Below are 70,587 nucleotides of genomic sequence, written 5' to 3'. Positions count from 1 at the left end.
ATGCAGCAGCCGGGCTGCCTAAGTATGTCCAAGCATGCCTGGACAAGGTAGGAAACTTTCCAGCTTACATTGTAGAAAACATTTTAATTAACTTGAATTATGAATTGAAATAATAAAGATAAGTTTATTAAAAAAAGGTGCGTGATAGGGAAATTTCATGGTGATTTTCATGATCAGTAGCCCAAAATTCATAAGATACACCTAAAGGTATTCAGGAAGCAAAATCTTTGTTGTCCAGTGTATCCAGAAAATATATGATCTGTTTTTTGAATAAATTCAATAACTGAGCCTCCGCAACTCTCTGACATACATAAAATATTCCAAAGATTCACCAACCTCAACATAAAGAAATTTCTATTCATCGTAGTCCCAAGTAACCTGCACCTTATTCTGATCCCTTATTCTAGTCAAAGATTTATCGTCGAAGTATGTATGTGGTGTACAATCATATGATTTATCTTCCCACAGACAGCAACAAAACAGAGAGAACCATGGAATCCATTCAAAGAAAAACATCAAACACCACCCTCCCATGCGCAAAAAAAAATCAAATCGTGCATATGGCAAAAAAAAAGCGAAGAACACAGATTATAAAACACAAAATTGAAAGAGTCCAGGCATATTCAGTTCAGCTCAGCTCAGTTCAAACTAGCTTTGTGTCATTTGTTATCTTCAGGCTGCCCCGATAAAAATTGCCCAAAATAGCAACAAAAAAAGGAGTGACTGGAAACCAGAAACATGACATGAACTGCAGCGTCCAATTCACAAACTGTGTCAAGTAAACCTTGCTCAATACTTAGGACTCTGGTAGCATCGAGTGAGAGTGAGAGAGATCATCACATGCAGACACCTTCCTCTGCAGCAGTGAGCAAGAGGCTGGTAGACAGCACTGAATACCCACACATCTCAAAAATTTCAATCTTCATTGACACTGAGATTGGCGATAAATGGAGCCAATTGTGGGTTTGCTCCATACTTCTTGACCTTGAGGCCGCATGCTTCACTCGAAACCTCACCGAACACCCTTGGTGACAGCAAAGTGCCAGATCGCTCAACCAGCCCAAAAATACACCACCAAAGTGCAGATCACTGGCTCCAGCAGCAGCGGAAACATACTTGAAAGAAAAAGAAGTGAAAGAAGGAGTTTCATGAACCATCTGCAGGATGTCGTATGCAGTTGTGTTCTTTGCAGGTGCCATCTTCTTCCAGAAGTCAATAGAAAGACGAGTCTATTGTCGTATGCACGGGAATATGCATGCGCAAGTGTAATAAAAAGACTTACTTGCAGTACCACTGCAGCCACGTAGCATCAGACGCAATATTCACCAGAAAAATATAAACTAACAACATAAATTATACAAGAAGGAACACAAAATAAAGAGATAAATGCTAACACCTCTTATAAAGTAAAATCAAGAGACATAGGTGATAACAGAGCTTCACGTCCAGATGAGATCAGTGTCTTCAATGCTCGCTTTGACTGTCAAAACATCACAAACTCTACGGCCCCCAGTGTGAACATCTTTCAGGAGGGTGAACCCACAGAAAGCATCTGGCCCATCTGGTACCTGTGCTGATCAGCTGGCTGCAAGGTTCACTGACAACACACACAAAATGCTGGAGGAACTCAGCAGGCCAGGCAACATCTAAGGGAAAGAGTAAACGGTCGTTGTTTCGGGCTGAGATGCTTCATCAGGGCTTAGTGAACTGCTCATTCTTCTCTATAGAGTCACAACCACGGATTTGGCAGCGCAGTAGATACGGCAATTGCACTTGTGAATATGCACGTGTTAGCTAATTATTATTTTTAATCATGATAGTATTTAACTCTGTACATGCCATCATAGTGCTTGTCGAGACTTGGACAGGGCACAGCAATGCTTCGCTGCCTGTTTGCATCGGCCTTGCCAGAGAAATTGGGCTGTTGAGTCCACTGACTTTGAAGACTAGCAGTATTCGTTCAGTATTTAGATGTTCTTTTCAGCTGCAGTGTCGGCTTCGTTTCCCATTTTGAGAGTTTTAGTTGACGGCCCTATTTGGCCTAGCATTTATTGTTTTATTTCCCCTTTAACACTGTTCGCATTAAAGTCTTGTGAACTATCGACCTGCTTCAGTGTCTCTCACTCCGCACTTGGGCCGTATCTGAACCGGAAGACATACAGATGCTGCCTGGCCTGCTGAGTTCCTGCAGCACTTTGCGTGTGATGCTTGGATTTCCAGCATCTGCAGATTTTCCCTTCTCGGGGTTCACTGAGATCTTTAATCTCTTGCTTCAGCAGTCCACCAACTTCAAGCAAGCTTCATTTATACCAGTGCCTAAGAGGAATGTGGTTACCTGCTGTGATGAGAATACACATAAAATTAAGATGTTTGCTGGCCTAGGTTAGCATCAGTGACATCAGCAAGTGGTCTGCCACCTGCCCTCAGGGGAAGGAGAGATAAGGAACAATGGAGCAGCGTCTGGAGATGTGTAATGAAGGGACGTGGGAGAGAGAGCTGTCTGGAGCGGCTCCCCCTTTGAACCTTGAACTGTTTGAAGTGATGGACAGGTGATACCCCAGCAGGGGGATAAAAAGGGACCGGTTCGCTAAGGCAGGACACACACGCCACCCGAGGTAACGAGACCCTGGAAGTGGTGCGCCTCTCACCAGTCGGTGGGAAGTACCAGACAACGGCCAGGGTGGAAAGGTACGATCAGCGGGAACCCGGTGTGTGTCCGCCCTTGCTTGGGTGCCGGGTTCACTGCAGAGGATCGACCACATCTGGAGGAGGGGTCACAGTCGGTGACCTCAGGTGACATCACCAAGGACCTGCCCAAAAGCTGCTTGTGAGCCATATCGCCGGTCTGTGAGTGAAGCCGTGTCTGAATGATCAGTTGTTCCTGTTCCCTCTCTCTCTTCCCCCACGTTGTCCATCGCCATGGCAACGATTACTGCGAACTGAACTACTAAACTGGAGTGAACTTTGAGTCACTTTGAAATTTGGTCATTTACCCCTAGACAACGATAGAGCTTGATTGATGCTGTTATCTTAATTCTGTGCACATGTGTGTTTATCATCGCTGAACTGTTGCATTTATTATCCTTTCGATTACTGTGTTGCTTGTTTCTTTAATAAAACTTTCTTAGTTCTAGTAATCCAGACTCCAACTGAGTGATCCATTTCTGCTGGTTTGGCAACCCAGTTACGGGGTACGTAACATAAGTGGGGTTCTCGTCCGCGATTTTGAACGCTAAATTTGGGACGGAGTAAATTGATTGGGTTAAAATTCCCGAAAGAAAGAAAAGACAAACAGCAGAAATGGAGGCTGAGGAATTTATAAAGGCGCTGACCTTGGAGGCATTAGAGGATGCCAGGAAATCGGAATTAATAGCTGTGGCCAAACGGTTGAATCTTGCTAAGGTGAAGTCGACAATGAGGAGAGAGGAGATACACAGAGCTATTGTAGAGCACTATGTATCTAAAGGTGTGTTTCCCCAAGGTGAGCTGGGGGTGGTGTCTATTGAAAAACCTGCTGGAGACGCGGTACAGGTACAGCTTGAAAAACTGAGACTCGAGCACGAGTTCCGGGTACGACAGTTGGAGAGAGAAGAGAAAGAGAGAGAGAGACAGTTGGAGAGAGAAGAGAGAGAGAGGGACAGACAGTTGGAGAGAGAGGAGAAACAGAGGGAAAGGGAATTTGAGCTGGAGAAGTTAAAGATAAGGGCCGAGCAGGGGCTCGTGCCGAACCAAGGTGGAGGGTTCCCGGTGACCCAGGAGGTTAGGCTGGTTCCCCCATTTGACGATACCGACGTGGATCAGTACTTTCTCCACTTCGAAAAAGTGGCTATAAGTCAGGACTGGCAGAGGGATAAGTGGGTTGTTTTACTTCAGAGTGTACTGAAATGGAAGGCCCAAGAAGCTTACTCCACTTTGTCCGCGGAAGATGCCCAGAGGTATGAGGTGGTGAAAGAGACCATCCTCAGGATTTATGAGTTGGTCCCGGAGGCATACCGGCAGAGGTTCCGGAATGCGAGGAAGCAGTGGGACCGCACGTATTTAGAGTTTGCCCGTGAGATGCAGACATATTGTGAGCGTTGGTGTGCCTCGAAGGGGGTAGAGGGGGATTATGACAGACTGCTACAACTGATCCTGATTGAGCAGTTTAAAGGTTGTGTCCCTGAGGGTATGAGACCCTACCTCGATGAGAAAGAGGCAGCCACGTTAGCCGCAACTGCTAAGTTAGCGGATGAGTATGCGTTGACGCATAAAATGAAGTTTGCCCCGAGTAAAGGCTACCAGAAGGGTAGTCAGGACGGCGGGGAGAGTCCGCCGGAAAAGTCAGAAAGTAAGCCGGGGACTAGTGAAAAGGATAAGGTAGACCGGGAGCAGTCTGGTAGGAAGTCTCCTGGGGTCGTCTGTTATAATTGCGGGAAAGCCGGGCACTTTGCGTCCAGGTGCTTTGCCCCAAAGAAGGAGACGGGAAAAGGAAAAACGGCAATGTTGAATGGCTGTATCGAGCTGTTAAGCGAACCGCTAGGGAAGGACAGGTCTGAAAAAGTCCAGGAAGGGCGCGAGAAGTTTATCTCGGCCGGATTGGTGTCAGTGAAGGAGAGGTTAAAACCAGTTCCAGTGCGGATCTGGAGAGACACGGGAGCGTGTCAGTCATTAATACTGAAGAGTGTATTAGAGTTTAGCTCAGAGACCCCGACTGGGGAGGTAGAGGTCAAAGGTGTTGGGGAAGGGACAGAGTCGGTCCCTTTGCACCAGATACACTTACAAAGCAACCTCGTCTCTGGACTAGTCACGATCGGGGTGAGGTCCGAATTACCGATGAAAGACGTGGAAGTCTTGCTCGGTAATGACATCGCCGGAGGAATCGTGTTCCCAGTCGTGATATTGACAGGTCAGCCTGCCAGCATTGAGGCCCCGCCCATGGACTCACAGGTTCATCACGGGACCGCGATAGTGAATTTAGCTGAAACGTTTCTGCCAACCTTGTATGAGACGTGGTGTAGTGAGACAAGAGGTAGTGAGGGAGCTGGGACGGACGTAGCAGTTGTCAGGAAAGAATTTGTGCAGACGCAGGAGCGAGACGAGGGGCTGATGGTTTTGGCAGACACAGCTCTCTCTGACACAGCTTTAACAAGGGAACTAGTAGGCTATTGTGTGGAGGAGGAAGTGCTAAGGAAAAAAGGGAAATCAAGTACAGTACCCGCAGATGAGGAATGGGGGGTGGTGCAAAAGAGTTATGGGGATGAGGTTTTTAACATGGCCCACGAGGTACCCCCCGGTGGACATTTTGCGGTGCTGAAGGAAACAGTTGGTGGAATCATGAAAGAGATTTACCGGCTGCCCAGGGGGAAGAATGTTATTGATCATGACCGACGCGAACTGAGACGGTCACCGGCTTTTGATATACTAACAAACCTAGTCGGTGTTAGCGTGGAAATCAATGAAGCTAGGGGCCCCCTGATAAGAGGAAAAAAACATTTTCAAAAGATTAGTATGGGGTCGATCAGATGGGGGAAGGCTATTGTTTTGGCCAGGTCTACTGATAAGGTCTCTCCCTTGATCCCCGAACAAAGCGAATCTTTAGAAGAAGTAATTAAATGACTCGCATCCGTGTGTTTGATTGTCCCGAGGCAATGCAAAGAACTGGGACGTTGGGTGATGTCTGTTACAATAGGATAGCCTAGTAAACAACACCCATATATAATGAGTAATTCAGTGAATAAAGGGCTGATGAACACAGAGGTGTGTAGTGGCAATTTAATACGGCTGTCTGAAGCCAGCTTGATAGTGAACCTTGAAAAAAATGAATTCGGCCACACGAGGGTCACTTACCTGGGAATTGTGGTGACACAGGGGCAGCTGGCAGCGATGCAAGCTACAGTGCAGGCTATCGCTGACCTCCCAACCCCGACAGACAAGAGGGCCCTCAGAAGGCTCTTGGAGATGGTGGGGTACTGCAGGAAGTTTTGCAATAACTCTGCGGTCAATACCCGTCCCCCTCCTACTAAGCCCTTGCGAGAGAAAACTGAGTCGGAATGGGACGACCCTTGTTATTGTGGTCCGGGACAAAACCAAATGAGAGGTTACATTGGTCGCAATTCATCAGTGTTTTTGGCCACTATGAAGTTTGCTGAGTTGGAGCCTGGTCTAAGGGATTATTAATAACACGTGTAAAAGGAACAGAAAATGTGATGACTGTCTGTCAAGGTGTTCACAGCTTCAAACTCGCTGTGTTAGCCAAATAGCTGATAAAGATGTATATTTGTGTATGTATCAAATAATGTATTCATGTTTGTAATTTTTACCTCCCAGTAAAAATCCTTAAAGGGGGGAAGTGTGACGAGAATACACATAAAATTAAGATGCTTGCTGGCCTAGGTTAGCATCAGTGACATCAGCAAGTGGTCTGCCACCTGCCCTCAGGGGAAGGAGAGATAAGGAACAATGGAGCAGCATCTGGAGATGTGTAATGAAGGGGCGTGGGAGAGAGAGCTGTCTGGAGCGGCTCCCCCTTTGAACCTTGAACTGTTTGAAGTGATGGACAGGCGATACCCCAGCAGGGGGATAAAAAGGGACCGGTTCGCTAAGGCAGGACACACACGCCACCCGAGGTAACGAGACCCTGGAAGTGGTGCGCCTCTCACCAGTCGGTGGGAAGTACCAGACAACGGCCAGGGTGGAAAGGTACGATCAGCGGGAACCCGGTGTGTGTCCGCCCTTGCTTGGGTGCTGGGTTCACTGCAGAGGATCAACCACATCTGGAGGAGGGGTCACAGTCGGTGACCTCAGGTGACATCACCAAGGACCTGTCCAAAAGCTGCTTGTGAGCCATATCGCCGGTCTGTGAGTGAAGCCGTGTCTGAATGATCAGTTGTTCCTGCTCTCTCTCTCTCCCCCCACGTTGTCCATCGCCATGGCAACGATTACTGCGAACTGAACTACTAAACTGGAGTGAACTTTGAGTCACTTTGAAATTTGGTCATTTACCCCTAGACAACGATAGAGCTTGATTGATGCTGTTATCTTAATTCTGTGCACATGTGTGTTTATCATCGCTGAACTGTTGCATTTATTATCCTTTCGATTACTGTGTTGCTTGTTTCTTTAATAAAACTTCCTTAGTTCTAGTAATCCAGACTCCAACTGAGTGATCCATTTCTGCTGGTTTGGCAACCCAGTTACGGGGTACGTAACACTGCCTTAAAGACTATTGTCCAGTTGCACTTACATCCACAGTGTTTTGAGAGGTTGATGATGAAACATATCAGCTCCTGCCTGAGAAGTGACTTGAGAATCTACTCCAATTTGCCTACTGGCACAATAGGTTCGAGCAGATGCCATCTGATTGGCTTTTCACTCAACCCTGGAACATCTGGACAGCAAAGGGGCATACATCAGGATGTTCCATATCGACTACACCTTGGCATTCAATATTATCATCTCCTCAAAACTAATCAATAAGCTTCAAGATCTTGGCCTCGATACATCCTTGTGCAATTGGATCCTTGATTTCCTCACTTGCAGACCCCAGTCAGTTTGGATTGGCAACGTCGTCATCTCCTCCGCAAACTCCATCAGGACAGATGTGCTTAGCCGCTTGCTCCACTTGCTTTATATTTATGATTGTGTGGCTAAGCTCCAATGCCATATTCAAGTTTGCTGATGACACCACTGTCGTAGGTTGAATCAAAGCTGGTTATGAATCAGCAGATAGGAGGGAGACTGAAAATCTGGCTGAATGGTGCCACAACAACCCCTTACTCATTGTCAACAGGACCAAGGAGCTAATTATTGACTTTAGGAGGAGGAAGTCAGAGGTCCAAGTCAGTGTGTGGACACATGGCCAAGTGGTTAAGGCATTGGACTAGCTACCTGAAGGTCGTGAGTTCGAGCCCCAGCTGAGGGAATGTGTTGTGTCCTTGAGCAAGGCACTTAATCACACATTGCTCTGCGACGACACTGGTGCCAGGCTGTATGGGACCTAATGCCCTTCCCTTGGACAACATCGGGGTCGTGGAGAGGGGAGACTTGCAGCATGGGCAACTGCTGGTCTTCCATACAACCTTGCCCAGGCCTGTGCCCTGGAGAGTGAAGACTCTCCAGGCGCAGATCCATGGTCTCGCAAGACTAATGGATGCCTTCTTTAATAATTTCAGAGGACCTGTCCTGGGCCCACTACGTAAGTGCAATTACAAAGAAAGAACAGCAGTGCCTCTAATTCTTTAGGCGTTTGCGAAGTATTGTAGTGACATTTAAAACTTTGACAAACCTTTATAGATGTGTACTGCAGAGTGTATTGACTGGCTGCATCACAGCTGGTATGGAAACTCCAATGCCCTTGCACAGAATGGCCTACAAAGAGAAGTGGATACGGCCCAGTCCATCACGGGTACATCTCTCCCCACCATTGAGCACGTCTACACAGAGCATTGTCACAGGAAAGCAGCATTCATCATCAGGGATGCCCACCACCCAGGTCATGCTCAGCTCTTGCTGCTGCCATCAGGAAGAAGGTATAAGAGCCTCAGATCCCACACCACCAGGATCAGGAACAGTTATTACCCTTCAACCATCAGGCTCTTGAATGAAGGAGGATAATTTCACTCAACTTCACTTGCTCCATCACTGAAATGTTCCCACAACATTTGGACTCACTTTCAAGGACTCTTCATCTCACATTCTCAATATTTATTGTTTATTTATTTACTACCATTATTGTTTCTTCCTTTTTGTATTTGCACAGTTTGTTGTCTTTTGCACAATGGTTGTTTGCGCTGTTAGTGCGGTCTTCCATTGATTCTATTATGGTTTTGGATTTATTGAGTATGCCTGCAAGAAAATGAGTCTGAGGGTTGTATATGCCGAAATATATGCAATTTGATTAAAAAAATCCTTTGAACTTTGAATGATTAGAACAGAAAACAAAGTCTATTGTAGTGTTCAGTGATTAGAATTGTGCAAGTTGGTTTAAGAACTAAATGGTTGATGGGAAGCAGCTGTTCTTGAACCTGATGGTGTGAGACGTCAGGATTTTGTACTTTCTGCTCGAAAAAGGCATGGCCCAGACTCTTTTGCCAAGGGGAGCCTACTTTTAGTTTCCAACTTTTTGAAACATGTAAGCTTCAATATAGCTTCTTCTCATTATTCTAAAGTCTAGTGTATACCGGTCTTGCATACTCACAAACACAAGAAAGTCTGCGGGTGGTGGAAGTCCAAAGCAACACACACAAGATGCTGGAAAGTTTCAGCAGGTCAGACAGCATCAGCAGAAATAGATAAACAGTCAATGTTTCAGGCCAAGACCCTTCACCAGGACTGAAATGGAAGGGGGAAAATGCCAGAATAAAAAGGAAGGGGGAGAGGAAGGAGGCCAGCTGGAAAGTGATAGGTGAAGCCATGTGAGTGGGAAAGGTAAAGGGCTGGAGAAGATGGAATCTGATCGGAGAGGCATGTGGACCATAGGAGAAAGGGCTGGAGAAGATGGAATCAGATCGGAGAGGCGTGTGGACGACAGGAGAAAGGGCTGGAGAAGATGGGATCGGATCGGAGAGGCGTGTGGACAACAGGAGAAAGGGCTGGAGAAGATGGAATCTGATCGGAGAGGCATGTGGACGATAGGAGAAAGGGCTGGAGAAGATGGGATCGGATTGGAGAGGCGTGTGGACGACAGGAGAAAGGGCTGGAGAAGATGGGATCGGATCGGAGAGGCGTGTGGACGACAAGAGAAAGGGCTGGAGAAGATGGAATCTGATCGGAGAGGCATGTGGACCATAGGAGAAAGGGCTGGAGAAGATGGAATCTGATCGGAGAGACATGTGGACCATAGGAGAAAGGGCTGGAGAAGATGGGATCGGATCGGAGAGGCGTGTGGACGACAGGAGAAAGGGCTGGAGAAGATGGAATCTGATCGGACAGGCATGTGGACCATAGGAGAAAGGGCTGGAGAAGATGGGATCGGATTGGAGAGGCGTGTGGACGACAGGAGAAAGGGCTGGAGAAGATGGGATCGGATCGGAGAGGCGTGTGGACGACAGGAGAAAGGGCTGGAGAAGATGGAATCTGATCGGAGAGGCATGTGGACCATAGGAGAAAGGGCTGGAGAAGATGGAATCTGATCGGAGAGGCATGTGGACCATAGGAGAAAGGGCTGGAGAAGATGGGATCGGATTGGAGAGGCGTGTGGACGACAGGAGAAAGGGCTGGAGAAGATGGGATCGGATCGGAGAGGCATGTGGACGATAGGAGAAAGGGCTGGAGAAGATGGAATCTGATCGGAGAGGCATGTGGACCATAGGAGAAAGGGCTGGAGAAGATGGAATCTGATCGGAGAGGCATGTGGACCATAGGAGAAAGGGCTGGAGAAGATGGAATCTGATCGGAGAGGCATGTGGACCATAGGAGAAAGGGCTGGAGAAGATGGAATCTGATCGGAGAGGCATGTGGACCATAGGAGAAAGGGCTGGAGAAGATGGGATCGGATCGGAGAGGCGTGTGGACGACAGGAGAAAGGGCTGGAGAAGATGGAATCTGATCGGACAGGCATGTGGACCATAGGAGAAAGGGCTGGAGAAGATGGGATCGGATTGGAGAGGCGTGTGGACGACAGGAGAAAGGGCTGGAGAAGATGGGATCGGATCGGAGAGGCGTGTGGACGACAGGAGAAAGGGCTGGAGAAGATGGAATCTGATCGGAGAGGCATGTGGACCATAGGAGAAAGGGCTGGAGAAGATGGAATCTGATCGGAGAGGCATGTGGACCATAGGAGAAAGGGCTGGAGAAGATGGGATCGGATTGGAGAGGCGTGTGGACGACAGGAGAAAGGGCTGGAGAAGATGGGATCGGATCGGACAGGCATGTGGACCATAGGAGAAAGGGCTGGAGAAGATGGGATCGGATTGGAGAGGCGTGTGGACGACAGGAGAAAGGGCTGGAGAAGATGGGATCGGATCGGAGAGGCGTGTGGACGACAGGAGAAAGGGCTGGAGAAGATGGAATCTGATCGGAGAGGCATGTGGACCATAGGAGAAAGGGCTGGAGAAGATGGAATCTGATCGGAGAGGCATGTGGACCATAGGAGAAAGGGCTGGAGAAGATGGAATCAGATCGGAGAGGCGTGTGGACGACAGGAGAAAGGGCTGGAGAAGATGGGATCGGATCGGAGAGGCGTGTGGACGACAGGAGAAAGGGCTGGAGAAGATGGGATCAGATCAGAGAGGCATGTGGACGACAGGAGAAAGGGCTGGAGAAGATGGAATCTGATCGGATAGGAGTGTGGACCATAGGAGAAAGGGCTGGAGAAGATGGAATCTGATCGGAGAGGCGTGTGGACGACAGGAGAAAGGGCTGGAGAAGATGGGATCGGATCGGAGAGGCGTGTGGACGACATGAGAAAGGGCTGGAGAAGATGAAATCTGATCGGATAGGAGTGTGGACCATAGGAGAAAGGGCTGGAGAAGATGGAATCTGATAGGAGAGGCATGTGGACCATAGGAGAAAGGGCTGGAGAAGATGGAATCTGATCGGGGAGGTGTGTGCACGACAGGAGAAAGGGCTGGAGAAGATGGAATCTGATCGGAGAGGCGTGTGGACGATAGGAGAAAGGGCTGGAGAAGATGGAATCTGATCAGATAGGAGTGTGGACCATAGGAGAAAGGGAAGGAGAAGGGGACCCGGAGAAGTGATTAGGCAGTTAAAAATACTGAGTGAAGAATAGAAGAAGATGGAAGGCAGGTTTGGGGGGGAGGAGGGGAATTACCAGAAGGAGAAATCAATATTCGTGCCATCAGGTTGGAAGCTATCTGGATGTAATCTTGGCACAAGAGGAGGCCATGGACCAACGTGCCTTATCTCCTCAATTTCTTCTCGTACCACAAATGCATCATCACTGGAATCAGTCATGTGATTATTTTGCTGTTATTCTCTAATGGTTACCTTTTAGGGACCAAGACTAGAGACTTAAGAAAAAACACACGAATGTCCAACGTAATTGTATGGAGAGGCCAATATCCAATGTAATTTCATGAAGACATCTTACAACCTTGCAAAATAATATACCATTTACCCTCTGAATTAGGAGCTACTCCTACACGTTGTCTTTCAATGCCTTCTGTTCAAGTTCCCCTCAGTCGTTTCAAACATGAACATTACCCAATCAGTCCACTTTTTTGTTTATGCAGTCTCCTGGTTCCCTGGCGTAATGCCCTTTTCCATCTGAAAATGTCTTCAGTTCTACACTTCTCTGACAACTCTGTGCACATCCACTCTGCACTCTTGATTCCTTACAACGGTGAAGAAAGACGTCCTGCCCATCAAAATCAATGATAGCTGTCAGAGCATTCTCATCAGTCCATTCCTCCCCACCCACCCTTCCCACTAATTTAACTTACTTTCTACCATATGCTCATCAACTTTCCTTTGATTCTTTTGCTGTCCACCTACACTATGGACATACTGTATAACCAGTCGTCAAATAATCTGTGAGCATGACTTTCAGATGTGGGAGGAAAGCGAAGGATCTGGATGAAACTCAGTGTTCACGGGGAGAACATCCATCTGGCTGGAACTGTGGGACAGCTGCACTAATGCCACACCACTGTCTCACCCTAACTTCCTCTGCAAGACCTCTGGTAATCATATCTTTGAATTCCCTTCCCAGACCTCTGTGCTACAACACACTGCTTAAAACCTACCTACTTGATCAACTTTTTTTAACACGTATTATTTATTTATAGTCCTCATGAGTAATCTCTTTCTCTGCTGAATTTTTACTACTGGTGCATACACTCCAACAAAGCCATAGTGGGAGAAAAGATCAGAGTATAAGGGACTGACAGTGATAGCTAAGGAGGCAGAGGTATGATTAGTGATGATCGTTGAGGAGGAGGAAGAGGAGGAACAGGGTTGGAAATGCAGATTGTTTTGTGAAAAACAGCTGCCTTGTGTTAAATAAGAATGTATTCATATGAATCGCAAGTACATTTATAGTGACATTGAGAATATTAGGGATGACTTACATGATTGAGTGATGCAATTATCAACTTCCTGAGTCTGAGGAAGTACATTTACATGTGAAAATGAAGAAGATACCATGTAGTTTCATAAGCTTAATTTTTATTCTTATTCTTACTTACAGATACAGTACCGTAACACTCCCTTCTGGCCCAATGAGCCCACGCTGGCTAATTACATTCGTGTGACCAATTAACCTGCTAGCCCATGCATCTTTCCTCCAGAAGGACCACAACCTTATCATTGGGTTTGGAGGCTTGCATGCCTCAATGATCTGGAGAGCTGTGTTGGCTGGAGTCAGGGGTTTATGCTTTGACTCTTGGTGGGGTCAGCCATGATGAACAGGTCATAGGGTAGAGGACAGGCTAAGAGTGGTCCACCCTTCCTCTAGGTCCAGGGGCTAACAACTCTGACTGGTAAAACAAAATTACTACGCAAACAGCAGTGAAGGATCCTTCTACAATTGAGTGTGACGGTATTCCTGAGTCTCCACCTGTGACCTGCGTAACTGACAGTAGTGAAAACTGAGAGGAATCTCCTGACACGATGAAGGAAGCCCTGAGCCCCTGCCCTGAAGGAAGAGATGGAGGACCTTCATTGCTGCCAGAAATACCAGTGACATAACGGGCAGTAACTGTGCGTCTTTGGAATGTGGGAGGAAATCATAACAGCCAGAGAAAACCCACACGGTCACAGGGTGAACATACAAACTCCTTACACACAGTGGCAGAATTGAACCTGGGTCATTGCTGCAACAATAGAGTTACATTAACCACTATGCCGTCAGCAGTATTGTTTCATTTAATTGGATGTTTAAATAGTAAAAGGGTAATCAAAGGAGAATTGGGGCAAAATAACAAAACTGAAAACTGGTTCACAGATGATAAAGCCAACAGTTAGGTCCTAAATGATACTATGCATCTGTCTTCACCAAGGAAAAGAAAAGAGCTTGCTTATAAACCAGGGGTTCCCAATCTTTTTTAATGCCACAGACCAATAAGGGGTCTGTGGACACAGGTTGGGAACCCTGTTCTAAATCATAGCAAAGAAGAAGATAACAGATATGCAATACATTAAAAATTAGATTAAAGATAAAAAAAAGATGAGCTTTATTTGTCGTATATATACATTGAAACATTGAAACAATGACCAACACCGTCTGAGGATCGTGCTGTGGCTAGCCAACATGTGTTTCTTATGCTTCTGATGGCAACGTAGCACGCCCACAATTTATTAACCCTGATCTGCAGATCTTCGGACTGTGGGAGGGAAACGGGAGAATTTTGGAAGAAAGCCGCACGATCACGGGGCCAACGTACAACTTCCTTACAGCCAGTGGCAGAAATTGAATCCTGATCTTACAGCTGGTGCTGTGAAGCATTAAGCCAAGTGCGGTGCTACTGTGCTGCCCCGAGTTGACGATAACATTCGGAATATGGAGGTACTAGAAAACTTAGCTGAACTTCAAGTAAGCCACCAGGACTGGATTGGATTCTGAGTCAAGGTCAGGAGGATATTGCTGGGAGCCCAACTGCAATCTTTCAGAATCAGATTCAGCTTTATTATCATTGGCGTGCGATGAGAAATTTGTTGTTTTGTAAAGCCTCAATCCTCTTTACTGTTCGAATGTTCACTGCTCTTTGGACACAGAAACAGGCCTTTCAGCCCAAATGATCCATGCTGACCACAGCATCCTCCCTGCTCATCCCAGTTGCCTGCATTTGGCTCCTAACGCTCTAATGTTGCATTTTCTGCTGCCATTTGGAACTGAGAGCCTGAACACCTTTGGGTGCCAATGTAAGTGATCTGGGTGCCAGAGATCCTGCAGAAAGATGAAATGTAGATAGTTTGGGAAGCATCAGTTGTTCATCTTAAGCAACTTAGAGTCATAGAGTAATACGGCACAAAAACAGATCCTTCAGCCTGACCGGTCCCCCACTGACAACAACTTCTTCCCTGTTAGTCCCTGTTGCCCGCACTTGGCCCACAACCCTCCAAGCTCAAGCCCATCCCTTCCATGTAAACTACTTATAAAAATTATTCATTCCCCCCCCCCACTGGAAGCTTTCATGTTTTATTGTTTTACAACATTAAATCACAGTGGATCTAATTTGACTTTTTTTGACACTGATCAATAGAAAAAGGCTCTCTTGTGTCAAAGTGAAAATAGATCTCTACAAAGTGATCTAAATTAATTACAAATACAAAAAAATACAAAATAATTGATTATGCAAACACGAGGAATTCTGCAGATGCTGGAATTTCAAGCAACACACATAAAAAAAGTTGCTGGTGAACGCAGCAGGCCAGGCAGCATCTCTAGGAAGAGGTACAGTCGACGTTTCAGGCCGAGACCCTTCGTCAGGACTAACTGAAGGAAGAGTGAGTAAGGGATTTGAAAGTGGGAGGGGGAGGGGGAGATCCAAAATGATAGGAGAAGACAGGAGGGGGAGGGATGGAGCCAAGAGCTGGACAGGTGATTGGCAAAAGGGATATGAGAGGATCATGGGGCAGGAGGCCCAGGAAGAAAGAAAGGGGGAGGGGGGAACCCAGAGGATCTCTCAAACTTTTAACCTTTCCTTTCAACCTAACAGGAACATAAAGATTCTGTACTCTCAAAATTTCACCTTTAAATGACCTCCATTTCTCTATTACATTCTTCCCATACAACAAATTGTCCAAATCCACTCCTTCTAAATCCTTTTGCATCTCTTCAAAATTAGCCTTTCTCCAATTAAAAATCTCAACCCTGGGTCCAGACCTATCCTTCTCCATAATTATAAGTACTTCCACTGGTAGGGAGGGAGGGGGGTGGTGATGTGGATTCAGTCTGCCGCTCTCTGCAGCTTCTCACATGCATGCACGTTTGAATTGTTATGCCAGACCAGTCAGGATATTATCAAAAGTACATCTGTAGAAGCTTGCAAGCATTGGACCTCGGACTTCAACTACTGCACAGTCTTGTCATCTTCAGAAGTTTTCGGATGACTCTGCCATAGTTGGATGCATCAGCAAGGGAGATGAGGCTGAGTATAGGGCTACGGTAGGAAACTTTGTCACATGGTGGGAGCAGAATTATCTGCAGCTTAATGTGAAAAAGACTAAGGAATTGGTGGTAGACCTGAGGAGAGCTAAGGTACCGGTGACCCCTGTTTCCATCCAGGGGGTCAGTGTGGACATGGTGGAGGATTACAAATACCTGGGGATACGAATTGACAATAAACTGGACTGGTCAAAGAACACTGAGGCTGTCGACAAGGAGGGTCAGAGCCGTCTCTATTTCCTGAGGAGACTGAGGTCCTTTCACATCTGTCGGACGATGCTGAGGATGTTCTATGAGTCTGTGGTGGCCAGTGCTATCATGTTTGCTGTTGTGTGCTGGGGCAGCAGACTGAGGGTAGCAGACACCAACAGAATCAACAAGCTCATTCGTAAGGCCAGTGATGTTGTGGGGATGGAACTGGACTCTCTGACGGTGGTGTGTGAAAAGAGGATGCTGTCCAAGTTGCATGCCATCTTGGACAATGTCTCCCATCCACTACATAATGTACCGGTTGGGCACAGGAATACATTCAGCCAGAGACTCATTCTAACAAGTTGCAACACAGAGCGTCATAGGAAGTCATTCCTGCCTGTGGCCATCAAACTTTACAACTTCTCCCTTGGAGGGTCAGACACCCTGAGCCAATAGGCTGATCCTGGACTTATTTCCTGGCATAATTTACATGTTACTATTTAATTATTTATGGTGCAACTGTAACGAAAACCAATTTCCCCCGGGATCAATAAAGTATGACTATGACTATGACTATGTATGTACGATGACATGCTTAACATTCTAAAAAAGAAAGATTAGATTAGATTAGATTCGACTTTATTGTCATTGTGCGGAGTACAGATACAAAGCCAATGAAATGTGGTTAGCATCTCAGCAGAAATGCAAAGAATTGTGTTATTTACAAAATAACTGCGAATAAAAAGTAAGTGCTACTATAATTTTTCCACGATCTAGTTGTAAATTCTTTTAGTATATTTTCTTTTCTTGCTGGCGGTTTGATGTTTATTTTTAGAAGCTTTTTGTATGACGCACGGCTCCGGGGTTGTACACCTAATGGGTTCTCTTTTTTTTCTCACTTTTCTGCTCAGTAGGTTTTTTTTGTTATCACAAAATTTTGTTTTCAATCTTTAAGGTGATGGGTTTTTTTTGAGGCATTGTAAGTGTTGTTACTTCGATGTACTCATGTTATTTTTCCTATATATATACAACAAAAAGATTTGAAAAGAAAGAAAAAGTAAGTGCTACAGCACACTAATATAAAAGTACTGAGGCAGAACAATATGGGTGCAATACTGTGTAGCGCTGTGATGTGAGGTTCAGCAGGGTCACAGCCTCAGGGAAGAAGCTCTTCCTGCGCCTGCTGGTGAGGGAGATGCTTGCATGCCCTCCTTATTCCTTGTACACAAGTAGCTAGAGAGCCCAAACACATGAAGTCATAACAACAACTTTTCACTCAATGTCAGCAAAGCAAAGGAGTTGGTCATTGACTTAATTCAGTGCCACAGTCAATACAGAGAATACTGAAACCTTGGCTCAGTAATGCCTTAGGGTGAATGGGTCATGTTGCAGAAGAGACTCTTCAGTGTAATCGACAATATAGATAATAGTGAATTCTTGGCAACACCCACAAAATGCTGGAGGAACTCAGCAAGTCAGGCAGCATCTATGGAAATAAACAGTTGATGTTTTGGGCCAAGACTTTTTTCTTCAGGATTGAAAAGGAAGGGGGCAGACACCAGAATAAAAAAGGTGGGGGAAGAGGGGGAAGGGGGATAGCTAGCAAGTGATTGATGAAGCCAGGTGGGTTAGATAGATAAAGGGCTGGAGAGAAGGACAAGTTCCCAGGAGGGATACATGGCTGTGGTGGAGAGTCTGGATGAGTACATGGTCGAAGAGTTGGAGGGCAGCAGAGATCACAGAGGCGAAGCACTGAGAACTCTTGGCTCGGTAACACAAAATAATCTGCAGATGCTGGGGTCAAAGCAACATTCACAACAGGTTGGAGGAACTCAGCAGGTCGGGCAGCATCCATGGAAAAGATCGGTCGACGTTTAACGACGTTTATCGTTTCGACGGATGCTGACCAACCTGCTGAGTTCCTCCAGCGTGTTACGAGTGTTGCTTTGACCCCAGCATCTGCAGATTATTTTGTGTTTACGATTCGCTACTCCGCTGCGAAGTCTCTTCGAAGTACGCCTACCCTGAAGAAGTTTAAATCTTCTCTTCGACGGGAGTTCAGTGAGACCCTCTCCCACTGCTCCCCCTCTGTGATCCCCGTCTCTCTCCGACTCTTTGACCATGTCCTCACTACTGGTTTTTCACCTGGAACCTACTAGCCTTCTCCTTCCCACCCTCCCCCCCACCTTCATTATAGGGCCTCTGCCCCTTCCCTCTTCAGTCCTGACGAAGAGTTCCAGCCGGAAACGTTGACCGATCTTTTCCACGGATGCTGCCCGACCTGCTGAGTTCCTCCAGCGTGTTGTCAGTGTTGCTCTGGCTCGGTAACACAAGTATGGCTAATGGGTCATGTCGCAGAGAGATAAAGGGGGACTCTTCAGTGTAGTCTACAATATGGATAATAGTGAATTCTTGGCAACACCCACATAAAATGCTGGAGGAACTCAGTGGGTCAGGCAGCATCTATGGAAATAAACAGTTGATGTTTCAGACTGAGACATTTCTGCAGGACTGAAAAGGAAGGGGGAAGGCACCAGAATAAAGTAATGGGGGGGCGGTGCGGAGAGGATAGCCAGTAAGTGATTGGTGAAGTTAGGTGGGTTGGAAAGATAAAGGGCTGGAGAATCAGAATCTGGTTTATTATCACTGGCATGTGACGTGAAATTTGTTAACTTAGCAGCAGTAGTTCAATGCAATACATAATCTAGCAAAGAGAGAGAAAAAAAATAATAAATAAAATAAAACATCATAATAAATAAACAAGTAAATCAATTAGGTATATTGAATAGATTATTTTAAATGTGCAAAAATGGAAATACTGTATATTAAAAAAAGTGAGGTAGTGTCCAAAGCTTCAATGTCCATTTTGGAATGGGACGGCAGAGGAGAAGAAGCTGTTCCTGAATCGCTGAGTGTGTGCCTTCAGGCTTCTGCATCTCCTACCTGGTGGTAACAGTGAGAAAAGGGCATGCTCTGGGTGCTGGAGGCCCTTAATATGGACGCTGCCTTTCTGAGACACTGCTCCCTAAAGATGTCCTGGGTACATTGTAGGCTAGTGCCCAAGATGGAGCTGACTAGATTTACAACCTTCCGCAGCTTCTTTCAGTCCTGTGCAGCAGGCCCTCCATACCAGACAGTGATGCAGCCTGTCAGAATGCTGTTCACGGTACAGCTACATAAGTTTTTGGGTGTATTTGTTGACATGCCAAATCTCTTCAAACTCCTGATAAGGTATAGCTGCTGTCTTGCCTTCTTTATGACTACAGGTTAGATCCTTCTTTATGAGCATCAGGTTAGATCCTCAGAGATCTTGACACCCAGGAACTTGAAGCTGCTCACTCTCTCCACTTCTGATCCCTCTATGAGGATTGGTATGTGCTCCTTCATCTTACCCTTCCTGAAGTCCACAATTAGCTCTTTCGTCTTACTAACATTGAGTGTCAGGTTGTTGCTGCAGCACCATTCCACAAGTTGGCATATCTCACTCCTGTATGCCCTCTCGTCACCACCGGAGATTCTACCAACAATGGTTGTATCGTCAGCAAATTTGTAGATGGTATTTGAGCTATGCCTAGCCACACAGTCATGTGTATACAGAGAGAAGGACAAGTTCCCAGGAAGAATACATGACTGTGGTAGAGAGTCTGGGTGAGTACATGGTCGACGAGCTGGAGGGCAGTGGAGATCACAGAGGGGAAGCAGTGAGAACTCTTAGCTCTGTAACACAGTAAGGCTAATGGGTCATGTTGCTGAGAGATAAAGAAGGAATCTTCAGTATAGTAGACAATATTACTTACTACTTGTTACGCTGCTGGCATCTAGGGCAGCAGTGAAGGTGCTTCATCTCTGGCAGTGATCAGAGATTCCCTCATTGTATCAGTCATTTCCTCTCAGTTTTCACTTTGTCAGTCATGCAAGTCCTGGATGGAGACTCGGGAATACTGTTGCACTCAGATGTAGAAGGATTCTTCATTGTGCTTTCAGAACAACTTAGTTTTACCAGTCAGGGTTGTTAGCCCTGAGCTGAACCTCTGAGCATGGAGAACCGGTGGACCACTCCTAGGGTGGCCTCTACCCTTTGAGCTGTTTGGCATGGGCGACCCTACCAACAGCCAAAGCCTAAAGCCCTGACTCCATAGCTCTCTAGGTCATTGAGGCATACAAACCACAGGGTTGTATGCCTCTTGGGGGAGTAGAGAATATAGAGAACAGTGAATTCTTAGCTCTGGCACACAGTAGAGTCAATGAATCATATTGCAGAGAGATAAATGGGGACTCTTCAGGGTTGATACTAAACAGTGAAAGTCTGTAACATGCTCAAAGCAGCCGGAGCCACAAACTGTGGGGTAAGCTGAAATATGGTGAACTCATGCCTGGATACCAGCTCAACATGAACTACTTTAACTCCAGGATGGATTCTTGACATTGTGGTGGCATCCGTTAGTTTCGCGAGACCATGGACCTGCGCCTGGAAAGTCTTGCTTCAGTCTGTGTCAGAGCAGCATCTGTTGTGGCTGTAGAGGCCCACATGGGAGTGACAGTCTCGGCTGCATCGACTGCACTTGAAGGCGCTGTCCTCCAGTGTTGTCTTGGTGCTGTTTGTCCGATGAATGCGCTTTTCTTCAGCAGCAAGCCTCAGCTTCTCTTCTCCTCTTTTTAGACCTCTGCGTATTTCCAGCCTCCAGTGAGAGCGATCGCTTGCAATGTCCTCCCACCTCTCGACGTTCATTTTCAGTGACTTCATGTCTCTCTTGCAAACGTCTTTGAAACGAAGATGGGGCTGCCCTTGTGCTCTCTTGCCTGAGGCCAGTTCCCTGTAGAGCATGTCTTTTGGGATCCTCCCATCTGACATGCGGTGTACGTGGCCCAGCCAGTGGAGAGGGTGTTGTTGGAGCAGGGTGAAGAGGCTGGGTACCTGGGCGCGGGCCAGGACCTCATTGTTGGTGACTAGGTCAGTCCACGTGATGTCCAGGATGCGTCTCATTACCGACTGCTGAAGAGCTGAGTAAAGCCATCGACAGCCTGCCCACTGGGAGGGCACCAGGATTGGATGGCATTCCACCAGAGGCCATCAAATGCGCAAAGGGCGTCCTGCTAAACCACCTTGACATTGTACATATAAAGTCAAAGTGGAACTCTTGACACTGCAAAACATTTGCTTTTTCTATGCAAACATAACACTTGCACAATAGAGTGAGTGCGAGGAGGGGAAGTAGGTAGGAAACAGTACAAGAAAAAATGAAAACATTGGATCAGCAAGTGTTTGTTCCAGGACAAATGTTGATATCAGCTTGTGGTAAAGAGAAAGCCTGTTCTGAAGATAAACCTTGAATTCAGTGTGAATTCTTTCCATCTACATCCAGAAGGGGCTCCTGTTTACATCAATGCTGAGGTTGAGGCCTTTGAGATCATCAGATCTCTAGGAGTGAGTATCACCAGTAGCCCATCCTCATCTGATCATGTTGATGCTATAGCCAAGAGATCACCCTAAGGAGGTAAAGGAATTTGGATCTTCACCAATTCCTCAGGTGGTAGAGGAATTTGGACCTTCACCAATTCATAGTCATAGTCATACTTTATTGATCCTGAGGGAAATTGGTTTTCGTTACAGTTACCCACCTAGCTTCATCAATCACTTGCTAGCCATCCCCCTTCCCCCTTCCCCCTCGTTTACACTATGCCGGATAATTTTGAAAACGCCGGTTTCGAGTAAAAACAACAGGCATCCACACTAAGCGTTTTTCAAAATACCTCTGTCCACATTAGATGGATATTTGGGTGAATCTCCTCCTACTGGGCAAACGCAGGACACACAGAAAACAAGCCAAGAGGAAATGGTATACTTGGTGCGTGTTTGTCCAGTTACAGACTAGAAAAACTTAAAAGGAATTGCTCTTGGCTCTCGCGCAGGAGGACTTAAAACTAAAAAAAAAATACTGGAGTGTATGGAGGCAACCGACAGGGAGTTCACTGACAGTATGACCCGGCTGACGACGAACATTGAAAAACTGACTAACTCTGTTGCATTAATAAAGCGCCTTGTTAAATGTATAAAACGTGCATCAGTGTTATCTTGTATTTCCATACAATGTTACATTAGGCTGTTACACATCTATTGTCAGGGAAGTACTTGCATAAATAGGTAAACCACCTTGGTTCTTGGTTCTTGATCCTCCAGAATATTCCGCATGGAATTTAAACTGGAGGTGGCGGAGGGTGTTTTCTGTCCTTACCTTCATACAAGCAAGGACAGAAAACAAGGCAAAGTGAGTATACTTATTTATTCAGTAAGCAATGGGTTGAAGTATTTGGTGAGTATATTTCTAACTCTTCTGGCTTCAGTCTCGTCGCTGTCTGTTCTGAAATTGTTAGGTTCTGCGAAGCGCAGAATCAAATATCGCTGTGATGAATGTACACTCTAAACAATAAAGTAGTAATAATAATAATAAGAAGAATAAGAAAAAAGCAATGAAATGCCGCGCTGCCGCCATCTGTTCCGGCACGTCATGACAGCGGTTTTAAAAAGCTCCGGTTACCCTGTACGCACTGCAACAGATATTAGGCGTTTTCAGATCTATTCACTCTGGAGACCGTTTCTGAAAATCTCTGTTTTCGGGGGCTGAAAATGCCGTTTCAGTTGGACAGAAGGTCAAAATGAAGAGAAAAAGCTTCGTGTCTAAATTATCCGGTGTAGTGTGGGCGTAGCCTTTATCTCTCTGCAACATGACCCATTCGCCCTAAGGCATTACTGAGCCAAGGATTCAGTATTCTCTGTATTGTCTGTGGCACTGAAGTAAGTCAATGACCAACTCCTCTGCTTTGCTGACATTGAGTGAAAAGTTATTGTTATGACTCCATGTTTTTGGGCTCTCTAGCTCCTTGTGTACAAGGAATAAGGAGGGCATGCAAGCATCTCCCTCACCAGCAGGCGCAGGAAGAGCTTCTTCCCTGAGGCTGTGACCCTGCTGAACCTCACATCACAGCGCTACACAGTATTGCACCCATATTGTTCTGCCTCAGTACTTTTATATTAGTGTGCTGTAGCACTTACTTTTTATTCGCAGTTATTTTATAAATAACACTATTCTTTGCATTTCTGGTCAGATGCTAACCACATTTCATTGGCTTTGTATCTGTACTCAGCACAATGAAAATAAACTTGAATCTAATCTTTTTTAGAGTGTTAAGCATGTCACCGTACATACATAGTCATAGTCATAATCATACTTTATTGATCCTGGGCGAAATTGGTTTTCGTTACAGTTGCACCATAAATAATTAAATAGTAATATGTAAATTATGCCAGGAAATAAGTTCAGGCCCAGCCTATTGGGTCAGGGTGTCCGACCCTCCAAGGGAGGAGTTGTAAAGTTTGATGGCCACAGGCAGGAATGACTTGCTATGACGTTCTGTGTTGCATCTCGGTGGAATGAGTCTCTGGCTGAATGTACTCCTGTGCCCAACCAGTACATTATGTAGTGGATGGGAGACAGTGTCCAAGATGGCATGCAACTTGGATAGCATCCTCTTTTCAGACACCAACGTCAGAGAGCACAGTTCCATCCCCACAACATCACTGGCCTTACGAATGAGTTTGTTGATTCTGTTGGTGTCTGCTACCTCAGCCTGCTGCCCCAGCACACAACAGCAAACATGATAGCACTGGCCACCACAGACTCGTAGAACATCCTCAGCATCGTCCGACAGATATTAAAGGACCTGAGTCTCCTCAGGAAATAGAGACGGCTCTGACCCTTCTTGTAGACAGCCTCAGTGTTCTTTGACCAGTCCAGTTTATTGTCAATTCGTATCCCCAGGTATTTGTAATCCTCCACCATGTCCACACTGACCCCCTGGACGGAAACAGGGGTCCAATTCCTCAGGAGGTAAAGGAATTTGGATCTTCACCAATTCCTCAGGAGGTAAAGGAATTTGGATCTTCACCAGTTGCTATTGATACACTATAGAATGCATCCTATCCAGATGTATCATGATTGTTATGGCAGTTTTTCTGCCCATGATCACGATCACAAGAAACTGCAGCCGTTTGTGGACACAGCTTGGCACAACATGGAAACCAACTCCCATTCATCTCCTCTGTTTACACGTCTTGCTGCCTTTGTAAAGCAGCCAGCCTAATCAAAGACTCCACCCAACCCAGGCATCTTGGTCTCTTCTCCCAGCCCCACCCCCTACCAAGCAGAAGACAGAAAAGCCTAAAAGCATATACCACCAGGCTCAAGGACAGTTTCTATCCTGTTATTCTGTCTGTCCCACGACCTCACTTCGGAAAATCGGACCATCAGGCCATACTCTTCCTCCCGGCTTACAAACAGAGACTGAAGTGGGAGGTCACGGTGTCAAAAGTAGTGTCGCATTGGACGGAGGACATGGCTGAGGTCCTCCGTGACTGCTTTGAATTGGTGGACTGGTTAGTATTCAAGGACTTGGCAGCTAACCTCGATAAGTATGCCTCAGCTGTCACGGACTTTATTTGGAAGTGCACGGAGGACTGTGTGTCTCACAAGATGATCCGGGTATTCCCTAACCGGAAACCTTGGATGAATGATGAGGTTAAGTCCCTTTTGAAGGCTAGAGCTGCCGCTTTTCGGTCCGGGGATACCAGTCGCTACACGGAATCCAGGCGTGAACTCCAGAAAGCCATTAAGGACGCCAAGAGGCAATATCGAGCCGAGTTGGATGCCCAGGCTAACCAGAGGGATGCCAGTAGACTATGGCAGGGTCTAAATGAGATCACTGGGTGCAAAGATAAGGCTGGGAATATCAATTACTATGGCACTTCTCTTCCTGATGAACTTAATGTATTCTACACAAGATTCAAACAGAAGAGGAGCGTCCCTCTCCCTCCAGATGAACTGGACCTGGTGGCATCGAGATTCATCATCACCGAGGAGGACGTTAGAAAGGGCCTTCCTGAAGGTAAATCCAAGGAAGGCGACGGGCCCAGATGACGTCCTGGGATGTGTTCTCCAGGCCTGTGCAAGCGAGCTAGCTGGAGTGTTTGCTGACATCTTCAACTGTTCCTTGGTTCAGTCTAAGATCCCCTCGTGTTTTAAGAAGGCAACAATAATCCCAGTGCCGAAGAAGAGCAAGGTGGCATGCCTGAATGACTATCGACCTGTGGCTCTGATATCAATTGCTATGAAGTGCTTCGAGAGATTGGTTATGGCACACATCAGTCACAGCCTACCGGTCAACCTCGACGCTTTGCAATTTGCCTACCGGAGCAACAGGTCAACGGCAGATGCCATCTCTCTGGCCCTACATTCCTCCTCAGAATACCTAAAGAATAAAGACGCATACGTGTAAGGCTCCTTTTCATTGACTACAGCTCTGCCTTTAATACCATCATTCCAAATAAACTGATTCCTAAGCTCCGGAACCTGGGCCTTAGCACTCAGATCTGCAGCTGGATCTTCACCTTCCTCACAGACAGGACCCAGGCTGTAAAACTAGGGAACAAGCTCTCCTCTACAATCACTCTGAGCACCGGTGCCCCACAAGGCTGTGTACTCAGCCCCCTGCTGTACTCACTGTACACCCATAATTGTGTAGCCAAGTTTCCATCAAACTCAATATACAAGTTTGCTGATGACACAACAATTGTAGGCTGTATCTCGGGTAATGATGAGTTTGAGTACAGAGAGGAAATTAAGAACCTGGTGGCATGGTGCAAAGACAATAACCTATCCCGCAACGTCAGCAAGATGAAGGAATTGGTTGTTGACTTCAGAAGGAGTAGCGGACCGTACGACCCAATTTACATCGGTGGTGCGCAAGTGGAACAGGTCAAAAGCTTTCAGTTCCTCGGGATCAATATCACAAATGACCTGACTTAGTCCAACAAAGCAGAGTCCACTACCAAGAAGGCCCACCAGTGCCTTTACTTCCTGAGAAAACTAAAGAAATTTGGCCTGTCCCCTAAAACCCTCATTAATCTGAATGGGGATGTCATGTGATCTAAATAACTTTGACCATGATTGTTGGTGCCAGATGGGGTTGTTTGAGTATCTTAGAAACTGCTGATCTCCTGGAATTTTCATGCTCAACAGTCTCCAGCGTTTACAGAGAACAGTGCAAAAAAACTAAAAATGTTCTGGGGAACAAAGAGATGTCAGAAGAGAATGACCAGACTGGTTCAAGCTGACAGGAAGGTTATAGTAATTGCGTTACAACAGCGGTGTGCAGAAGAGCATCGTTGAATGCACAACGCATCAAACCTTAAAGTAAATGAGCTACAGCAGCAGAAGACCACAAACACTATTTTCCTCAAACACGAGGAAATCTGCAGCTGCTGGAAATTCAAGCAACACACACATAAAAATTGCTGGTGAACGCAGGAGGCCAGGCAGCATCTATAGGAAGAGGTACCGTGGACGTTTCGGGCCGAGACCCTTCGTCAGGACTAACTGAAAGAAGAGCTAGATAGTAAGAGGTAATTCACTTTTTCTACATCTTTTTAAAAAATTTTAGATGTGTTCCTGGAACTGTTTGAATCTGCAAATTACAGTTTGGCGATCGATTGAGTGATCTAGTGCCCTGCTGCCCCCGAAAAAGCGCCAGGAGGCGAACTGAAGCGGCCTTGAGGTGGAAAAGCTCGGGCTATTGGAGACGAGAAATCACAGAGTTGAACACTGCATACATACTGTAACACCCTGGGGAATGTTTCACTGCTAACTTAATGGTCTTTATGTAGAAGCAGTGTTTGAGTTATGGTGAGAGATGAGGGGTGTTTTGGAAAGTGAGCTGGGTCCTTTGTTCGGCGGGAGATGAAGAGAGAAGACGCTGGAGCGAACCGGTCGGAGGATACAACCCGGCGGGGAGATCGTGATTCGATGGAGCCAGGCGGCGAGACACAGCTCGAGGTGTTCGAGTTCGGAGTTCGATTCTGACATCAACTGCGAGGAGGCTGCACGTCCTCCCTGTGGAATGCGTGGATTTTCTCTAGGTGCTCTGGTTTCCTCTCACGGTCCAAAGATGTACCAGGTGGGTTAATTGCTCGTTGTAGATTGTCCTGTGGTTAGGTTAGGATTAATCTGGTATGTCGGGGGTTGTGTGGCAGCGTAACTGGAAGGGCCAGTTCCGCGCTAATTGCTTGGGTGTTGTCGGGAAGAAAAAGTATCTGAAGTGTAATTAATAAACCCAGGTACTTAGCAACATATCATTTGTCTGCAAAGCTTAATTTACAGGATTACCTAACACAGTGGCCACTGAATGTAAAAGGAACCAAGGAAAGACAATATTGTAACAACTGAGAACAGCTAGGAAAAAATTGTGGAAACAGTAAGTATTTTAGTGATCGATATTTTCATTTCAGATTTGTAGCATTTGAGTTTCGAAGTATAGCTGTCAGTTGTCCGTCTATGCGTGAAACAATAACTTTACATAAGCATTGAAACATTTGAAGCTATCCCCCGTTCAGTAAATGTCCACTTGGTACTCAGCAAACTGTCGGAAAGAAACAGCCGTGCTGCCATTGGCTGCTTCGCTCTCCGTCTTCTTGTTGTTTACACGTGGGGGTGGTCCCACGGAACTGCTAAATTAATAGCGCCGCCCTTGAAAAGCTTTCTCCTTCCGATGAGCGCTGTGCAGGGATTTGGTTTTCGCTAGTGCACGGTGATAACCAACATTCACCTTACTGGCGCCGTATTTTGCAGTCGAATTTCAACCTTTGCGAAAAACGCCTTTTTTTTTGCCTTCCGCGTAAGCAAAAGACTCGACAACCGCTAACAATTCTCCATTATGTTCTGGCACACTATGTCTCGGTTCCTTTTATATGTGGATAATGAAAGCGAGTTCCTGATAAAGGTGCTGTCGTGGCTGATCATGTTTCAGGGTGGCTGTGTTTTCTTGGGCAGGCACATCAGAAAATTGCCTTACGGGAGGCATGTCACCGATGCATACAGATTTCGCATCAACGCGAAGGCTGCTTGGTTTTTCCAAGAGATCCCGGCCCTGGCAATCCCACTGTATTTGTTTTTCAGGGCTTACAACAGACCTTTGCTACTTCCTAATCAGCTCTTGCTCGGCATGTTTATTTGTCACTACAGCCAGAGGTAAGTCTCTAGTAATTGTAGGCATCTGTTCGCCTCGGTAAAACTATTCATCCTTCAATGAGCGTTGATATGCTGTAAATATTGATCAGTCTTGCAAGGTATTCGGTCACACCATCTCATAATGCCACCTCGTAAGCATGGTCGGCACAACGCTTTATAGTACAGGCGTCCCGCGTTCAATTCGTGCCGCTGCCATTAGGGAGTGTGTGTTTCCTCCCAGTCCAAAAGTCCGACCGTTTGGTCATGGTAATTTGTCCCGTGCTTAGGAGGAATGCTAGGTGGTGTGGCTCGAAGGGTGGGGTGGTAAGTGCAGATGCCAGATAGTTGAGTATGTTTGTGCAGTAGGTTCTAAGTAATTGTGGGGGGAAAAGTGTTTAAAATGCTAATATGAGGAGGCATATTTTTTAAAGTGATGGAAGGATTGTATGGAGGGGGGGCGGTTTTTTTACACAGAGCTGTGGGTGCCTGGGGTGCTGGTAGAGACAGATACATATATTTAAGAACCTCTTAGATGGGTACATGGATAATAGAAAAAAAATGGAGGATAATGTGAGAGGGAAGGTGATGCACCATCAATAACTCCAAAAGACTGGAAGTAGAGTAAATACTGAAAGGTTTTTATTAGCAGTAAAATGTGACCTCCACCATGCTGAGTATCTGCCCTGGACTGAGAGGAGGAGCAATGGCACAATCGCCTTAATTCAGGTTCTGTGAGAGGAGCCACAGGAGCAGTCAGCAGAGGGACATGTCCAGACAGTTAACCCAGTTACAACATATATATGGAGACCGTGTCCTCCTGCCTATCAGGTAAAACCACGTAGGCATACTGAGGGTTCGCATGAAGTAAGTGAACCCTCTCGACCACCGGGGAGTATATATTGCTCCTCGCATGTTTCCGAAGCAGCACTGGCCCTGGGAACGTCAGCCAAGTTGGTAGGGTGGTCTCAGTGGTCGACTTTCTGGGAAAAGAAAAGAGCTGCTCATGAGGGGTGGCATTGGTGGCCGTGCATAACAGGGAGCAGATGGAGTGGAGTGCCTCGGGAAGGACCTCCTGCCAGCGGGAGACCGGCAGTCCCTTTGACCTGAGGGCTAAGAGTGTGGCCTTCCACACCATGGCATTCTCCTTCTCCACCTGTCCATTCCCCCGGGGATTATAGCTCGTGATCCTGCTAGTTGCAATTCCCCTAGCCAGCAGGTATTGGCGCAGCTCGTCATTCATAAACGAGGACCCTCTGTCACTGTGGATATAGCATGGGTATCCGAACAGAGTGAAGAGCTTGCGCAGGGCTTTTATAACTGACGTGGTAGTGGTGTCGGGGCAGGGGATGGCGAAGTGGAACCGCGAGTACTCGTCGATAATGTTAAGAAAGTACACATTGCGGTCGGTGGAGGGAAGGGGGCCCTTAAAGTCAACACTCAGTCGCTCAAAGGGGCGGGTGGCCTTGATGAATGGTGCCTTTTCGGGTCGGTAGAAGTGCGGTTCGCACTCTGTGCAGACTTGGCAGTCCCTGGTCATCGTCCTGATATCCTCAAGGGAGTAAGGCAGGTTCCGGGCTTTCACGAAGTGGAAAAGCCGTGTGACCCCTGGGTGGCAAAGATCTGCATGTAGGGCGTATAGCCGGTCGATCTGCACGCTGGCTCACGTTCCCCGGGATGGGGCATCGGAGGGCTCGTTGAGCTTCCCAGGCCTGTACATGATGTCATAGTTGTAGGTGGAGAGTTCGAATCTCCACCTCAGAATTTTATCATTTTTGATTTTGCCCCGCTGTTGGTTACTAACCATGAATGTGACTGAGCGCTGGTCAGTCAGCAGGGTGAACTTTTTGCCGGCGAGATAGTGCCTCCAGTGCCTAATAGCTTCCACTATGGCCTGGGCCTCTTTCTCCACCGCGGAGTGCCAAACTTCAGGGCCTTGAAGGGTACGGGAAAAGAATGCCACTGGTCTTCCCGCCTGGTTGAGGGTAGCGGCCAGTGCGAAGTTGGAGACGTCACTCTCCACTTGGAAGGGAATGGCCTCATCCACCACATGCATTGCTGCTTTGGCAATGTCCCTTTTTGATGCGGCTGAAGGCCGCGTGGGCCTCGGCTGAGAGGGGGAATGTGGTGGACTTGAGCAGGGGGCGGGCCTTGTCTGCGTAATTAGAGACACATTGAGCATAATATGAAAAGAAGCCCAGGCACCTTTTGAGGGCTCTGAGGGTGTTGGGAAGAGGGAATTCCAACAGAGGGCGCATAGAGGTGGGGGCAGGGCCAATGACTCCGTTCTCCATGACACACCCAAGGATAGCAAGTCGGGTGGTTCCGAACACACACTTGTCCTTGTTATAGGTGAGATTGAAAGCTTTGGCCACTTGGAGAAATTTTTGGAGGTTGTTGTCGTGATCCTGCTGGTCATGACCGCAGATGGTGATATCATCCAGATATGGGAACGTGGCCTTCAGTTGGCACTGGTCCACCATCCAGTCCATTTCCCTCTGGAAGACAGATACACCATTCATGACACCAAAGGGTACGTGCAGGAAGTGATAAAGCCTGCCGTCCGCCTTGAAGGCGGGGTAAGGGCAGTCCTCCCGGCGGATGGGGAGCTGATGGTAAGCGGATTTTAGGTCTATGGTCGAGTACACCTTGTACTGTGCTATCTGATTGAACATATCCGCGATGCAATGAGGCATGACCAGCAATGTAAAGTCTCGATATTCTGTGCCCTGCACCACTAGCGTCGCTGCACAACCCCCCTGGATGTCTGTCGTATGCGACCCGGAAGCCATGGTGACCCTCTGACTTACCAGCCATATCGCGAGTCCGCAATGCTGCACCATGTCCGGGTGGATAAAACTCTCCGTGCTGCCCGTGTCAAACAGGCAGCCTGTCCTGCATCCCTCCACCAGGATGTCCATCATTGACCTTGCGAGCTGGTGGGGAGCGCTTTGGTCGAGGGTCACAGAGGCCAGGGTTGAGTCGCTGTCTTGATCCGGCGTGGTGGGGTGCCCTGTGAGCACCCGTTGGTCGTAGGCGGTGGGAGGTGGTGACGACCAAGTTGGCCGCCCCTATGTCTCGCATGTGGCGGTGGCGTGCAGGGAAGATGGTGACCCCCATGTCTCGCACGCGGCGCTGCTCGATCCCGCTCACGGTTTTGACTTGCAGATCTTTACGAAGTGGCCCTTCTTTCCGTAGCTGGAGCAGGTAGCTTCTCGGGTCGGGCAGTGTTTCCAGGGGTGCTCCTCGAGTCCGCAGAAGTAGCACTTCGCGGACTTGTGACTGGCAAATTGTGAAAATAAGCATAGCATCATGCTGAGGTGCTCTATGTATTAAGTTTACAACTGTGCCAACCAAGCGATCAGTGATATAAAGACTAAAAGGGAGGTGAGAGTTGATATTGGACCACTGGAATGTGAAGCTGGTGAGATAGTAATGTGGAACAAAGAATCATGGATAAAGATAGACCTGGTCCTCGGGTTGAGGTTTGAAACTGGAAAAAGGCCAAATTTGAAGAAATAAGAAAGAATCTAAAAAGTGTTGATTGGGACAGGTTGTTCTCTGGCAAGTATGTGGGAGTATCTGGTAAGTGGGAGACCTTCAGAGGAGAAATTTTGAGAGTGCAGAGTTTGTATGGTCCTGTCAGGATTAAAGACAAAGTGAGTAAGAATAAGGAACCTTGGTTCTCGAGGGATATTGGAACTCTGATGAAGAAGAGAGAGACGTTTAACATGTATAGGAAACAGGGAGCAAATAAGGTGCTTGAGGAATGTAATAAGTGCAAAAAAATACTTAAGAAAGAAATCAGGAGGGCTGAAAGAAGACATGAGGTTGCTTTGGCAATCAAAGTGAAGGATAATCCAAAGAGCTTCTACAGGTATATTAAAAGCAAAAGGAAAGTAAGGGATAAAATTGGTCCTCTTGAAGATCAGAGTGGTTGGCTATGTATGGAACCAAAAGAAATGAGGGAGATCTTAAATGGGATTTTTGCGTCTGTATTTACTAAGGAAACTGGCATGAAGTCTATGGAAATAAGGCAAACAAGTAGTGAGGTCATGGAACCTATACAGATTGAAGAGGAGGAGGTGCTTGCTATCTTGAGGCAAATCAGAGTAGATAAATCCCCAGGACCTGACAGGGTATTCCCTCGGATCTTGAAGGAGACTAGTGTTGAAATTGCAGGGTCCCTGGCAGATATATTTAAAATGTCGGTATCCATGGGTGAAGTGCCGGAGGACTGGAGGATAGCTCATGTTGTTCCCTTGTTTAAAAAAGGCTCAAAAAGTAATCCAGGAAATTATAGGCCGGTAAGTTTGACATCAGTAGTAGGTAAATTATTGGAAGGAGTACTAAGAGATAGGGTCTACAAGTATTTGGATAGACAGGGACTTATTAGGGAGAGTCAACATGGCTTGGTGTGTGGTAGGTCATGTTTAACAAATCTATTGGAGTTTTTCGAGGAGGTTACCAGGAAAGTGGATGTAGGGAAGGCAGTGGATGTTGTCTATATGGACTTCAGTAAGGCCTTTGATAAGGTCCCGCATGGGAGGTTAGTTAGGAAGATTCAGTCGCTAGGTATACATGGTGAGGTAGTAAACTGGATTAGACATTGGCTCAATGGGAGAAGCCAGAGAGTGATAGTGGAGGATTGCTTCTCTGAGTGGAGGCCTGTGACTAGTGGTGTGCCACAGGGATCAGTGCTGGGTCCGTTGTTATTTGTCATCTATATCAGCGGTCCCCAACCACCGGGCTGCGGACCGGTACTGGGCTGTGAGGAAACGATATGATTTGGCAGTATGAGTCAGCTGCACCTTTCCTCATTCCCTGTCACAGCCACTGTTGAGCTTGAACACACGCGAGGTCATTACCAGCGCGTCATCCATGTCAGCGCGGGAAGGAGATCAACTCCTCGAGCTTGCAAATGACGGCGGGCTGAAAAGTATGTTTGACATAACATCTCTGCCGGCATTCTGGATCAAAGTCAAGGTTAAATATCCTGAGATAGCCAGGAAAGCACTGAAAACGTTGCTTCCATTTCCAACATATCTCTGCAATGAGTGCAACGAAAACTAAATTGCCGAATAGACTGGACATAAGGAACCCCCTTTGACTATCGCTGTCTCCCATCACCCTTCGATAGGACCATCTTATTGCAGGCAAACAAGCCCAGGGCTCCCACTGATTCAGCGATATTGGTGTGTTCCAATGATTTCATATGTTCATACGTGGAAATTATGTGCTGTGTGTCTTAATATCCAAGCGTTACTTAAAAATGTTATGATGCTATTGACTAATAAGTGACTTATATAACCATATAACAATTACAGCACGGAAACAGGCCATCTCGGCCCTTCTAGTCCGTGCCGAACGCTACTCTCACCTAGTCCCACCGACCTGCACTCAGCCCATAACCCTCCATTCCTTTCCTGTCCATATACCCATCCAATTTTTCTTTAAATGATAATATCGAACCTGCCTCTACCACTTCTACTGGAAGTCAGTTCAACACTTATTCAAGCTCCCTGTCCTCCTCTGATAATTGACATCACTGTATTCATGCGAGGAAAATATGCACTGTGTGTTTAATATTAAATTCATTAGATAAACCCTTTTAGAACCGAAATTGAGTGTATTAGCCACTTATCACCTATATTCCAGTTGTGATTAACACTTACCGCCCCCGCCCCCCCGCCACTGAACAGAATCACCAAAAATGATTTGTAGGAAAAAAATCGGCACGTACACGCATGTGCATTGGTGCCCGCGCAAGGCTTCATGGTCATTGTAGTCTTTCTCTGGGTAAACAACGTATTTGACTGCTACTCTTGTCCGTTGGCAACCCTACCCACCACCCCCCCCCCACCCCCCAGTCGGCAAGAATATTGTCAATATTAAACCGGTCCGCAGTGCAAAAAAGGTTGGGGATCCCTGATCTATATCAATGATCTGGATGATATTGTGGTAAATTGGATCAGCAAATTTACTGATGATACAAAGATTGGAGGAGTAGTGAAGAGTGAAGAAGGTTTTCAAAGTTTGCAGAGGGATTTGGACCAGCTGAAAAAATGGCCTGAAAAATGGCAGATGGAGTTTAATACAGACAAGTGTGAGGATTGCACTTTGGAAGGACAAACCAAAGTAGAACATACAAGGTTAATGGTAAGGCACTGAGGAGTGCAGTGGAACAGAGGGATCTGGGAATACAGATACAAAATTCCCTAAAAGTGGCATCACAGGTAGATAGGGTCGTAAAGAGAGCTTTTGGTATATTGGCCTTTATAAATCAAAGTATTGAGTATAAGAGTTGGAATGTTATGGTGAGGTTGTATAAGGCATTGGTGAGGCCGAATTTGGAGTATTGTGTACAGTTTTGGTCACCAAATTACAGGAAGGATATTAATAAGGTTGAAAGAGTGCAGAGAAGGTTTACAAGGATGTTGCTGGGACTTGAGAAACTGAGTTACAGAGAAAGGTTGAATAGGTTAGTACTTTATTCCCTGGATCATAGAAGAATGAGGGGAGATTTGATAGAGGTATATAAAATTATGATGGGTATAGATAGAGTGAATGCAAGTAGGCTTTTTCCACTGAGGCTAGGGGAGAAAAAACCAAAGGACATGGGTTAAGGGTGAAGGGGGAAAAGTTTAAAGGGAACATGGGGGGGGGGGCTTCTTCACCCAGAGAGTGGTGGGTGTGTGGAATGAGCTGCCAGATAAAGTGGTAAATGCGGGCTCACTTTTAACATTTAAGAAATACTTGGACTGGTACATGGATGAGAGGTGTATGGAGGGATATGGTCCAGGTGCAGGTCAGTGGGACCAGGCAGAAAAATGGTTCGGCACAGCCAAGAAGGGCCAAAAGGCCTGTTTCTGTGCTGTAATGTTTCTATGGTTTCGAAAGAAATGGCAGAACTTAATGAGTACTTTGCTTCAGTCTTCACTGTGGAAGACACTAGCTGTATGCCAGGGGTCCATAAGTGTCAGAGAGCAGGGATAAGTTGCCGTTGCTATTACAAAGGAAAAAGTGCAGGCACACTGAAAGGACATGGTAGAATATACCCTGCACGTAGAAATACTTCCAAATCAGGCAGCAGCCCTTGATTCTACAATCACTCAGTACTGCAGAAGGAGGACAAAGACTGGTGGAAAAGGACTTCATGTCAGGGAAAATCCTTCAGTGGTTAGAGAGAAAATTGAGGAGTGACCGAGGTGCAGGGTGGCAGAAAGGAGAAGAGGATAGGAAAAGAAGCTCAAACCATGGTAGTTAGTGTAAGATTGGGATTCAGTTCCTGGTGATTTCTGTAAGGAGTTTGTATGTTCTCCTGTGACTGCATGAGTTTCTTCCTGTTTCCTGCAACATCTGAAAGATGTACTGGTTAGTTAGTGACACTTGCAGTCAGCCCCCAGCACCGCTGATGCAAATGATGCATTTCACGGTGTGTTTCAATGCAGATGTGATAAAAATCTTCAATCTTTTAAAATAAAATCTTTAAGAGGATTGGGGTAAGTAGATAAAAATTCTAGGAGAGGGAAAATCCATGAGGTTGGAAAAGATTGTGGAGAGATAATAGGAAGAACAAAGTGAGGGGAGGATTTTGGCGGGGGGGAAATAAGGGCAGAATGTTGTTGACAGGATGCAATTATGAAAGAAAGGAATGTATCTAACCTCTTCATTGGTTCAGCCACAACTGGAGTATTGTACAGGTCGACCTTCACTAATCCGACTACCTGTAATCCGGTTCCTTCGATAATCCGGCACTGATTATGCTTAATGTGATCCTTCTGTAATTCGGCACTTTCACTAATCCGGCACTCCTCAGGTCCCAATGGTGCCGGATTAGTGAAGGTCGACCTGTATATAGTTCTGAGAACCACACTTTCAAAGTTCTTTCTTTTTCAATCTTTTTATTAGTTTCATAGAATATAAACATAACATAGCAATAATACAAAGTTGTTGGGAATACATTGTTATACTTAACATGAGTAAATATAAAACCAAATAGTATTTAATTGACAAAACTCCCAATCATGTAGGATACCAATGAAAAATACAGGACAAAAAGAAAATATCTGGACAAAAATCATGAAAAAAAAAACAAAACCCCCTCAAAAAGAAACTAATCTCAATAGAATTAATCAACTAAACTAAAACAAGACCTGGACAATTTTAATAACGTAAAAGTGGAAGAAAAGAAAATCTTTGTGTCGACGACTCTGTTTCTCTCAACCAACACTACAGAGAAGTAAAATAAGTTTGGAAATGGTCAAATTACATCCTATGAAAATGCTGAATAAATATCCTCCAAGTTTTTTCAAATTTAATGGAAGGGTCATAAACCACACTTCAAATTTTTTCCAAATTTAAACACAACATAGTTTGTGAAAACCAGTGAAATACAGTAGGAGGGTTAATCTCTTTCCAATTCAGCAAAATGGATCTTCTAGCCATTAAAATAAGAAATGCAATCATCCGACGAGCTGAAGAGGTTAAATGATTTGAGTCTATCATTGGTAATCCAAAAACAGCAGTAATTGGGTAAGGTTGTAAGTCTGTCTTCAAAACCGTTGAAATAATATCAAAAATATCTTTCCAATATTTTTTCCAACAAAGGACATGACCAAAACATGTGAGTTAAAGAAGCTATCTCGGAATGACATCTATCACATATAGGATTCATATAAGAATAACAACGAGATAGTTTATCTTTAGACATATGAGCCCGGTGCACTACTGTAAACTGTATCAACACATGTTTAGCACATACAGAGGAGGAATTAACTAATTGAAGAATTTTTTCCCATTTTTCAATCAGTATAATAATCTTAAGTTCTCTTTCCCAGTCAGTTTTAATTTTATTGGAAACATCAGGACCTAAATTCATAATTATATTATAAATAATTGCTACAACATTTTTCTCAGAGAGATTTAGATCTAAAATTTTTTCCAAAATATCCATTGGATATGAGTGTGGAAAATTAGGAGAAACAGTAATTTAAAAGTTTCTAATCTGTAGGTACCTTAAAAAAGTGAGATCTGGGTAAATTATATTTATTAGAAAGTTGATCAAAGGACATGAAACAATTATCCAAAAATAAATCATGAAAACATACTATACCTTTGATTTTCCAATCAAAGTAAGCTTGATCCATAGTGGAAGGTTGAAAAAGGAAATTAGATATAATAGGACTTGCTAAAATAAATTGATTGAACCCAAAAAATCTTCGGAATTGAAACCATATACGTAAAGTATGCTTAACTATTGGATTATTCATTTGTTTATACGATTTAGAAGTAAAAGGAAGTGAAGTTCCTAAAACCGAACCTAAAGAAGACCCTTGTAATGAATTACATTCAAGATTTACCCAATGTGGACTTGAAGTTGCATCCAAATCTCATAACTAAAACTTTAAGTATTGAATATTAATTGCCCAATAATAAAATTAAAATTCGGGAGGGTGAGCCCCACCTCTTTTTTAGATTTCTGTAAATACCTTTTACCTAGCTTAGGATTTTTGTTCTGCCATATATATGAGGAAATTTTTGAATCAACATTATCAAAAAAAGATTTTGGGATAAAAATTGGAACTGATTGAAATACATATAGAAATTTAGGCAAAATAATCATCTTAATAGCATTAATCCGACCAATCAAAGACAAAGATATTGGTGACCATTTAGTAAACAAGAGTTTAATCTGATCAATTAAAGGTAAAAAAATTAGCTTTAAATAAATCTTTATACTTTTTCGTAATTATAATCCCTAAATATATAAATGAGTCAGTAACCAATTTAAATGGTAAACATCCATAAATAGGTACCTGTTTATTTAGGGGAAGTAATTCACTCTTATTAAGATTTAATTTGCAGCCAGAAAAATTACTAAATTGAGCCAACAAAGCTAAAATAGCAGGAATTGACTTCTCCGGATTAGAGCTATATAATAACAAATCATCTGCATATAGTGATAATTTATGTATTTCATTTCCGCGGGTAATACCAAAAATGTTGGGCGAGTCACGGATAGCAATCGCTAAAGGTTCAAGGGCGATATTAAATAGTAAAGGACTAAGAGGGCATCCTTGCCTAGTACCACGAAATAGACGGAAAAAGGGAGATCTTTGATTATTAGTACAAACCGAAGCTACCGGGGAATAATATAACAATTTAATCCAAGATATAAATATCAAACTAAAATTAAATTTCTCAAGCACACTAAGTAAATAAGGCCATTCAACTCTGTCAAAGGCTTTCTCAGCATCTAGTGAGATGCTACATTCCGGGGTAGTAAGTGAGGGAGTATAAAAAATATTCATTAACCTCCTAATATTAAAGAATGAATAACAATTTTTAATAAATCCAATTTGGTCCATAGATATAATTTGAGGTAATACCTTCTCTAACCTAGTTGCTAAAATTTTTGAAAAAATTTTTGAATCTACATTCAAAAGAGATATCGGTCTGTATGATGCACAATTCTTTATTCTTTTTAAGAATTACGGAAATAGACGCTTCATAAAATGATCGTGGTAATTTACCTAAACTGATTGCTTCTTTGAATATTCTAGACAACCACGGAGAGAGAATAGAGGAAAAGGATTTAAAAAATTCCACTGTAAACCCGTCCGGACCGGGTGCTTTACCAGAATTCAATGATGAGATTGCGGTTACTATTTCTTCCTCTGTAATAGGAGTTTCTAATGATAAGCAATCTTTGGGTGATAATTTCGGAAAATTCAGTTTACTTAAAAAATCATGCATGATATTAAAATCATGAGGAAAATCAGAGTGATATAAAGAGGTATAAAATTCTTGAATGGTTTTGTTTATCCCGTCATGATCAACTGTCAAAGTATCAGCGTGTTTGCGAATCTTAGTAATTTGACGTTTAACCAAAGCAAATTTCAATTGATCAGCCAATAGTTTACCCAATTTATCACTATGAATATAAAAATCACTTTTAGTTCTCATTAATTGATTTTCAATCAAGGATGTTAATAGTAAACTATGTTCCAATTGAAGTTCAACTCTGTGTTTGTACAGCTCCTTACTAGGAGCAATAGCATGTTTTTTTTATCAATTTCTTCAATTTTATCAACCAACAAGAGTATTTCATTCTTAGCATATTTTTTCAAACCAGCTGAATAGGAAATAATCTGACCACGGATATAAGCTTTAAAAGTGTCCCAAATTGTTCCATTGGAAACTTCTTCTGTAGTATTAATTGAAAAAAAGAAATCAATCTGTCAACTTTCAAAGTTCAGAGGAAGTTGATTATCAAAGTACGTACTTGCCAACATGTACTACTTTGAGATTCATTTTCTTTCAGACATTCACAATAGAACAAGCAAATATAACAGAGTCAGTGAAAACAACACAGACTGACAAAACAACCAATTTGCTAAAGAAGACAAAGTATGCAAATACAAAATAAATTAAATAAGTAAATAAATAATACTGAAAAAACTGAGTGTTAAGTCCTTGAAAATGAGTCCATAGGTTATGGGATCAGCTCAGTGTTAAGGTGAGTGAAGATATCCATGCTGGTTGAAAGGTAATAACTCTTATTGAACCTGGTTCTGTGAGACCTAAGGCTGCTGTACCTCCTTCCAGATGGCAGCATCAAGAGGAGAGCATCATCTGGATGGTGGGGTCCTTGATGAGGGATGCTGCCGTCTTGTGGCAGCGCTTCTTGTACATATGTTCAATGGATAGAAGAGCTGTTCCTGTGATGCACTGGGCGGTGTGCAGTATATATATATTTTTTTGCAGGCTTTTCCATTCTTGGGCATTGGTGTTTCTAATACAGGCCAGATCAAGTTTGCACTGGCAATACATGGTGATGTTTTGTGGGCAGCTCCACTTTCAGAAAGAAAAAGACCCTAGATAAAGTGGAGAGGAGATCTATTAAAACGATTCATTCCAGGATTGTGGATCTTTAATTATGTGGGTAGACGTAGAAGCTAGGGTCTTGTCCTTAACACAAAGGAGGTGGTGTATTTGTGTTGGGAAGTGCATTGCTGATGAGGGTCATAAGATTCTTGAAGGTTATGAACAAAGAAGCCTTTCCTGTTGATGGAGAGGCAGCACCATAGTGTAGTGGTTAGTGTAACATTATTCCACAACCAGAGACCTAGGTTCAATTTCCGCTGTTGTCTGTAAGGAGTTTGTGCGGTCTCCCCGTAACTGCATGGGTTTCCTCCGGATGCTCTGGTCTCCTCCCACATTCCAAAGACTTATGTGGCAGTAGGTTAATTGGTCACATGGGTGTAATTGTGCAGCACAGGCTCATTGACCCTTTTAAAAATAAACTAGGAGGCATAGAATTTTGCATGAGGATTTTAATAGTTTCTATAGTGAAAGGATGTGATCTGAAATACACTGCACTGTGGAAGCAGATACAATTGCAGCATTTGCAAGAGTGAATGGCAACGATAATTATTTAGAATGAAAGAACTGGCAGAGATTTTAAGGAGATGGTGGGTTAATATAACCAGATGCATTGCTCTGACACTGACCCTAAATGGATGTAGCCATTCAGTGATTCTATTGTCAAAAAGTAGTGGAGTTTGCTAAAAAGGTAAGTTTGTTGGCTATGAAAAAGAACTATCCATGGCAGTCATCAAAGTCATAAATAATAAGAGGCCCTGTGTTGGTCAGGGGAGACCATGGACGTTGCATCCTGGCTATCTACATTGTTGGTGCAGTTCTGTCAGTCGATACACAAGCCAGCACAGCACGATACGGAGAGCAAGCTGTTGCCCGTGCAGCAGGCTCCCCCTTGCCACACCGCTGATGAATCCAAAGGAAAGGCAGAGACCGATACAGTTCGGCACTAGTGGCATCGCAGGAGTTGCCAGTCAACATTGAACTCAACATAGGGACTCCAGATCCGGGATTTTCCTCAGGGTTTATTCCTAGCCTTCCCCAGGAGCGGGTGTAGCCACAAAGCAGCGGAGGCTTGAGATCAGAATTTCCCCTCTCCTAGGTGAGCTACTAACCACGGCTGACAAGCCTTATTCTGCCTGGTTTTAAGGCACCGGTAACCAGTCTTTGACCCTTCTCCTGTCAGTAAAGACGGTTCTGCTGGGTGTAGTAGGTAAGCCACATGTGCAGGCCAGGAGTTGGACTTGATTGTCAGAGGCTATTTAAGACGCACACCATTGGGAGTATTTAATAGGTAGTAGGAGCTTATCCCCACTACCACTCCCAGCTGTAACAACCTGGAGGAACCATAATACACTGGAGAATATGATAAATAATGAGTACTTCCATGCTATGCTTTCTTTTAAGTAAAAGGCAATAATTCTGTTCTTCAATGCAGGTCACTGTTATTCCCCTTTTTAATCAGAGGAGGAAAGTCGACACCCTTGGGTACTTTTGCATTGGCTTTGCTGTTTTGTATATGTAATGGATACCTACAGGCTGTGAATCTAGTCAAGCATGCTGTTTACGCCTCTGATTGGATAACTGATCCACGCTTCCTCACAGGTAATCGTCCTCTGATGTGAACATTTACTTTAGTGCATGTGGGTTTTCTTAAGTGTGTCTGGATCGCAAATTTATTTGTTGCCAGAGATCAACTTGACATCTAGCTCTTTCTTCCATTAAACTTGGTCTGCAGTAGTTAGTATCACAAATGGACAACTATCCTATCAGTGGCCACTTTATTCACCCCTGTACTCCTGCTCATAAATGCAAACATCTAATCAGCAAAATATATGGCAGCGACTCAGTACATGAAAGCATGCAGACATGGCCAGGAGGTTCAGTTGTTGTTCAGGCCAAATATCAGAATGGGGAAGAAGTGTGATCTAAGTAATTTTGAACATGGAATGATTGTGGTGTCAGGGTGGTTTGAGTATTTCAGAAACTGCTCATCTGCTGGAATTTTCTCTTATAACAGTCTCTAGAGTTTACAGAGAATGGCATGAAAAACTAAAAATGTTCCAGTAAGTGGCATTTCTGTGGGTGAAAATGCCTTGTTAATTAGGCCAGAGGAGAATGGCCATACTGATTCAAGCTGACAAGAAGGCAACAGTATCTTAAATAACCACCAAATTAACAGTGGTGGGCAGAAGAGCATCTCTGAATGCACAACACATTGAACCTTGAAGTGGATGGGCTACAGCAGCAGAAGTCCATGAACATACACGCAGGGGCCACTTTATCAGGTACAAGAAGTAATCGATCAAGTTCCACTAAATGTATACCCAGGTTTCCCCCGCCATCCGAAGGCAGAGGTTCCAATGAAACGGTTCGTAAGCCGAAATGTCGTAAAGTGAAGAAGCAATCACCATTTATTAATATGGGAAAAATTTTTGAGTGTTCCAGACCCAAAGAATAACCTACCAAATCATGCCAAATAACACACAAAACCTAAAATAGCAGTAACATATAGTAAAAGCAGGAATGATATGATAAATACACAGCCTATATAAAGTAGAAATACTTTTTGCAATAATTGAAGCACTACCTAGTGCAGTGAAAATCTCACGCATGTGCTCTCGGCAGAAACACTCTCTCCAGTAACCTTTAAGCTATGAGACTGCCAAATCGTACCAAATAGCAAATCATACTAAATAACACAAAAATACACAGCCCATATAAAGTAGAAATACTTTTTGCAATCATTGAAGTGCAGACTAGCACAGCGAAAATCTTACGCATGCGCTCTCGGCTGAAGGCGCTGTTGGCGCAGGTGCTGTCGGTGCAGGCACTGTCGGCGGAAGCACTCTCCAGTAATCTTTAAGCAACGAGGCTGACAAATCATACCAAATAACAAATCATACTAAATAACACAAAAATGCACAACCTATATAAAGTAGAAATAATGTATGTACAGTGTAGTTTCACTTACGGGAATCGGGATGGTGGGTTAGGCTGAGTCGTCGGAATTTGGGGTGGTGGGAGGTAGAGGAGACTGGGCTGTCATCTCATCGTAGTCTGTTTCCAATAAGGTAGCCAGGTCATCTTCTTCTATGTCTGCCTGCCTCGATGTCGAAGGTCGAGGTTCGTCATCTGCTGTGGCTGATGTGCAAGGCTTGAAAAATGACAGTATACTTGACTGCTGAGCCTCGCGCATTTTTCTATCATACAGTTCTTTGTAAGCACTCAAAACATCCTGCAAACCTGCCCTGAACCTACGTGCCCTTTCAAAATTAAAGTCATACTTTTCTGCAATCATTGCAGCGCTGTCAATCGCAGCGAAAATCTCACGCAACTGCTTCATGTTCAGTCCCTGGACGACTTCATTTTCGCTACTGCGTTTGGTTTCGATTGTTAATCTTTCTTCTTGCAATTGCATCTGCTCTTCATCTGTCAATTCTTGGTCGTGGGATGCCAAAACCTCTTCAACATCATCTTCGTCAACTTCCACAAACCCAGCCTCCTTAGCCAAGCTCACTATTGTCGTATTTATTGTTGATGGTTCGAAGCCTTTAAAATCGTTCACTACTTCGGGACATAGTTTCCTCCAAACGCCATTTCTCATCGCGACTGTTAGCCTATCGAGAGCATCTCCAATGTTGGCAATTGCCAGTTTTATATTGTAGTCTTTCCAGATCTCGTGCAAAGATGCTTCGGAGTTGCCCTGTCTGTCAACAGCACTTAAAATAAAATGCATCACATTTTGCGTATAGTAAGCCTTAATTGTGGCTGTTAGGCCTTGGTCGCACAGCTGCAGCAACGATGTCGTATTCGGCGGTAAGAACACAACACGAATGTTACTGCCATACTCGGTAATGTCAGGCAGATCAGCAGCACAATTATCGACAATCACGAGACACCTATTATCGAGGTTATTTTCTCTGCAGTATTTTTCAACAAAAGGACTAACGTATCTGCTCACGTACTCAGAAAAAAGCACTTGGGTGTTCCAACTGCTTGGATGTGAACGGAACACAACGGGAAGTGTTTTCTTATCAACGCCTTTAAGTGCCCTCGGATTTTCTGAATGGTACACTAGTAGAGCCTGCTTTTCTTCTTTTGAAATATATGTCTTACTCAGCAATTTTTTCCAATAAATTGCAGTTTCGTCACAGTTAAACACTTGCTTATACGAATCATCACCAACTTTATCCACTCAGGGGATCTCCCATCCACTGCTACCAACCTTATAGTTCCCACACCTCGCACTTCCCATTTCTACCTCCTACCCAAGATCCACAAACCTGCCTGTCCTGGCCGACCTATTGTCTCAGCTTGCTCCTGCCCCACCGAACTCGTTTCTGCATACCTCGACACGGTTTTATCCCCCCTTGTTCAATCCCTTCCTACCTATGTTCGTGACACTTCTCACGCTCTTAAACTTTTCGATGATTTTTAGTTCCCTGGCCCCCACCGCTTTATTTTCACCATGGATGTCCAGTCCCTATATACTTCCAACCCGATCAGGAAGGTCTCAAAGCTCTACGCTTCTTTTTGGATTCCAGACCTAATCAGTTCCCCTCTACCACCACTCTGCTCCGTCTAGTGGAATTAGTCCTTACTCCTAATAATTTCTCCTTTGGCTCCTCCCACTTCCTCCAAACTAAAGGTGTAGCTATGGGCACCTCTATGGGTCCTAGCTATGACTGCCTTTTTGTTGGCTTTGTGGAACAATCTATGTTCCATGCCTATTCTGGTATCTGTCCCCCACTTTTCCTTCGCTACATCGACGACTGCATTGGCGCTGCTTCCTGCATGCATGCAGAGCTCGTTGACTTTATTAACTTTGCCTCCAACTTTCACCCTGCCCTCAAGTTTACCTGCTCCATTTCCGACACCTCCCTCCCCTTTCTAGATCTTTCTGTCTCTGTCTCTGGAGACAGCTTATCCACTGATGTCTACTATAAGCCTACTGACTCTCACAGCTATCTGGACTATTGCTCTTCTCACCCTGTCTCTTGCAAAAACGCCATCCCCTTCTCGCAATTCCTCCGTCTCCACCGCATCTGCTCTCAGGATGAGGCTTTTCATTCTAGGAAGAGGGAGATGTCTTCCTTTTTTAAAGAAAGGGGCTTCCCTTCCTCCACTATCAACTCTGCTCTCAAATGCATCTCCCCCATTTCACGTACATCTGCTCTCACTCCATCCTCCCGCCACCCCACTAGGAATAGGGTTCCCCTGGTCCTCACCTACCACCCCACCAGCCTCCGTGTCCAACATATTATTCTCCGTAACTTCCGCCACCTCCAACGGGATCCCACCACTAAGCACATCTTTCCCTCCCCCACTCTCTCTGTATTCCACAGGGATCGCTCCCTACGTGACTCCCTTGTCCATTCGTCCACCCATCCCTCCCCACTGATCTCCCTCCTGGCACTTATCCGTGTAAGCGGAACAAGTGCTACACATGCCCTTACACTTCCTCCCTTACCACCATTCAGGGCCCCAAACAGTCCTTCCAGGTGAGGCAACACTTCACCTGTGAGTCGGCTGGGGTGATATACTGCGTCCGGTGCTCTCAGTGTGGCCTTCTATATATTGGCGAGACCCGACGCAGACTGGGAGACCGCTTTGCTGAACACCTACGCTCTGTCCGCCAGAGAAAGCAGGATTTCCCAGTGGCCACACATTTTAATTCCACATCCCATTCCCATTCTGACATGTCTATCCACGGCCTCCTCTACTGTAAAGATGAAGCCACACTCGGGTTGGAGGAACAACACCTTATATTCCGTCTGGGTAGCCTCCAACCTGATGGCATGAACATCGACTTCTCTACCTCCCCCTCGTACCCCATCTGTTACTTATTTTTATACACACATTCTTTCTCTCACTCTCCTTTTTCTCCCTCTGTCCCTCTGAATATACCCCTTGCCCATCCTCTGGGTCCCCCCCCCACCACCCCCTTGTCTTTCTTCCCGGACCTCCTGTCCCATGATCCTCTCGTATCCCCTTTTGCCTATCACCTGTCTAGCTCTTGGCTCCATCCCTCCCCCTCCTGTCTTCTCCTATCATTTTGGATCTCCCCGTCCCCCTCCAACTTTCAAATCCCTTACTCACTCTTCCTTCAGTTAGTCCTGACGAAGGGTCTCGGCCTGACACGTCGGCTGCACCTCTTCCTAGAGATGCTGCCTGGTCTGCTGCGTTCACCAGCAACTTTTATGTGTGTTGCTTATACGAATAACCACCTTCTGTAATTATTTTCTTCAGTTCTGCTGGAAACCTTTCGGCAGCTTCAGTGTCAGCCGAAGCACTCTCTCCAGTAAACATTAAACTATGAAGCTGCCCTCGCCTCAGAAACCGATCAAACCACCCGTGACTACCTTTAAGTTCCACTTTCGCAACACTTTCATCACCATCGGCCAGTGCTTTCTGTTTCAGCTTATTAAAAAGACTGACTGATTTCTCCTTAAGTATAAGATAACTTAAAGGAACACCACATTTTGTACACCCATCAATCCACTCAAGCAATAGACTTTCCATTTTATCCATTACCGGATGCCGACTAAGAGAGACCACTTTGCTACGAGCAGAACCAACAGTAACATCGGCAGCTTTCAAGGTTTTTTCTCTCTGTGTATAAATAGTGCGAATGGTGGATGCAGGCAAGTTCAACGCGCGGACAATGTCCTTGCTTCGTTCACCACGATTGAAAAGCTTAATTATGTCTAGTTTTACGCTAAGTCTAACACCCTTATGAGCTCTTTTAGGCTTTTCTGATACCTTAGAACTCATCTTGCTAATGGACACACAAAATAAATCGAGATAAAGCACGTGTTTAAGCAATGGCGGCTAGAATGCAGTTCCGGGGGAGGAGCTTGGCTGCTCGGGGCAAGCGCTGCTTTTTTGTCGCACGTCCCCATTTTTCGCACGCTGCCTTTTTCGTAACAGTGAAAAAACCTTCTGTTAGCGAAAACGGTACAAATGTGGGTCTTTCGTAACAGTGAGGTTTCATAAAGCGAACGTTCGAAAAGCAGGGGACACCTGTATTTGGAGTCCCTCAGAATGATGGATTTAATTAGTTAGATGTTGCTACGAATGGTCTAAGAAGAAAAGGTAATTGAACTTGTAACAAAGAGCAGGACAGATGGTTAGTGCAATTGATAAAACTAGTTACCTAACAACATATCACTTAATCAGAATCAGGTTTAATATCACCAGCATATGTTGTGAAAATTGTTATTAAATTTGATCTGCAATGACCTACTATTTTGCCCTACATAATTTTAGCAATGTACTCCTCTGTTATGTTAGAATTGGGCCATCCTTTACATTTTGCAAAAATGCATGTATTGATTTGAAATTTAAATGGATGGTCTGAATTTATTTAACTTACTGTTTTTCCTGGGTTGTGATCTTGGCCTACTGTTTTGAGCAGTAAGGTGAGGAACATCCTAAAGGACTATTTTACTTTGGGCTCTAATTACATTAATGTGGCTTGAGGCAGTTTAAGCAATCTAGGGAAGCCAAGGGAAGTCGATTGTGGTTTCTCTACTGACAAACCTGCTGGGAAGAGGAGCTGGGGCCAAGAGAAGCCAAGGTATTTGAGTGAACATTGATATTAATATTTTAAACGCATGAGGAATCTTTGGAAATCCAGTTTCCATTCCCCCGTCTGACACCGGATTATTCTTCAGACTGTGTGACAGAGATCATCCAGGTGCCCTATCACACAGTTCCTGTTCCCACTCACCAGCCAGTCACAATGCTTCACTGATCATTATTGTAGAAGCCTTAGAAAATTCTGAAGTCTTCAGCTTGCCCCTAGTTAAAGTCAGCCCTACAATATCTTTTTATACAAGACTCTTTCTCATGGCAACCTTTAAGGAGCAAATTACATTTCATACTTGTAAAGTTTAAAAATTGTTTAAATTTATTGTCATTCAACTGTACACATGTATACAGCTAAATGAAACAAAGTTCCTCCAGACTGAGGTGCACACAGTATACACAGTTCAAAGTACATTATCAAAGTATGTATACATTGTACAATCTTCAGATTCGTCTCCTTCCAGGCAGACACAAAACAAGAAGCCCAAAAGGACCATTTAAAAAAAAGACCCAACAACACCTAATGTGTAGAGAAAAGAAAAAAAAACTCATGTAAACAATAAAAGCAAGCAAATAAAATATGTATAACTCAAGCACAATACATTACCACAAATAAATTAACAAATAATAAGGTGTGTTTACATCACAAGTTTTAAAAAGTGAACAGCATAATACTACTGGTACTTTATACATGGTAAGACCAGGGTGGTGGCAGTGAGTTCAATGGTCTCACGGCCTGGGGGAAGAAGCAACACACATCAAAGTTGCTGGTGAACGCAGCAGGCCAGGCAGCATCTCTAGGAAGAGGTACAGTCGACGTTTCGGGCCCAGACCCTTCGTCAGGACTGAAGAAGTTGTTTCTCATCCTAAGAGTTCTTGTCTGATAGGGTGTCAAAGAGATTGCTAGTTGGATGGAAGGGAAGATTACTCATCATTCCTTAATTGTTTCTCTTTCAATTTTTAATGTTGTTGTTGCCATAATATTGTAACAATTTCCTTCTGCTTAATTTACCCTTGATCCCAAAGGAAATTGCAGTGTCACAGTAGCATTACAGATATACAATGTTCGAAGAGAAGTAAGAAGAATAAATAAGAAAATGTTTCCTTAACCAGTCTAACAGGAGGGGGTCATCACTTCCCTGGCTATAGCTTGATTCATTATAGAGCCTTTTGGCTGAGGGTAAGAATGACCTCGTATAACACTCTTTGGAGCAGAGCAGTTGTCTTAGTCTATCACTGGAGGTGCTCCTCTGCAGCCAAGGTGGCATGCAGAGAGTGAGAAGCATTGTACAGAATGCCAGGATTTTCCGTAGGGCCCTCTGTTCTACCACAGCCTCCAGTGTGTCCAGTTTGACTCCTATAACAGAGCCAGACTTTCTAATCAGTTTATTGAGCCTGTTGCTATCACCGGTGTTGATGCCACATGGAGATTGTACTGGCAACAACTGACTGGTAGAACATATGAAGGAGTGGCCTTCGTACTCCAAAGGACCTCAGTCTCCTCAGGAAGTAGAGGCAACTCTGGCCCTTCTTGCACACAGCCTCTGTGTTGGTGCTCCTCTCCAGTCTGTCCTCTAGGTGGACCCCCAGGTACTCGTAGGTCCTCACCACATCCATGTCCTCATCTTCAATGGTGATAGGGAGCAGTGCAGGCTTAGTTTTCCTAAACTCCATCACCATCTCCTTTGCCTTACTGATGCTGAGCTGCAGATGATTCAGCTTGCACCATTTGACAAAGTCCTCCACCAGGGATCTGTATTCATCATCCCGTCCTCCCTTTATATACCCCAACTATTGCTGAGTCATCAGAGAATTTCTGCAGATGACATGACTCAGTGTTGTATTTAAAGTCCGACGTACACAGGGTAAACAGGAAGGTAGCCAATACAGTCTGCTGCGGACCCCCATTGCTGCTTATAGCCATGTCTGACGCACAGCTCTGAAGCTGCACAAACTGTGGCCTGCCAGTCAGGTAGTCCATTATCCAGGATACAATGGAAGTGCTGACCTGCACTGATTGGAGCTTTCCCCCAGCAATGAGGGCTGTACGGTATTGAAGGCATTTGAGAAATCAGAAAATATGATCCTCACAGTGCTGCCCTACTTATCCAAATGGGAGTAGGCTCTGTTCCGCTGGTAGGTGACAGCATCGTCAACTCCAATGTGCTTCTGGTAGGCAGACTGCAGGGGATCAAGGACTGATCTGACCAGGGGTCGGAGGTGAGCCAGGACCAGCTTCTCTATGGTCTTCATGATGTGTGGGGTCAGGGCCACTGGACAGTAGTCATTCAAGATTTTCAGCCAGTCCTTCTCGGGTACTGGGACCAGACATGATGTTTTCCACACAGTCAGGACCGTTTCCAGGCTGAGACTCAGATTGAAAATGCTCTGGAGAACTCCACACAACTGTTCAGCACACTCCTTCAGGATCTTCAGGTTCACACCATCCGGTCCCAATGCTTTGTCATGTCGGAGTTTCGCCAGAGCCCTTCTCTCCTGCTCCGTAGTGAAGGTGAGTCCATGTTGGCTGGGAAATTGGGGGAAGATGGGGGCTGGGGAAGGTGAAGATCGGGACAATAGCAGTTGGTACGTGGAACTGCTAGTGCAGAACACTGATGTTCCACACCACCAGGTTCAAGAACCACTACCTCCCTTCAACTGTTCGGTCCTTGAATCAACTGGTACAAGATCACAGGAGTTTAGCAACACTATCGCCACTAATGACTTTGTGCTAAATCAATATTTTTGTTCTAATTGTGCTTTCCCATCAACTTTCTGTACAATTCATGTTTACTTTGTATTTTCCTTGTGAATGCTGCGGTGTTGCAATATTTACTTTGACTCTCAAACAAGAGAAAATCTGCAGATGCTGGAAATCCAAGCAACTCTCACAAAATGCTGGAGGAAATCAGCAGGCCAGGCACCTATGGAAATGAGTACAGTCGACGTTTTGGGCCGAGACCCTTCAGCAGGGGAAAAAAAGATGAGGAGTCAGAGTTAGAAGCTGGGGGGAGGGGAGGGAGAAACACGAGGTGAAAGGTGAAACTGGGAGGGAAAGGGGTGAAGTAAAGAGCTGGAAAGTTGATTGGTGAAAGAGATACAGGGCTGGAGAAGGAAGAATCTAATAGAGGACAGAAGGCCATGGAAGAAAAAAAAGGGGGGGGAGCGGAACACCAGAGGGAGACAATGGGTAGGCAAAGATATAAGGTGAGAGGGAAAAAGGGGGTTGGGCAATGGTGAAGGGGAGGTCATTACTGGAAGTTTGAGAAATCAATGTTCGTGCCATCAGGTTGGAAGCTACCCAGATGGAATATAAGGTGGTGTTCCTCCATCCTGAGTGTGGCCTCATTGAGACAGTAGAGGAGGCCATGGATAGACATGTATTGGAATGGGAAGTGGAATTAAAATGGGTGGCCTCTTGGAGATGCTGCTTTTTCTGGCAGAAGGAGCATAGGTACGCAGTGAAGCAGTCTCCAAATCTACGCTGGGTTTTACCGATATGCAGGAGGCCACACGGGGAGCATCGGACACACTATATGATCCCAACAGACTCAAGGTGAAGTATCACCTTGCCTGGAAGGACTACTTGGGGCCCTGAATGATAGTGAGGGAGGAGGTGTAGGGGCAGGTGTAGCACTTGTTCCACTTACAAGGATAAGTGCCAGGAGGGAGATCAATGGGGAGGGATGAATGGATAAGGGAGTTGTGTAGTTTCCTGTGGAAAGCAGAAAGGGTGGGTGGGTTGGGGGGGGGTGAGATGTGGTGGGATTCCAAAGGAGATGACAGAAGTTATGGAGAATTATGTGCTGGATACGGAGGCTGGTGGGGTGGTAGGTGAGGATAAGAAGAACCCTATCTCTGGTAGGGTGGGGGGAGGATGGAGTGAGAGCAGATTGCGTGAAATGGAAGAGATGCGGTTGAGGGTGGTGTTGATGGTAGAGGAAAGGAAGCGCCTTTCATTGAAGGAGGAGGACATCTCATTTGTTCTGGAATGAAAAGCCGCCTCCTGAGAGGAGATGTGGCAGAGACGGAGGAATTGAGAGAAGTGGATGGTGTTTTTACAAGTAAAGGGGTGGGAAGAGGTATAGTCCAGGTAGCTGAGAGAGTGTGGGTTTCTAATAGATATCAGTAGATAAGCTGCCTCCAGAGAAAGAGACAGAGACACTTTGCGGACAGGGAGGAAAAATCCAAGGGATTTCCAGAGGTTTGAACCCTATTTTAGCATCTATCCCACAGACAGACAAATTGAAGTTACATTGGGGAAGATTCAAACAAGAGGGCATGGGTTGAGAATTAGAGGACAAAAGTTTAGGGGTAACATGAGGGGGAACTTCTTTACTCAGAGAGTGGTAGCTGTGTGGAATGAGCTTCCAGCAGAAGTGGTTGAGGCAGGTTCGATGTTGTCATTTAAAGTTAAATTGGATAGATATATGGACAGGATAGGAATGGAGGGTTATGGGCTGAGTGCAGGTTGGTGGGAATAGGATAGGGTAAGAGTTCGGCATGGACTAGAAGGGCCAAGATGGCCTGTTTCCGTGCTGTAATTGTTATATGGTTATATATTGTTCTCATAAAAGTTGCCGGTGAACGCAGCAGGCCAGGCAGCATGACCTGCTGCGTTCCCCAGCAACTTTTACGTGAGTTGCTTGAAATTCCAGCATCTGCAGATTTCCTCGTGTTCACATTGTTCTCTTCGCCTCATCATTGAACACAGCATAAAGCTGAAGGCAAAGTGGTAACACAGGAGATGAAAGGCATTTGCAGCACAGTAGGTGGGGGGTTTGCTAATTTAAAAAAGGTTATTGATGATTTCACACCGATTTGAACATTTGAACCACAAAGGAGAAAATCTGCAGATGCTGGAAATCTGAGCAACACACACAAAATGCTGGAGGAACTCAGTAGGCCATGCAGCATCTATGGAAAAAAAGTACAGTTGACATTTTGGGCCGAAACCCTTTGGCAGGACTGGACTGGAGATAAAAAGCTGAGGAGTAGATTTAAAAGATGGGGGAGGGGAGAGAGAAACAGCAAGTGATATGTGACACCTGGAGGGGGAGGAATGAAGTAAAGAGCTGGAAAGTTAATTCCCAGCATCCCAGCTATGCCTGTCTGTTTTGTCAGCTACCTGGAACAGTTTATGTTCCAAGCCTACACTGGTGACCGTCCCGCACTTTCCCTACGCTACATTGACAACTAGTCGTTGACTTCATCCAATTTGGCTCCAACTTCCACTCTGTCCTCAAATTCACCTGGTCCATTTCTGACACCTTTCCCTTTCTATACCTCGCTGTCTCTATTTCTGGAGACAGTTTACAAACCCATGGACTCTCGCAGCTACCTAGACTACACCTTGTCCCACCCAACCACTTATAAAAACGCCATCCCCTTTTCTCAATTCCTCTGTCTCCGTCACATCTGCTCTCTGGATGGGCCTTTTCATTCTCGAACGAAGGAGATGTCCTCCTTTTTTCAAAGAAAGGGGCTTCTCTTCCTCCAGCATAAATGCCGCTCTCAGCTGCACCTCTTCCATTTCACGCACGTCTGCTTTTACCCCATCCTCCCTCCATCCTACCAGGGATAGGGTTCCTCGTCCTCACCTACCACTCCACCAGCTTTTGTGTCCAGCACGCAAGTCTCCGATACTTCTGCCACCTCCAACTGGGTCCCACCAGCAAACACATCTTTCCCTTCTCCCCCCTTTCTGCTTTCCGCAGGCATCGCTCCCTAAGTGACTCTTTTGTCCATTCACTCCTCCCCACTGATCTCCCTCCTGGTACTTATCATTGCAAGTGGAACAAGCGCTACACCTGCCCCTACACCTTTTCCAGGGCCCTAAACAGTCCTTCCAGGTGAGGTGATATTTCACCTGTAAGTCTGTTGGGGACATATACTGTGTTCGGTGCTCCCAGTGTGGCCTCTTGTATATCGGTGAGACCTGACAAAGGTTGGGACACTGCTTCGCTGAGCATCTACGCTCCGTCTGCCATAATGAGCGGGATCTCCCAGTGGCCACCCATTTCAATTCCACTTTCCCATTCGGATATGTCCATCCATGGCCTCTTGCACTGCTGTGATGAGGCCACACTTAGGTTGGAAGAACAGCACCTTATAATCCGTTTGAGTAGCCTCCAACCTGATGGTATGAATGTCGATTTCTCAAACTTCTGGTAATGCCCCCCAAACCACCCCCACCCCGTTTTCCATTTCCCATCACCTCTTCCCTCTCTTGCCTCATCTCACCAATCAACTTCCCAGCTCTTTACATCCCTCCCCTTAACAGGTTTGACATATCACCTGGTGGCTCTCTCTCCCCTCCCCCACCTTTTAAATCTACTCTTCAGCTTTTTTTTTCTCCATCCTGCTGAAGTGTTTCGGCCCGAAACGTCGACTGTACTTTTTTCCATAGATGCTGCCTGGCCTGCTGAGTTGATCCAGCATTTTGTTCATGTGTTTGCAACAAAATTTAAATACTACTGACCTAGTGATCACACATCTTTGGACTTTGTTCATACGGTTTCTCCCCCAACCACTAGTACTGAGTGAATGACACACTCGGCTTGCTATTCTGTTGAAGATTCGGTCTGGGAAAGGTCTCTAGCTCCATCATGGGCACTGGCGTCCCCAGCATCCAGGACAGCTTCAGAAATGTGATGCCTCAGAAAGGTGGCATCCATCATTAAAGACCCCGATCGCCTAGTATATGCCCTCTTCTCATTGTTACCATCAGAGAGGAGGTCCAAGAACCTGTGTGTGTGTATACACACACACACACACACAGACGTGTTTTCAGGAACCTCCCACTTCTTCCCCTCCGCAGTCAGAATTCTGAATGGACAATGAACCCATGAACACTTACCCTGTATTTTTTCTTCTCTTTTGCACTACTTGTTTAATCTTTTATTTAATTTAATTTTATTTAATCTGTATATATGATTTATTGGAATTTATAGTTTTTAGTATTATGTATTGCAATGTACTACTGACACAAAAGAACAAATTTCAGGACATATGCCAGTAATATTGTTTCTGATTCTGAAGTTTTTTGATGATGCAAAGCCTGAGCTTACTTCAACCATTTACTTTTGTAATTGATAGAAATTAATGTTGCAACATTTGATTCAAGATAACTTAGAAGTTCTTTTCTAAACTGTGCAATTATTGTGGCCGTTTTTTTAATTGTAGAAATTATTTGACTTGAGTCGTTGTTAATGTGCTGAAGTATATCAGGAAGGTAGTAGACTGGAATGTTGAAACGCTAAACAACGAGTTTTTGGAAACATTGTAGGTATCAAAATGTGAAACAAGTTGTCTGCTGAGCTCAAAAATTCACTAATGTACGCTCTGCTTAAGAGACTGCAAAATTAATCCATGGTTGAGAGAGAAACTGAGAGTGGGTTAGATAATTTTACCCTTGTGAGTATTTGTTAAAAGGGTACTGCATGTAAATGGTTCCTCATTATTCTGGAGCTGTACATTGCAATACATAATAAAACTATAAATTACAATAGGAAGTACATATATATCTAAGTTGTGCAAAAAGATAGGAAAAAAATAATGAGATAGTGTTCATTGTCCATTCAGAAATCTGAGGAGGGGAAGAAGCTGTTTCTGAAACATCGAGTATGTGTCTTCAGGCTCCAGTACCTCTTCCTTGAGAGTAACTGTGGGAAGAGGGCCTGTCTTTGACGATGGAGGTCCTTAATGAAGGATGCCACCTTTTTGAGGCCTTGCCTTTTGAAGGTGTTCTTGATGCTGGGAGGTTAGTGCCCATAATGGAGTTGGCTGAGTTCACAACTTTTTGTAGCTTTTCCTGATCCTGTGCAGTGACCCCTCCGTACCAACCTGTTAAAATGCTCCGCACGGTACAGCTACAGAAAATAGCAAGAGGCTTTGAGAGTGTTGAGAAATTTGAAAGAGAGAGAGTGTGTGTGTGTGTTTAACATACTCAAGGTTTGATTTTTAAGCACATTGTTTCACCAGTTCTGTGGAACAAAACTAAAGGGAAGCTAACCACTAACTGGTTACATCATGGCCTGGCATGGGAAACCACAACGCTCAGGAACAGGAAACTCTTCAGGAAGTGATGGATCTAGTCCAGCCCATCACTGGAAAACCTCACATCTACAAGGAGTGCTGCCACAAGAAAGCAGCATCCATCACCAAGGACCCTGCTCATCCAGGCCATGCTCTCATTGTACTACTTCCATTGGGCAGGAGATACAGGAACCTCAAGTCCCACACCACCAGGTTCAGGAACAGTTATTACTCTACAACTGATGAGACCATCAGGCTCTTGATCAAGCGTGGATAACTTCAATTACCACTGCTCTGAACTGTTTCTACAACTGACAGACTCACTTTCCAGACTCTACAATTCATGTTCTCAGTACTACATATATGTAACCCCCTGGGAAAGGTTTCACTGCTAACAGAGTGGTCTTTCTGTAGAAGCAGTGTCTGGGTTATTATATTTAGAGGTTATGGGTGCTTTGAAATGTGAGCCGTCCAATGAGGGCAGAGTGTTTTTGTGTTGTGTGCCTGACACCAGTGTGAGCTGGGTATTTTGTTCGGCGGGAGATGAAGAAAGAAGACGCTGGGGTGAACCAGTCATAGGATACGAACCGGTGAGAGACCCGTTTGTTCGAGATGGATTGTGAGCGACGTTCAGAAAGTGGTGTGCGCTTGCACGCGGACCGAGGGCCCAGCACGTGAGAGATAGACAAGTTCAAGATGAACTCCAACTTGTGCACATTTGACTGTTTAATTATAACGGGCCCTTTTTTTGGTTTTTTTTTCTTCTTTCTTTGGTTAAGTAAGATTCATAAATTTAATCCCTTTAATCGTATTCCGTGTGCTGTCTGTTATTTCTTGGCACTGAGTTGTAACAGGGTAGCAATTACACAGCATCCCCACAAACCAGGGCTTGTGTCGGGAGTGCCATCTCAATCTCACGGGTTTTGGTGGGACAGGAGTTTGTATTCCCTAGATTTATGCAGCCAAGGAATCCAGGAGTTTCTTATTTTTTTATTTGAACAGTTAGTCTCTTCCACATTGGTTGTTTATCAGGATTTATTTATGTATAGTTTTTCATAAATCTGTTGTATTTCTTTATTTTCATGAAAATGAATTTCAAGGTAGTATATGTAACTTATAGTTACTCTGATAATAAATTTACTTTGACTTTGAGTCACTTGAGGACTGCAGTTAGCAATCCATCAATAGGAAGAACCATTTGTGGTACCCTAGATTAATAACAATGCCCTATTATCGTGGTTGAAATTGCAGGGAGCACTGGGACCTCCACGAAGAGTAAGAAGTCTCTGTCTCTATCACAAAGAAATGAATGCTGTGAGTGAGATACTGTAGACGTGGTCTCGGTGTTCTGACAACACCCACACTCTTCTTGTGGCCACCAGCTGACTGTAGCTATTCAACCATAGCAGCTGTCTCCTGCAAATATATTCAAGGTTGTTTAGATTGAAGATTCAAAATTGTTTAATGTCATTTCCAGTACACAAGTGTAGAGGAGAATGAGATAATTGTTACTCTGGATCCAATGTGGCACAAAAAATATAATGAGATAAAGAATACAATAATAAAAAAACACAATAAATATAAATACATACATAAGGTAGCCTATACAGATAGAGAGATAGCATGTCCATAAAGTGACGCTAGGCACAGGAGCGCTTCATAAGGTGGCTCTAACAAGAAATGATGAAGTATTGGTAGTGGGGGTGGGGTGGGGGGAGGTATTGATTAGCCTTACTGCTTGGGGAAAATAACTGTTTTTGAGCCAATTGGTCTTGGTATGGATGCTATGTAGCCTCCTCCCCGACGGGAGTGGGACAAACAGTCCATGAAAAAGGGTGGGATCCTTCATGATGTTACTAGCCTTTTTCTAGCACCTTTCTGTATATATGTACTTAGTGGTGGGTAGGCTGGTGCTGGTAATGCATTGGGCAGTTTTGACTACCCATCGCAGAGCCATCCTCCGGCATTCCAAAGACGTAGGGACAGTAAGCTCTCTGCATGCTCTGTTGGCACTGGAAGCATGACACTTCTGGGCTGCCCCAGGCACCTATTCAAACTGTGTTGGTCATTTAAGCAAAATGATGCAATTCACAGCGTGTTTCGATGTACATGTAACAAATAAAACTAGTCTTTTTCTTGCCTTATCTTTTCAACATGTGGTGGTGGCATCCGTTAGTCTCGCGAAACCACAGATCTGTGCCTGGAAAGTCTATCCGTGTTTTGCCGTTGCGGTGAGGCGACACTGGAGTGTCCTCTCCAGGGCGCAGGCCAGGGCAAGGTTGTATGGAAGACCGGCCGTTGCCCATGCTGCAAGTCTCCCCCCTCCACGACACTGATGTTGTCCAAGGGAAGGGCAAGGGCCGATACAGCTTGGCACCAGTGTTGTCGCAGGAGTTGCCAGAACGAGGTTGAAGGCAACGTTGGACTGCCTTAGGAACTCCAGCTCCGGATTTGTCCTCAGGGTTTACTCCCGAAGCCTTTCCCATGAGTGGGTATGGCCGCAAGGCAGCAGAGGTTTGAAATTAGAGTTTTCCCTCCCTTAGGTGGATTGCCTTCCCAGGCTGACGAGCTCCATCTACCCGCATTTCAACATGTAAACCTCACACAACTATCATGAGAGTATAAAATGATGACAAGTGTCACTTTAGCTTAGAGGAGGAAACCAGAGCACCTGGAGGAAGAAGGTACAAATTCCTGACAGACAGTGGCAGGAATTGAACCCGCTCGCTGATCGCAGGCATTGAAAAATGTTACGCCAATAACTACGCTATCATGCTGCCTGTAACCACATAACAGTTTCCTTCCATGGCCCAAAGACATGCTTGTTTTTAGGTTTGTAGGTGTCTGAAAATTGTCCCAAATATTGGTGGGTGGTGGGGGAATCAGAGGTGTTATTAAGCATGTGGAGAATAGAGGCCACAGACTGATAAGTGGGGGAATGGGATTGATGGGAATACTCTGAGATTTGATGGGCTGAATACCCTCCTACATGTGGGAAGGAACTATTCAATGAAGAGATTACAAAGGTGAATTACTGACAAAGCCATGTTAAGAGTTTAGATTAAAGTTTACATTGTGAATGTCTTGTAAAGGAATTGTAGAATGTTAAATTCTTTTACCTTGTTTTTCTGGCTTGTGCTCTGCGCCAGGGCAATTGTATCATAAAAATTGGATAACAGGGATTGAGTGCAGTCATTGGATGACTAAATAGCTTTAATGACTGGATAGGTTGCCTCAGGTCAGTAGTTGAGCCTGCTGTCGTCTAGCTGAACGAAACGGGCTCCTGTTCGTTGTGATGTAACTGGTACCTGGTAGTTTCCTTAGGTGAACCTCACTTGTGGAGACAAACGTAGCTTCTGTCAATGTTATTTGACTGTAATGAAATAGATATCTCGGGCGTTATGGGCTCAAGCCTCTGTGATGGCAAGGGAAGTAAAAAATATTATCATAGCTGCTTTTGCAAATTTCTACAGGCTGTACCCAACATGTGATTAAGTTATTCTTCCTCAACGTGATTTTAGGGGTGGCATGGTCGTGTAGCAGCTAGCATAACGCTATGACAGGGCAAGCAACCCGGATCAATTCCGCCAACGTCTGTATGGAGCCTGTACGTTCTCCCCGTGACTGCATGGGTTTCCTCCCACGTTCCAAAGATGTACGTGTTAATTGATCAGGTGGATGTAACTGGTGGGCGTGGGCTCGTTGGACCAGAGGACCTGTTACTGTGCTTTTGCTCAAATGTTGTAGACTGAGCATTGTTCATGCTGCAGATTGATCTTGAGCTGCTGTGGCTTCCACGTGATGTGGATGGCTAGTGTTCTATAGTGCGTTATCCGAGTAACTTCCACTGGAGACGATGAAATCCACAATGCACTGAGCGCTCCGTGCAAGGTGCCAAGGAAGAAGGGGTGAGTGAGCCTTCATCACCCGAAAGCAAGGTGTCTGTATGGTGTGGTCAGAGAAACGTACCAAATTCTGTAAATTGCCTGAGGATGAAGAGAGGAATGAGAGGTGATCTCAGTGAAATGATCAAGATTCTTCTGGGGCCTGACAGGATAGATGCAGATTTAATATTACACCAAAAAGCAATGTCTCAAAGCTGGGGTCTTGGTATTCATCCGGAGTTAGTGAATCCTTGGAATTCTGAACTTGGTATGTTCAGGAAAGATGGAGGAACTGTTTGTTATTAAGGCACGATTTCCCAACCTGCCTTTCATGGACCCCTCGGTTAATGGTAGAGTACCATTGCGTGAAAAAGGTTGGGAACCCCTGCGTCAAGGGAAACAAGAAATATGGGGTTAGTGCTAGAAACAGATGGTGAGGAGAATGATTAGCATGAACTTGGTGAATGGAAAAGCAGGCAAAGAAAACCAAATGGGCTTCACTGGTTTCTGTTTCTTGTGTTATCTGCTGCTAAATCATATTGATATTGCTTTCAACCTGAAGGTCTGTCAGATTTCAACTTCAGATTGTAAATATTGAAATGATAAATCACTGGCAACAATGGATTGACATCAAAAAGAGTTAGATAGAGCTCTTAAAGAGCAGAGTGAAGGGATATGGGGAGAAGGCAGGAAAAGGGTGCTGATTGTGGATGATCAGCCATGATCACAGTGAATGGTGGTGCTGGCTCGAAGGGCCAAATGGCCTACTCCTGCACCTATTGTCTATTGTCTATAAATCCGGAAGTAGAATGCCATTGATGTGGCTGCTTCAAAGTGCCGCTGATGTGTACACTTCTTCATTTCACATAATAGAGCAGCTCCCCCTATCAACTCATCTGAGTTAATATGGGGGCTGCAGTGGCTAAAACAGGAAAGTCTGTTCAGTTATTTATTTATTTAGAGGTACACACAGTACCAGGCCCTTCTGGCTCAACAATTACATCCATGTGACCAATTAACTTACTAACCCATATGTCTTTGGGATGTGGGAGGAAACAGTAGCACCCGGAGGAAACCCACATGGTCACAGGGAGAAGGAACAAACTCCTTTCAGGCAGCAGGAATTGAACCTGGGTCACTGGCGCTGTAATAGTCATAGTCATACTTTATTGATCCCGGGGAAAATTGGTTTTCGTTACAGTTGCGCCATAAATAATAAATAGTAATAGAACCATAAATAGTTAAATAGTAATATGTAAATTATGCCAGTAAATTATGAAATAAGTCCAGGACCAGCCTATTGGCTCAGGGTGTCTGACCCTCCAAGGGAGGAGTTGTAAAGTTTCATGGCCACAGGCAGGAATGACTTCCTATGATGCTCTGTGCTGCATCTCGGTGGATTGAGTCTCTGGCTGAATGTACTCCTGTGCCCACCCAGTAAATTATGTAGTGGATGGGAGACATTGACCAAGATGGCATGCAACTTAGACAGCATCCTCTTTTCAGACACCACCGTGAGAGAGTCCAGTTCCATCCCCACAACACCACTGGCCATATGAATGATTCTGTTGGTGTCTGCTAATAGCGTTAGAGTAACTGTTACACTACCATACGATTCAATATAAAATCACACAAAATGAGGTCAAGCAAGTTGGGATTAACAGGTAAAGAAAAGAGACAGGAAGATACTTCTATTAATAACAATAATAGCTAAAATCAGAAAAAAACAGATTACATGATTTTAAATATAACTATTTGGTGACAGATGTTACTCAGCAGTAGTTAGTAGAACATGCACTGTCAAAATTTACTTGAATAGACATGATCTAATATTTTCTGGCATCAGTGTCCCAACTTTATACTTGATATTTGAATGGTGAGTCTCAGTGGTGTTGGATGAAACTTCGAAAACTTGCTGCACTTTATATACTTGATTTAAGATGCTAATCGTTGCCATCTTGTTGTTACTGTATATTGATGGTGAATCCTGATAAATTCCAAGCTAAATGGGTTGGATTATGCTCAATAGCCCACACACCTACCAGAATCTGACTTGCAACTCATTTCTCACTTGCAAGGCACAATGTGAAATTAGGGAGAGCAGAGGAGAGCTGACTCCAGACGAGCATTGTCCATAAAAGTAGTATTGTCAATAAACAAACCTGGCCCAAAATTCAACATTTTAATTGTACAATAAGCAAGTAGTTTCAAAATACATTGGGTCTGCTCTTAGCCCGATGAAGCAACAAAAAGGTCTATGTTCTAGTTTGCTATAGAAATACACATTCTCTTTGTTTTTTCTTGCCAACTAAAGCCTTATTTATCTCTCAAGTAGCATAGAAACTGTAGGGAGTTAGTGTTACATATGAACTCTTGTTTTTAGGCTCAGCTGTCTGGTTTCTTGGATTGTTAGTGAACCTGCATTCTGACAACATACTTAGAAACCTGCGAAAACCTGGTGAAACTGGATACAAAATCCCACAAGGTGAGTGTTTTAGAAAAGTAGCAATTAAAGCTTTCTAATAAATTATTCTGAATATCTCCAAATAATTTCTTTGAAAATTTTTTAAAGGAGGACTGTTTGAATACGTGACCGCTGCCAACTTCTTTGGAGAAGTAGTTGAATGGATGGGGTTTGCTATAGCCTGCTGGTCACTGCCGAGTACAGCATTTGCTATATTTACCTTTCTCATACTTGTTACTCGGGCTATACAACATCATCGGTAGGTTCAGTTTAAAATCATTACCGTACTTGTTGCTGAATTTGATTTACTTTAATTGACAGGTTAATAAGAATGCAAACAGGCAGGAAAAAGTTAAGTGAGAGAGACCATGACCATGAGATTCTGCAGATGCTGGAAATCCCAGAGTAATCCATACAAACTGCTGGAGGAACTCAGCAGATCAGAGAGCATCTATGGAAATGAAGATTCAAAAACAGTTACTGCCCCTTCTAAACAAAAGACATTGACTATACTCACTTGCCCATCCCTTGATGTTCCCACAACCAATGATCTCACTTTAAGGACTCTGTCTTGTTATTTATTGCTATTTATTTATATTTGCATTTGCACAGTTTGTTGTCTTCTGCACTCTGGTTGATCTTTCGTTGATCCTGTTATAGATTTGCAGAGTGTGCCCACAGGAAAAATGAATCTCAGGGTTGTATGTGGTGACATATATGTACTCTATAATAAATTTACTTTGAACTTTATACTTTACACGATCGACGTTTCGGGCCGATGCAACTTCATCAGCAAGAGAGATGAGCTTTATTTGTCCCATGTATGTCCAAACACCACAACATGCCGTGAAATGTCTCATTTGCCTCCATGACCAGTGTAGTCCGAGGGTGTGCTGAGGGCAGCCCACAAGTAAAAGTCAAAATCCAAGTATCACCGTGCTTCTGATGCCAACATAGCATGCTTATAACTTACTACTTATTAACCCTAACCATATGTCTTTGAAAACGCACAGTCACGGGGAGGGTGTACAGACTCATTACATACAGCGGCGGGAATTGAACGTTGATCTCTGGTGCTACAAAGCTGCTACGCTACCATGCCAAACACATGTCAAAGTACATTTATTATCGAAGTATGTATGCAGTACACAACCCTGAGGTTCGTCAGGGACAGCCATGAAACAGAGAACCATGGAGCCCGTTCAAAGAAAAACCACCCCCCACCCATTGTGTAAAAAAAAAACCAAATCGCACAAACGGCAACATAGGAAAAAAGGCGAGTGAAAAACACTGAGTATGAAGCGCAAAGTCGAAAATCAAAAGGGTCCAGGCGTAATCAGTTCAGCTCAGTTTGTTGTCTGTAGGCTGCTCCGATCAAACTCAGAAACATATATTGTCGTTATTACTCTATGTTTGTGGGAGCATTGTCTTCGGCATCATGAGGAGCTGCAGCAGGCACGTTAAGTGGGAGAAGACACGGTTTCAGCAATTGCCTGCTCTCTAAATTTCAGCTTAGTTCAGAGAAAAGCAGTTTGATTTCTTGATATGCAACACCATCTCCTGATTAGGAAGCTGCCTTTGTGCGTTATTTTCGACAATCCCAGTTGGGTTGCGTTATATATAGAACATAGAAGAGTATAGCTCAGGAACAGGCCATTCAGCCCACAATGTTGTGCTGAACCAGCTAAAAAGCTAATCAAAAACACCCAAACACTAATCCCCCCTACGTACACCATATCCATATTCTCTCCCCCCACCCCATCTTCCTGCATCCATGTGCCTACCCAAACATCTTGTAAAAGCCTCTAATGTATTTGCCATACCAGACAGTGCGTTCCAGGCATCCGTGACTCTCTGAATAAAAAAAAACTTACCCCTCACATTCCCCTTGAACTTACCCCCTCTCACCTTTAATGCACGCTCTCTGGTATTAGATATTTCAACCCTGGGAAACAGATACTCTCTGCCCACTCTATCTATGCCCCTCATAATCTTATAAATCTCTACCCGATCTGCCCACAGCCTCTGCCACTCTGGAGAAAACAACCCAAGTTGATCCAGCCTTTCATGATAGCACACGCCCTCTAAACCGGGCAGCTTCCTGGTAAGCCCCTTCTGCACCCTCTCCAAAGCCTCAACATCCTTCTAATAGCGGGGCAACCAGAACTGTACACGATACTCCAGAGCTTTATGGAAGTTGCAACATAACCTCCTGACTTTTGAACTCAAATACCTAGTTTCTGACGCCAAGACACAAATAATTAGGTTCTAACACCAAAAGGCCAATGACTTCCACAATCAAGAGAAAATTCAACTGTGATAAGACTGCTGAACGGATCCTGACCCGGATCTGGGCCATACCCTCCAAATATCCGGACCTGCATCTCGGTTTTTTTTTTGCACTAACTTACTTTCCATTTTTCTATTTTCTATTTATGATTTATAATTTAAATTTTTAATTTACTATCGATTTGTAATCCAGGGAGCGAGAAGCGCAGAATCAAATATCGCTGTGATGATTGTACGTTCTAGTATCAATTGTTTGGCGACAATAAAGTATAATGTGTCTGCAGATGCTGGAAATCCGAGCAACATACCCAAAATTCTGGAGGAACTCAGCAGGCCAGGCAGCATCTATGGAAAAGAGTAAACAGTTGATGTTTTGGGCTGAAACCCTTTGGAGGACTGGAGAAAAAAAAGCTGAGGAGTAGGTTTAAAGTAGGTTTAAAGGTGGGTGGGAAGAGGGGAGAGAGAAACACCAGGTGATAGGTGAAACCTGGAGGGGAAGCGATAAAGTTAAGAGCTGAGAGGTTGAATGGTGAAAGAGACAGAAGGCCATGGAAGAAAGTGAAAGGGGGCAGGGGGAGAGGAGGAGCAGAGGTAGTCCATGGGTGGGCAAGGAGGTAAGGTGAGGGAGGGAAAAGCGGATGGGAAATGGTGAAGGAGGGGGTAGGGTTGGGGGCATTACTGAAAGTTTGAGAAATTGATGTTTATGCCGTCAGTTTGGAAGCTACCTAAACAGAATATAAGGTGAACTGTTGCCTGACTTGGAAGGACTTTTTAGGGCCCTGGAGGAGGTGTAGCACTTGCTTGGCTTGCAAAGATAAGTGCCAGGAGGGAGATCAGTGGGGAGGGGTGAATGGACAAGGGAGTCGCGTAGGGAGTGATCCCTGTGGAAAGCAGAAAGGTGGGGGGGAGGGAAAGATGTGCTTGGTGGTGGGGTATCATTGGAGGTGGCGGAAGTTTCAGAGAATTACGTGCTGGACATGGAGACTGGTGAGTGGTAGGTGAGGTCGAGGAACCCTATCCCTGGTGGGGTGGCGGTGGGGGGGCTGTAGAGTAAGAGCAGATGTGCCTGGAATGGAAGAGATGCGGTTTAGGACAGCATTGATGGTGGAGGTAGGGAAGCCCCTTTCTTTGAAAAAGGAGGACACCTTTTTTTTAGAATGAAAAGCCTCATTCTGAGAGCAGATGCGGTGGAGATGGAGGAGCTGAAAGAAGGGGATCGTGTTTTTACAAGTAACAGGGTGGGAAGAGGTATAGTCCCCGTGGCTGTGAGAGTCTGTGGGTTTGTAATAGACATCTGCAGATACAGTAAGCTGTCTCCAGAGACAGAGACAGTGAGATCGAGAAAGGGAAGGGAGGTGTCGGAAATGGATCAGGTGAATTTGAGGGAGGGTGGTAGTTGGAGGCAAATTGGATGAAGTCGACGAGTTCAGCACGGGTGCAGGAAGCAGCACCAATGCAGTTGTCGATGTAGTGTAGGAAAAGTGCGGGATGGTCACAAGTGTAGGCTTGGAACATAGATTGTTCCACGTAGCTGGCATACGACCTATACGAGTACCCATGGGTACCCCTTCTGTTTGAAGGAAGTGGGAGGAGCCTAAGGAGAAATGATTTAGAGTGAGGATAAGTTCTGCTAAGCTAGGAGGAGAGTGGTGGTGGAGGGGAACTGATTGGATCTGGCGTCCGGGAAAAAATGGAGAGCTTTGAGGCCGTCCAGGTGGAGGTGTACAGGGAATGGACATCCACAGTGAAAATAAGATGATGGGGGCCAGGAAACTTGAAACCCTTGAAAAGATCAAGAGTGTGTGCGGTATCACGGATGTAGGTAGGAAGAGACTGAACCGGGGGGGGGGGGGGGAGAATGAAAGAGATTTGAGGTATGCCGATATGAGTTCAGTGTGGCAGGAACAAGCTGAAACAATGGGTCTATCTGGACAAGTGGATTTGTGGATCTTGGGTAGGAAGTAGGAATGGAAGGTGTGGGGTGCTGGAACTATGAGGCTGGAGGCGTTGCATGGGAGATCCCCAGAATTAATAACGCGGTGATGGTGTGGGAGACGATGGGCTGGTGTTCCTCAATGGTGTCCTGTTTGAGGGGTAAGAAAGAAGAGGGGTCTGAGAGTTGGCGTTGGGCCTCAGCAAGGTAGAGGTCAGTACGCCAGGCTCCTACAGCACCTCCCTTATCTGTGGGTTTGATGGTGAAGTTGGGATTGTTGTGGAGAGCAGAGCGTTCGGAAGGAGTGAGGTTGGAATTGGAGACAGGAGTGTTGAATTCTAGATGGTTAATGTCCCATCAGCAGCTGGCAGTGAACAGGCCCAGAGCAGGCAGAAGCCCAGGGCGAAGTGTCCAGGAAGAGAAGGAGGCCTGAAGGTGAGAGAAGGGGGTCATCAGTGTGGGGTGGGGAGTCCTTGCCAAAGAAATAGCCTCGGAGGTGGCGGAAAAAGAGGTCAGCGTTGCCATGGCCGCGGAACTCAGAGGTGTGAGTGCAGAGGGACAAAGGTGAGGCCTCAGGGAGGGGATGTTGAAGACTCGGCATGGATAAGAGCTGGGATCAGAGGGGGGAAGGGTGTTGGTAGTGTCTGAGGGGAAGGGAGGTTTGGAGTGTTTGGGGATGGTGCTGTGAGAGGAAAATGGAGTCTCTGAGGACCCAATAGCTGGCGGTGGGACCTGAGGGAGACGGGATTGAGGAGTGGCGGTGGGGAAATGGGAGACGGGTTCCAGTGGCAGCGCGTGAAGACCCAGCCTGGAGGTAAAGGCCAGAGTTAGAGTTGGAGGTTGCTCAGTTGGCTCTTCGGAGGTGTCCGAGGTCGTTGGAACCCACATTGATGGTGGTGGAGTCCAGGTTTTGAATCTGCTTTGAATTGTTAGAGAATTGAGGTCAGCAACAGGGATCGCGGTCTGGAGACATCCAGGCCTGCTGACGTTGGAGACAGCAGGTTCTGTGGTCTGTAGAGGAACGACCTTCCGATCCTTGCAGGACATGAAAAAGTCACGTCCTCCACAATGACTGCTCAACATGCATCAGACCAGAACATAATTAATGCTCAGAAACACGAAAATGCTGGAGGAACTCAGCATGTCAGGCAGCATCTTTGAAGAGGATTAAACAGTTCATGTTTTTGGCTGAGACACCTCATCAGGACCGGAAAGGAAAGGGGAGGAAGTGAGCTTCCCCCTCCTTTTCCAGTCCCAATGAAGTGTCTCGGCCCAAAATGTTCCACTCCACAGATGCTGCCTGACCTGCTGAGTTCCTCCAGCATTTTGTGTTGATACTCAGGATTTCAAGCATCTGCAGAATTTCTTGTATTCTTCTTAATGCTCACTTGTAATGAGGAGGAATCGCGGCACAATGTTCTACACACTTTCTAGTTTCTTTGGGCTTTAAATATAGCATTTATTTCTTTCTGAAATTTTCCTCAATCTTGTTCAAACTTTATTTTTGAGTTCATTTTTCAGCTACTCTTTTCAATCTTGCCGGTAATGCAGCGTTATTAACCTTGGAAATTTTTCCATGTTCCTCAACTGTAAATTTATGCGCTGAGTAGTCTAACTTTTCCATTTTGATGTAAATGATATTTTATAAAACCTTCCAAACTACCATATTACATTTAAAGCAACATGTACAAAATGCTGGAGGAACTTGGCAAGTCAGACAGTATCTGTGGAGGGGAATAAACAGTCAATATTTTGGGCAATCCCCCAGCGTTTTGTGTGTGTTGCTCAAGATTTACAGCATCTGCAGAATCGCTTGTGTTTAGCATTCGATTTAGATCCATGTTGCCTTTTGCTTTGTAGTCATATTTCAGTTTTAAGTAGAACTAGTGCTAATTAGAGTTTGAATTTATTTAGTACATTTGAATTATTCAAATTGTTTAACACTGCGGTTACCAAAATGGGACGCACAAACTCCCCTTAGAGGACAGAGGTTGTAAATATTACAGGAGCTTCAAAAGATTTATAATATTATTGTACTACTTTAGTTAGAAAGATTATAAAAAGGTAAAGGAAAGTAATACATACAACACACACAAAATGCTGGAGGAACTCAGCAGGCCAGACAGCATCTACGGGGAAAAAAAGTACAGTCGATGTTTCAGAGAAGGGGCTCAGCCCAAAACATCAACTGTACTCTTTTCCATAGATGCTGCCTGGCCTGCTGAGTTCCTCCAGCATTTTGTGTGTGTTGCTCTGGATTTCCAGCATCTGCAGATTCTCTCCTGTTTGAGAAAGTAATACAAGCTGGTTTTCCTCCAGTAAGACAGGTTACCTATGGATAACTTCACTCACCACAGCTCTGAACTGATTCTACAACCTATACCTCACTTTGAAGCTCACGTTCATGAAGCTCATCAGCTCAGAGCTCGTGTTCTCTGTACTTTTTTATTATTTGTACAATTTGTATTCTTTTGCACATTGGTTGCTTGCCAGTCATTGTTTATGTATAGTTTTTAGTAAATTCTATTTATTTCTTTATTTTTCTATAAATGCCTGCAAGAAAATGAATCTCAAAGTAACATATATGTATTTTAATAATAACCTTTACCAAGGTAGCTCTAACACCATGAAAGGGCAGGCATGTCACATCAAAACAACTGCAGATGCTGGAAATCTGAAACAAAAACGGAAAATGCTGAAAATATTCAGCAAGGCAGGCTGTACTTCTGGGAGATATAACAGTAAAATGTTTCGGGCTGAGACCCTTTGTCGGAAATGGAGATAACTAGCTCGTTTGCAGTTCCGACAAAGGGTCCCTGACCTTCGGCATTGACTCTGTTCATCTTTCCATGGTGCCTGACCTGGTGAGCTCTTCCAGCCTTCCTGTGACTTCATTAAGCATTTATTTCAGAAGGGTTGTGATCATTCAAACGGATTCAGAATCAGCTGGCCAAAAACGTGAAGGAAAGTACTGTAAATAATGTCCAAATACTGGAAATTGTTATAAAATATTTCTGTTGGTACTGTTAAAATGTATAATAATTTATCTTTTCATTGCAGGTGGTATCTGGAAAAGTTTGAAGATTATCCAAAGACGAGAAAGATTTTGATACCTTTCATTTATTGAAATAATCAATGCATCCGATAGATTAAAAAGTTAGAAAGAGAATAATTCGAACCTTGAACTTGGGTAAAGGCACTGATCACGGCTGAAAAATGAGACTTATCCATTGGTTGCAGATTGGTGATAGCCAGTTGTGAAAAGTCGTACAAAACAGCAAAAGTTAAGAGCACCTGCCCCCAACGTTTAATATGATGATTGCTAATTTCAACTCCTCTTCTGTGTCACTTCCACCTAGCCGCCAATTCCCTGATTCTTTTATGGTCGGCCATTTTGATTCCACTTCCCATTCCCATTCTGATATGTCAATCCATGGCCTCCTCTACTGTCGAATGAGGCCACCCTCAGGTTGGAGGAACAACACCTTTTATTCTGTCTGGGTAGCCTCCAACCTGATGGTATAAACATCGATTTCTTGAACTTCTGGTAATGGGCCCCCCTCCCTTCACCATTCCCCATTTCCATTTCCCTCTCTCACCTTATCTCCTTGACTGTCCATCACCTCCCTCTGGTGTTCTTCCCCTCCTTTTCTTTCTTTCTTCCATGGCTTGCCTATTAGATCCCCCTTTCTCCAGCCCTGTATCTCCTTCACCAATCAACTTCCCAGCTCTTTACTTCATCCCTCCCCCTCTCAATTTCACTGTCACGCTTGTGATTCTCCCTCCTCTTCCCCACCTTTTAACTCTACTTCTCAAAGTTGCTGGTGAATGCAGCAGACCAGGCAGCATCTCTAGGAAGAAGTACAGTCGACATTTCAGGCCGAGACCCTTCGTCAGGACTAACTGAAGATAACTCTTCCTTCAATTAGTCCTGACGAAGGGTCTTGGCCTGAAACGTCGACTGTACTTCTTCCTAGAGATGCTGCCTAGCCTGCTGCATTCACCAGCAACTTTGATGTGTGTTGCTTGAATTTCCAGCATCTGCAGAATTCCTGTTGTGTTGTGTGAACTCTACTTCTCATCTTTTTTTCTCCAGTTAGCCCGAAATGTCAACTGTACTCTTTTCCACTGTGTGTGCCTGGCATGCTGAGTTCCTCCAGCATTTTGTTTGTGTGTGTGTGTGTGTGTGTGTTGCATACATTTCCAGCATCTGC

At 44.8% G+C, this 70,587-nt stretch overlaps 1 protein-coding gene across 1 annotated transcript; it reads left to right on the top strand.

The window, feature by feature from the left end:
* Positions 1 to 27,823: 27,823 nt before the first annotated feature.
* On the top strand, positions 27,824 to 70,223 carry srd5a1 (steroid-5-alpha-reductase, alpha polypeptide 1 (3-oxo-5 alpha-steroid delta 4-dehydrogenase alpha 1)). Its single transcript, XM_063069591.1, has 5 exons — positions 27,824 to 28,314; positions 41,612 to 41,778; positions 62,071 to 62,172; positions 62,260 to 62,410; positions 69,434 to 70,223. The coding sequence occupies exons 1-5, from the start codon at positions 28,001 to 28,003 to the stop codon at positions 69,498 to 69,500; spliced, it is 801 nt and encodes a 266-aa protein (XP_062925661.1). The 5' UTR covers positions 27,824 to 28,000; the 3' UTR covers positions 69,501 to 70,223.
* The last annotated feature ends 364 nt before the right edge of the window (positions 70,224 to 70,587 follow it).

Source organism: Mobula hypostoma, chromosome 17 (genome assembly GCF_963921235.1).
Source record: "Mobula hypostoma chromosome 17, sMobHyp1.1, whole genome shotgun sequence".
Taxonomy (NCBI): Eukaryota; Metazoa; Chordata; class Chondrichthyes; order Myliobatiformes; family Myliobatidae; genus Mobula; species Mobula hypostoma.
The sequence above is the reverse complement of the archived record's forward strand: the minus strand, read 5'-3'. Positions and strand labels throughout refer to the sequence as shown.

Excerpts from the sequence above, each read along its gene's own strand:
- srd5a1 (XM_063069591.1), top strand. The coding sequence starts at position 28,001 with ATGTTCTGGCACACTATGTCTCGGTTCCTTTTATATGTGGATAATGAA. Across the intron at positions 62,173-62,259 it reads TGGATACAAAATCCCACAAG|GAGGACTGTTTGAATACGTG; the intron begins GTGAGTGTTTTA and ends AATTTTTTAAAG. Across the intron at positions 62,411-69,433 it reads CGGGCTATACAACATCATCG|GTGGTATCTGGAAAAGTTTG; the intron begins GTAGGTTCAGTT and ends TTTTCATTGCAG.